We start from the raw sequence: 72,089 nt of genomic DNA, 5'->3' as shown, positions 1-72,089 counted from the left end.
TCAATGAAAGGTGGAACTGACACAGCAGCAAAAGACCAATAAGTTAATTTAGTAATTGGTTAATCATAGTGTGTTTTGAACACTCATCAGTTGTACTCCTATTACCACAAGTTACTCAAATGTACAGAGAAGCTAAGAATGACAACTAATAATTAAATATACTCATACTGTCTCTATGAATGAGATATTTGACGATGAGTCATCCTGTGAATAAATACAGATGTATCAGGAATGTACCGAGCACTGGTTCAGTGTTCCAGCCCAGAAATAATAATTTGAGATTTAAAGGTTTCATGAGTGTATGCCTTGGGCATAAATTTTTCTTTGGCACGTGATTAATGGCATATTGAACCATTTGTTTACCTTTAATTACAGTAAAGTAACCATGAGTTTGAAATAGAAAACTGTTCTGTTAACTTTGTTTCAGTAACGAGTGAGAGGTGAAATGTATATATCCCCATTTCATTGTGACCTTCCCTTAGTTATTAAGTGGACAGAGTCTGAGGCACTCTTTTTGTTTGTTCTACAGGACAAACCAGATAATGGCAGCCTGGTAGCTGCGTGAAAGTGTGGAGTGACTTAGACACAACTCACAGTGACCCCTCCCCTTTCCCCGTTGTAGTATAGAGTGGATGTGAAGGACGCACACCATAGCAACTCCCCCCCCTACCCTTGTGAATCAAAATGTAGAATGCCAGCCAAAGCGGCTACAACAGTGTATGTAAAAATGGAAGTGTTATGATTTGTGAAATTCTCTTTCAGGTGTAGAAAAGACTACTAAGATTTCATTATTTATTTATGTAATGAGAATAACCATGTCATTTTCTTTGTACCTATGTATGTAAAAATATCTACAGACAATTTAATAGGTTTAAGATTTTCACCTAATTAAGTGAAACTTGAGCCAGACATTTTCATAATTTTAAATATTTATGTGTTTATGTATTTGAGGCAACATGTATGCCAAATTGTTTCATTGATTATCGAAATTAGGCCTACTTAAAATTTTGAGTGATTTTCTAGGCAGTATCATGCTGTCCGTTTAGTACTTGTTTCATGAATAATTTAATATGCAAGGCATTAGTGCCATGAATTTTGCAACCTGTAGTTTACTTATTTTATAGATGTTCTTATCAGTTTTGCAATTTTAATCTAAATAATTGAAGTAAATAATAAGTTTTCTTTTAATATTTCTAAATATTATATTTCAATTTTTCCATTTTCATAGGGAGTTAAGCTGTACTCTTGCTTCCCTTTTTGTAATTTTTTTTTTCATTTACATTCAAAAAAATTAAGTAGAGTGTGATGTAGGGAAGCAGCCTACTCACGCCATATAGAATTCATATGCTTTCTGTTGTGTGCCAGCCTAGTCCACTGTAACTAGCTAAGATGTCACAAATGTTTCACAATACCTTAAAAGTAAAGTAAATAATCTGAAAAGTTGATAGCATGTCACAAATGATGCTAAAATGATAATGTTTTAAGTTTCAGTTTGGTAACTTTAACAGGTTTTCGAAATTTGGGCATTTTATGTAAAAATCATCGGCGCAACAGCAAGGAGTTAGAAACTTCAAAATTTATATTTGGATTACTTTTTCATTGTAATTTAATGCAAACAGCATGCTGGATCTCACAAAGTAATATTTGGTTGAAATTCAAGATTTTCTGTTCTTGTGTCCTAAAAGTACAGAAGCAAGATAGATTAAGTAAGTGATTAAATAAAGCTAGGATATTTAGATTTAGGTAGAATGGAAATACACTATAATAACAAAGATGTGAGAAGTTTCAAAAAGGTAGCTATAAAACTATAGCTGTAGCATCTCTCCAAAGGGCAAGTTCAGAGCTCATCTATTGCATGCAGTACAATTAAAATAATTCTCTTGTCAAAAGTATTTAACGTAGCCACATCAGAATTTTATTACAGATACTTCCCTGTGGGCTGATTACACAATTAAATAGAGAGCTTCATTGGCCTTCAGTGAATGAAGCAATTAATTATTTAGTAACTTGAAGTGGTGTTCTGCTAGCCCCAGCGGCTAGTCAGTAAGGCAAATGTTGTCGGCTGCACCTTCGACGGTCTGCACCGCGGCTATATAAATAACGGCGTGTGAGCTAGAGTAAGGCCCCAGTTCTCTTCTAGATTTGTTTCAGTGCACACTCCACGTTGGAAGCTGCATCGCATTTGTGCAGTTGCCAGGAACAGCCTTGGATGCCATGTTACGTAACTCAGTATGCACTTAACAATGAGTTCGCATTGGGGTTAAGTGTTAATTACGGAATGACTCCAGTGATTTATTTTCAGTTTGCATATGTCATATTTTCATGTGTTGCCACAGGACAGACTTTCTACCATTACTAGCATGGTGTTTGATCAGTATTAACATCAAATTTTAGTGAGCATTCACTTGAACATTTACATCAATAACGATTATTGAACAGTTTTGTTATCTAGGGATAATAGGTTTCGGGCAATAGACTCTGAACAGCTCTAGTAGTACAATACATTTGTCTGGAATATTACACTTTATCGTTTTCAGAATATAGCAAAAACTGTTATAGTAAACTGCATTTTCTATGAATACCAGACATCATCCTAAATCCTCAGAGTAACTAACTTCAATAATCAATAACTTTTTCTCCATCAGAGTGGGCACAGTCAACTCTAAATACAGGCATCACGTTTTTGCTAATCCCTTTCTAGTTGCCAACATTGTAGTTAGAGAGTCAGTGTTGAGAATGGCAACAAATAATATATATAATTCTTATTTTCCACCCGCCGCCCCACAGTACCATGACATTGAGGTATACCCAGAGGACCATCCAAAAACAGTGCCCTCCATTCCCTTGGGTCATTTTCAGCATTATAGTATGTCATTAGGATTAAAAAATGATCTGGCAATGTTTCAGCATTTGCTGGGTGGAGGGCTAAGAAGACTCACTAGTGTGTGGTATACCTACATGGTATTGTTTTTGTGATGGAAATGGCAGAGCATCTGCACCGTTTGCAAGATTTTTTTAAAAGATTACATGCAGAAAATGTTACATTAAGCTTGGAAAATGTCACTTGGTATTGGAAGAAGTTACTTACTTGGGGCATGTTACTAGTAATGAGGTGGTCAAGAGAAATCCATGGTTGATACAGACAATACAGGAATTTCCGATTTCTAATAATACCAAGGAGTTACTATCATTTAGGGAATTATTATAGAAAATTCATAAACGGGTTTGCGGATATAAGGGGACCACTTACACGACTGTTAAAAAAGGGGATGAAGTTCAAATGGACAAAGGAATACCAAGACACATTCAAGGAGTTAAAGGGAGTTTGACATCTAGTCCACTACTAATTTTTCCAAACTTCCAGAAAGAGTTTATCTTGTCAGCTGCCACTTCTAATCAAGCTGTAAGGTGCATTCACAGCATGGGGAGGAACATCCAGTAGCATGTGCCTCTTAGCAGTTGAACAGGGCAGAGAAGAACTAATCCATAACTGAAAAAGATATGCTAAGTGTGCTATAGGCAATCACGTATTTCCAACGTTATTTGTATAGGAAAATATTTTAAGTGGTAACTGACCATGCAACTCTTGAGGGGATGTTGGAACTTAAGGACCTTCTAGTAGGCTGACTAGGTGGACACTGAGGCTAACCAGATGGTTTAAGCTGAAAAGTAGAGGTGATGCAGACCCTGGGTCATGACCTTGCACAGTGGCAAGCAGCCCAATAGGCTGTATGCATCACAGGGACAATTCAATGTTTGGGGTTGTGACTAGTAGTGTCATTGGAGCTAAAAGAGGAAGTGCTGAAAGAAGCAGACAATCACATATTGTCAGGACATTGGTGGTTGTAAAACAATAAATAGGTTAGTAGCAGAATGCTACTGGTGGATATGTAGGGAAGGATATATGGGTTGGTTCATCAGGGGTTGTGTACAATGAGCCATAAGTTAATACATTTACAGGGGTTACCAGTAGCAACAGAAGCTTTTAAAATGCTTGGGTTGAATGTTCTCAGGCCATTCAATAGGCTCCAGATAGGAATTAGTTTTTTAGGTTGACTCTTACCAACAGGAATTAACGGCAAGCAAGTTGAAAATGTTTCAATGTGTTCACTATCAAAACACATGGAAATCACAAGTCTATGACCAAATACTTATAAATATTTCCAATACACTTGTGTTTTGACTTAATGCTGCTTAGTCACCAGCTTTCTAAAGCTATCCTGCTTTCTAAAGCTATTGTAGTTTTTACGTAACTTAAATGGCTTGGTTACAAATAATCGTTTTGTACATGTCGAGGATATTTTGTGTCCTTATGCTATCAATAAAAATATAAAATTAAAACCAATTCTCCATGTACTTCCCTAATAATTTTTATTAGAGTTACCCTTATTTGGTATCTTGTCTATTGGCCATAGCGGGTGCCTTTTGAAGTTCAAGCTAATGACCAGGTTTTCCCACCACACAGCCTGAGACTCCAGCTAGCTGATCTGCACTCTAGATTTCTCATACTCAGAGCTGTGCCAATCACTGCTCCTCAAAAGGTACCACCATATATCAACAATAACACAAAAATAGTGTGCTTCAGCTCAGCCTCCACAGCCATCAAAACGTGCCCTCTTGATTGTCACAACATTTGCTTATTTCTACATCTACATACATAATCCACAATCCACCACATGGTGCGTGGCAGAGGGTATCCTGTATGACTACTAGTCACTTTCTGTTCTATTCCACTTGCAAATAGAATAAGGGGAAAATGGAAAATTATTGTCTAATGCCTCCATTTGATCCCTAAATCTCTTGAATCTTATCTACCTGGTCCATATGCATCATGTACATTGGTAGCAGTAGAACTGCCCTACAATCAGCCTCAAATGCTGGTTCTCTAAATTTTCTCAGTAGTGCTCCTTGAAAAGAATGTCACCTTTCCTCATGTGATTCACATTTGAGTTATTGAAGCATCTTCATAATACCTGCATGTTGTTCAAACTTACCAGTAAAAAATATAGCAGTCTGCCTCCAAATTGCTTCAATTTCTTCCTTTAATCTGACCTGGTACAGATCCCACACACCGAAATAGTACTCAACGATGGGTTACGCCAGTGTCCTGTATGCAGTCTCCTTTACAGATGAGCCTCACTTTCCTCAAATTCTCCCTCCTACAGTACTTACATGCTCATTCCATTTCATATTTCTTTGCAACATTATACCTAGATATATAATTGATGTGACTATTTGAAGTACCAGACTACTTATACTATATTCAAATATTATGTGTTTGTTTTTCCTACTTATCTGCATTAATCTACATTTTTCTACATTTAGAGCTGGCTGCCATTTATCATACTAACTAGAAATTCTGTCTTAAGTCATCTTGTATCCTCCTACAGTAACTAAACAATGACATCTTCCCATACACCACCACATCAGCTACAGATTGCTGCTCACCCCATCTGCCAGATCATTTACGTGTATAGATAATAAGAGTGGTCCTATCACACTTTCCTGTGACACATCTATAAACCCCTTTATCACTGATGAACACTTGCCATCGTGGACAACATACTGGGTTTTGCAGCTTACGGAGTCTTTGAGCCACTCACGTACTTGGAAACGTACTCCATATGCTCGTACTTTCATTTACTGTTGGGAGTGTGGCACTGTGTTATGTGCTTTATGGAAATCTAAGAACATGTAATCTGCCTGTTGTTGTTCCTCCATGGTTCACAGGATCTCATGTGAGAAAAGGGCAAGCTGACTTTTGCATGAGCAATGCTTTCTAAAACTATGCTGATTTGTGGACAAAAGTTTTTCCACTCAAAGAAACTTATTGTCTTCAAACTGAGAATTACAAATCACCCCTTTGCATATTCAAATTCATATTCAGATACTATACAGTAAGTACACCTGTTGCAGCTTATTGAACAACACATTACCCTCCCCTCGGTTGGTACTTTGATACGTGATCTTCAACTCTTGTATTGATCGAGATACTGAAGAAAGTATTTTTTTCTTAACGGGACTGTATAACTTCCATAGCTAGATTCAGTATCTCTTGGAAAGACAATTTCAGCGGTGTAATGCAATTTTGAAACATTTCACAAAAGAATCTGAGAAATATATTAAAACTGGAAACAATGTGACCAGGGTTGGCTACTGCAGTGTAAACACTGCTAGCAGAGTTAGTTAGTTAGTTAGTTAGTTAGTTAGTTGTGTGTTCCATTGATCAATCACATGGTACAGTAGCCGTTACGATGCGGAACGTGTCAAGTGCACAAGAAATGCACATATGAAACAAGATTTTTTTAAATATATATTAAAATACAGAGTTAAAGATTAATATTTCTATTATTTACCCCATTTCCTTAAATGGCACAAAATGCATATACTGTATTTATAGACTTATTTATTCCTACTCAAAAATTCATCTATGGTATAGAAGGAGTTGTCAAGGAGATATGATTTCAATTTATTTTTGAAGCTATTACTGCTGTCTGTCAGACATTTTATTTCACCTGGTAATTTGTCAAAAAATTTTGTAGCAGCATATTTTACCCCTTTCTGTGCCAAAGATAGGTTGAGTAAAGGATAGTGTAAGTCTTTCTTTTTTCTGGTATTATAATCAGGAATGTCACTGTTGTTTTTAAACTGGTCCATGTTGTTGAGAACAAATTTCATTAGTGAGTAAATGTACTGTGAGGCTGTTGTAAGAATTCCTAATCTTTTAAAAAGATGCCTATAAGATGTGTGACTATGAACCCCACACATTATTCTAACCATTTTCTTTTGAGCAGTGAATACTTTTTGTCTAAATGTTTAGTTACCCCAAAATATTATTCCGTATGACATCAGAAAGTGAAAGTATGCAAACTATGTTAGCTTACTAATTTCTGTATCCTCAAAATTGGCAATTATTCTGACTGCAAAAGTTGCTGAACCTAGTCGCTTTAGAAGATCCAAAATATGAATTTTTCAATTAAGATTCTCATCTATGTGTACACCCAAAAACTTAGTATCCTCTACTCTGTCTACTGACTTCTGTTGATGTGTTATATTTATTGAAGGAACTGTACTTTTTGCAGAAGAAAATTGGATGTACTGTGTTTTTTCAAAGTTTAGAGCAAGCCCATTCGCAGAAAACCAATTAATGACTTTTCCAAAGACCTTATTTGTATCATTTTCAATTGGAGTTTCTTTTACCGGATTAATAAAGATGCTTGTACCATCAGCAAACATTGTTCAGCTTCCTGTTTCAGATAGGAAGGGAGGTCATTCACATATATCAAGAACAGAAGGGGACCCATGATTGAACCCTGTGGAACACCTAATGTAATTTCACCCCAGTTAGATGAAGTGGCAAACTTATTTAAATCACTCGACCTATATAAGGAAACTTTTTGCTTTCTGTTCTGTAGGTATGACTTAAACCACTCAGATGCTATTCCATTTGTACCATAGAATTGTAATTTCTGTAACATAATGTCATGGTTCACACAATCAAATGCTTTGAACAAGTCACAGAAAATTCCTATTGGTGACATTTTACTATTTAAAGACTGTATTATGTGGACAGTGAAATTGTATATTGCTGTCTCAGTGGAACAGGATTTCTGAAATCAGAACTGTGATTTACTAGGTATCCTATTACCGCTGAGATGGCTAAATACTGGCCAATAATTATTGACATCTGTGGTGTCCCCCTTTTTGTAGAGTGGCCTGACAATGGCATATGTTAAAATATGTCTGTCTGGGAAAATACCTAGAGTTAGTGATGCATTACATATGTGACTCAGAACATCAGCTGTAATTGCTCCACATTGCTTTAATATCTTATTAGAGATGTCATCTAGTCCAATAGAACATTTATTTTTCAAAGATGTAATAATTTTCGTTATTTCACAAGAGGTTGTCAGGTGAAACTTAATCTGACTAAATTTTTTCAAAACAGATTCTTTCATATACTGCCTGGCGTTTTCTTTTGAACTGTTCTCACTAATTTTTTCTCCTACACTTAAGAAATGGTTGTTAAATACATTAGCTACTTGTGTACTGTTGATTAGGATGGTCTCATTCTCCTTAATAGTAATATTATCTACCCCAGTGGTTACTTTTACTGTCTCCCTTCCAACAACATTCCATATAGATTTGATTTTATTGTCTGAATTGTTAATTTCTTCTCTAACATAGATATTTCTTGATTTCCTTACAACTTTTTTCAGTATGTTACAATAATTTTTATAGTGTGAAACTACTTCTGGATCTTTACTGGTTCTTGCTGTCTCATAAAATTTCCTTTTTCTTTCTGAAGACACTTTAATACCTGTAGTAATCCAAGGTTTCTTTGAAAAGTGTGTGGTATTACATTTAGTACTTTTCTTTTGGAAAAAAATGTTCAAAAGGGGATATAAATTTATCAAGAAATATGTTGCATTTATCATTAGCATTTGGCTCATTATATACATCTCCCCAATTAACATTTTTTAAGCTTTCTTTGAAGTGCTCTATAGATACCAGGTTGAGCGACCTCACGTTTTTACTTAACCATTTCTGAACTGTACACCCTGTTAGGTTTTGTAAGTTAATCAGTTGTGCATCATGATCTGACAGTCCATTTACCACAGGGAAAGCATGTGTTTGTTTTACATCCCCTTCATGTACAAATACATTATCTATTAGTGTGCTACTGTCTTAAGCTATATGTCTAGGGAAATTGATCACTGATTCTAAGTTAGATGTTATTAATAACACTTCTATTTCACTTTTCCTCTCAGAATTATTTAGAAAGTTTACATTGAAATCACCACAGATTAATAACTTCTTCTTTTTGTCTGACAGACAGCATAATTTCATCAGACAGCAGAGATTTCATGCCAAGCAGCCAGCCTCTGTCATTACGTGCAGCAAGACAGGTCTACGCTACTAAGATGAAACTTCATTTCCTATGCAACATAGATACAGGGTCAGCTATGATTTTTGTATATGGAAGTTTGGCATATGCTGGCTTGTGGGGCATCGTGTGGGGTCAGAAAAATTATTGCAAATGAATGTATGTTTTCAGGTTTCTGTGGAAACAGCTACAGTTATGTCAGGCATTTGTCTATTTAAACCCTCCACATTGCTGCTTACTGCTTTAAACTGAAACAGAGATATTGGTCATTCATACTTAATATACTGTATCAACTTTCTTAGATTTCAAAAAACAAAAATAATACCTGACCTCTCTTTGCCTCGGGACACCTAAATGCTTCTTAACGTAAAACACCTGCCGTCAGACAATGTGTGTGTAGATACTATTCAAAATGAAAATTACACATAATACACTTTAAATAAACTAAACATCTTATTCAGAATGACTGACAATATGTCACTCACAAAGCAAATACTTTTCTTAATGAAACAAAGTTTTACACTTTACCTAAGATTGTGCTCAAATTGTTTACCGTTGACTACAAGGCACATTTGTAATTTCTGTTAGAGGGCTAGATAAACAGGTGAAAGTAAATTGGCTGATTTACCATTGCATGCTGTGGTGGTTCACAGCACATGGCATCTAACATAGTTTGGCATCATGAGAGACTGCATCTTTCAGTGCTCCCCGTACACAGAAATCAAGAGGGGTCAAATCAGTGGACCTTGCCAGCCATTGTACTAGAGCAATCCACCCTATCCAGCAGTTAGGAAGCTTCCCATTCTGTATATGTGTTGCAACACATGAAGAGTGAGCTGGGCAGCTGTTGTGTTGGAACCACACACATTGGAACTGCACTGCTTATCCAGTGGCATCTCTTCTGGAAGAACAGGTAGAATGTTCATAAGAAAGTGTGCATATGTATTTCCATTCAACATCCCTGGGATGAAGTAAGGTCCCACAATCCAATTTCTTGCAATGGTGCACCATACATGTATGCTCCAGCTGCAGAGCAAAATGACAAAATTCTATACGCTGTTCAAAATCATGTCCTCTGAGTGCCCATTGTAGTGGCAGATGCTGATGCATGATGTGAATGACACTCATCTGGATAATCCCATATTTCTTGGCAATATGCCTTGTACCACCATGCATATTAATATGTGTCATAGCCAGAACAGCTTCTTCATATGCTCTGTCACTTGCAGTCTTCACTCTTTTCCTCTGTTTGATGTTGGAGCTGCCTGTTTCTGCTAGTGACCTAATAAATTGTGCAATTGCTGGACATGGTGGACAACGATGATCAGAAGAGACATCCCTGTACCACTGTACTGCATTGGCAGTATTTCTTTGACGTTCACAGTATAAAAGTAGTATGTCTAACTTTCCCTCAATTGTGTACATGTCTCCATTCAAGGAATGTTGAAGCAGAAATTACCTGCCGATAGAAGACACAGTTCCTGCTTGTTCTGCAGTGCAGACAAATGAACAGTCGAAAGGCTTGACAGAATGATGTAGCCTGACATGAGCGTGCTTACAATGCAATTTCCGATTCCAGCCAACTAGCCTTTCAGTTTTAGAATATTTATCAGTTTCTTTTGCAAACAGTTTCAGCCTCAAATAAAACAAGCATTATATCACTGTACTCCTCTTTTCAAGCACTTTCAGATTCTCTTAAAAAAGTTTATCATTGTATTTAAAAAATAATACTTGCTTCAATATCTTAATCAATTCTAGAGTTAAGACTCTTTATCACATAACAAAGAAAATGCCTCTTTGTGTACTATCGTTTGCTGAGAACCTTGGTTTGGTATTTGTAACTGTTTACAAAATAAATGTGGTGTTACATCAAGTGACTTGCCCTGTGTATGCAAGGGGCGTTCAGTAAGTAATGCAACACATAGTTTTTCTGAAAGCAGGTTGATTTTATTCAGCAGTCCAAGACACCATATTGTTCCCCACTCTTTTGGTAACAGAACCCTATTTTTCAACATAATCTCCATTCAATGTGACTGCCTTATGCCACCTTACTTGGAGGGCCTGTACAGCCCCCCCCCATACCACTCTAATGGTCAATGTCAGAGCCAAAGTCTTGCTGCATTATTAACTTCTGCAGTCATCCATGCACTGCTTCCCACAGAGTGCATCCTTCATTCGAGCAAACAGATGGATGTCAGAAGGTGCGAGATACAGGCTGTAGGGTGGATGAGGAAGAACAGTCCAGTGAAGTTTTGTAAGCTCCTCTTTGGTGTGCAGACTTGTGTAACATCTTCTGTTGTCATGGAGAAGGAGAAATTTATTTGCATTTTTGTGGCGATGAATGGGCTGAAGCCATTTCTTCAATTTCTTGAAGTTAGCACAATACACTTCTGATTTGATCTTGCATCATGAGGTAATACATTAAACATAATAACCCCTTCAGAGTCCCAGAAGACTGATGCCATGACTTTATTGGCTGAGGGTGAATCTTTGAACTTTTTCTTTGGAGGAGAGGTGCTGTGGCATCACTCAGTGGATTGCTATTTTATTTCTGGTTCAAAGCGATGAACCCATATTTCCTCACCTGTGATGATGTTTGACAAAAATTGTCACAATCAGCCTTGTAACGTACAAGCTATTCTGCACAGATGATCCTTCATTGTTCTTCATGGTCTTCTGTTAGGTGGTGAACAACTCAGCAGACACATGCCTCTGAGCATGCCAACTGGTGGACAAATGTGTTAGCACTACCAGCAGAGATGTCAGGTTGTGCAGTCCAGTGCTTAGATTGTGACCCATTGATCACCTCGAATGAGTTTGTCCACATATACCAACAATGCAGGAGTCACAGCTGTGTGTGGCCAGCTGGCATGCAGGAGATCAGACAGGTTTGCGTGACCTTGTTGATATGATGGCAGATGCCCAATGACTCATGATGCTTTTGTTCACTCCCAGGTCTCCATAGATATCCTGCAAGTGCCTATGAATATCTGCAATGCTCTGGTTTTCTGCCAAATGAAACTCATTAACAGCTCTCTGCCTGGAATGCATCTCTGTTACCAATGACATTTTGAAGTCTACTTATAATGCCACCACCTATCAGAAATTCATGAAACGATGTTCTATGATGTCCCACTACAAATTCCTCATTTTTTCAGCCAAAACTGGCCAAGAAAAAAAATTGTGTTGCATTATTTATTGAATGCGCCTCATACACATATATAACAAATTGACCACCAAGACATTAATCTAGCACAAATTCCCATAATATCTCAAAAATCTTAATCTTAACATACATAAATAAATTAAACACACACATATATAAGAATATCCTTACTGTCAGACAGTTTAAACTGGCTGTCTGTACTGTTATAGCTCAGTCAAATTTCTGAGTCCCAGATGCTTCCTCGACTTTGGGTACTCCAATCTGTAAGCATTTGGGTGAGGGCAGCATACCACAATGACCATGGTACAGTTCTAACAGCTTCTTTACACTGAGGTGACAAAAGTCATGGGATAGAGACATGTACATATACAAATGGCAATAGTATCACATACACGAGGTATAAAATGGCAGTGCATTGGAGGAGCTGTCATTTGTACTCAGATCAGATGATTCATGTGAAAGGGTTTCCAATGTGAGAATGGTCACAAGAAGGTAATTAACAGACTCTGAACATGGAATGGTAGTTGGGACATTCCATTTTGGAAATCGTTAGAGAATTCAATAGTCCAAGATCCACACTGCCAAGAGTGTGCCAAGAATATCAAATATCAGGCATTACTTCTCACTATGGACAATGCATTGGCTAACAGCCTTCACTTAGTGACTGAGAGCAGTAGCATTTGTGTAGAGTTGTCAGTGCTAACAGACAAACAATGCTGTTGAAATAACTGCAGAAGTCAATGTGGGATGTATGACAAACTTATACGTTAGGACAGTGTGGTGAAATGTGGTGTTAATGGGCTGTGGCAGCAGACAACCAGAGGGAGTACCTTCGCTAACAGTGTTACATCACCTGCAGTGCCTCTCCTGGGCCCGTGACCGTATTGGTTGGACACTAGATGACTGGAAAACTATGGCCTCATCAGATGAGTCCTGATTTCAGTTGGTGAGAGCCAATGGCAGTGTTTGATTGTCGCACAGACCCCATGCAGCCATAGACCCCACCGAGCGAGGTGGCGCAGTGGTAAGACACTGGACTCGCATTCGGGAGGACGACGGTTCAATCCCGCGTCCGGCCATCCTGATTTAGGTTTTCCGTGATTTCCCTAAATCACTCCAGGCAAATGCCGGGATGGTTCCTCTGAAAGGGCACGGCCGACTTCCTTCCCCATCCTTCCCTAATCTGATGAGACCGATGACCACGCTGTCTGGTCTCCTTCCCCAAAAACCAACCAACCAACCATCGACCCAAGTTGTCAACAAGACACTGTGCAAGCTGATGGTGGCTCTATAATGGTGTGGGCTGCATTTACATGGAATGGACTGGGTCCTCTGGTCCAACTGAACTGATCATTGATTGGAAATAGTTATGTTCAGCTACTTGGAGACCATTTGCAGCCATTCATGAACTTCATGTTCCCAAACAACAGTGTTGTGTCACCAGCCCACAATTGTTCATAACTTGTTTGAAGAATATTCTGGATCATTTGAGTGAATGATTCGACCTCCCATATCATCTGACATGAATCCCACCAAACATTTATGGAATGTAATCAAGAGATCAGTTCAAGCATAACACCCTGCACCAACAACACTTTCACAATGATGGGTGGCTATAAGTGCAGCATGGCTCAGTATTTCTGCAGGGTACTTCTAATGACTTGTTGTGTCCATGCAACATTGAATCACTACACTATGATAGGCAGAAAGAAGTCCGACACAATATTAGGAAGTATTCCATCACTTTTACCCCACAGTGTATCTCACCATCAGTATCTTTTGAATGATCCTTGGTCTTCATGAGCACCAGGTCATGCACCATGTACCTGGTTGGTTTGTACCTAGTGTTATACTGATACTTTTATTGTATGAATCCTCTTACCATCTCTTCAACCACTGACTTTAGTCTCTCCTATTCTGAAACTGTGGTTCCTGGCAGAAACTCTACTGCCTCAGGTATCTGGTTTATTGCTTTTTTATTCCACATTACCTCATACTGTGTGAATTCATCAAACTGCTTTTAACACTGTTCATCATGTCCTCAAATGTAGAAATTTATTCAGTCCATGATGTGTCTTTGTGACTGCAGTATATACAGCATGCTCATCCAAGTTCACGTGTATAGCATTCTCCCAGATTTCCTACCAGGTGTCATGCTAATGTTCTGATGTGCTTCACTCCTGCCTGCAGCACAAATTGTTCCCATAGCTTAGAAGTAAATTGTGAACCATTATCCAAAACCAGTACCTCTAGCTTCCCAACCTTTATAAAATAGTCTGTCTCCAGTTCCCGAAACATTATTTTACTAGAGGCCTTTTTCATCACACAGAACTTTACATGCTTAGAAAATACATCTACTGGAAGGGAAACGTATTTCTGACCACCCCTACTAGTTAGTAATGAACTGGAAACATCAATGGTCAGTAGTTCACCTACATTAGTGGATAGAATGTTTTGTATCTCCCCTTGACTGGCAATGGTATTGTGCCTTACAAATTGGCACTGTCACATGCACCAAACTGTTTTCTTACTCTATGGTCCTTGTTCTTAAATAGAACATAGCCGTGCCTGTGCATTTCTGTTCCCCACAATGCCCATGACTTAGATGTACGTATCTAATCAATGGTGGTACATGCTCTTCAGGCCAGTACACACACTACTCCTGCTTGTTTTGGTTTTACTTGTGGAACACTACTCCTTTGTAAATCTTATAAAATTTTGTAAGTTTTGCTTTCCACTTAATCCACAAACTGGTTTTCACTCATTTCAGATTACGATCATTGTTCTGTATCCATCTCATATCCTTCAATATACTCGTAATATGTTTTTCCTCATCTACCCCCTTTACGTACATCATTTTAAATTCAATCCTTTCTTCTTCCTCCTTAACATTATCATCTCCTCCAACTGGCATGCATGAAAGCACTTCAGCAACTACATTATTGGTACCCTGATGTATTTGGTCTGGTACTGAAACTGCTGTAAGAACAGTGCCCACTGAGTGAGCCTCACATTTAACAATTTAAAGTCCTGTAAATAACTTACAGCCTTGTGTCTGTCATTACTATAGTTTCATGTCCTTCCAGGCATATTCAAAATTTCATGACGCCCCATATTACAACCAATACTTCTTTTCTAAAATGCCATATACTCGCTTGTGCTTTGATGGCAGTGTATTGACAAGTGATACACTTTGGTGTTCTATCTACCCATAAACTATTTTCTTCTGGAACAGAGCAGCACCTAAACCATAATCAGAGCTGTTTGTTGTGAGATAAAATGAGAGTGATGTGTCAGGATGATAGAGCAACTTACTGTTACATAAACTACACTTTATTTTTTCAAATTCCTATCACATTCAACTGTTCGTACCTGTGACATGTGTTTCTTTAATAGCCATGACAAGTTTGGTGAATTGAGACTTAAATCACTTAAGAATTTTTGATAAAAGCTCACTACACCTATATATGATTTTTAGCTGCTTCTGATTCCTTGGTTTAGCACGCTCTTCTGTTGCTGCTGTTTTGTTTTCATTAGGTACAAGCACATCTGGGAAAAAAAAAAGGAAGAAGAAGAAAAAAGAAACATATCACACGTAATTTATCTGCTCTTTGATAGACTGACATTTCTGTAACTTGAGTATCATTCCACCTCTATGCAAAGCTGTAAAAATAGAAATAGTGCTCCTCCCAAGTTGATGTTGCAATCAGTATATTGTCCACATAAATAGTAAGCCTTCTCATCAGCTCAATTCCATGTACATAATTCAGTACCATTACAGATACAGCAACAGATACATGCAGACCTAATTGGGCTATTTGGTATTATTATGCCTTGCACTCAAACAGAAAAGTGGTATATTTTTTGCTGTCTACTGCCTCAGGCACCTGCCAGAACATAGTTGTTAGATCCATGCTTGTTGTTAACTCTACATTTTTAAATCCCTTAATTAACTCCCCAATTTTTTCTTAGTGGTCTGTCTCCTTTACTATTATTTTATTCCAGCACCTGATCTTTACAGTCACTGTGTGTCCTATGTTTGTGTAAGAAGTTTATGCCCAGCACCATGTTTATGCTAAAATTTTATACCACAAGAAATTCTTGGATAAGTGATTCTCCATCAATGTTTACATCTAAGACTACTTGCTTCCTCACTGGCTTACTATAACTCCCATGGTTTTTTCTTTTTTTTTTATTCTTACTGCTGTGCCTGAAAATTCAATTGTATTTTTATTCTTAATGTGCTCATAAAATTCTGTTTTATCCCACAAATAGAACTCCCAGTACTCACTAAAGCAGTCTCATACATTTCTCCCACTTTAATATATATTATAGGCTGAATCTTTTCAGTAAAAGTTTGCTTTAATTTGGTTTCAGTTAATAGGCCCTCCTCTACCTCATGTACACAGTCTTTCACCATGGTATACATCTGATTTGTAAAATGTAAATTTTCATGGCTGGAATTGTCACAGTTAATAAATTATACTGGACTGTTGTGCTGTGGTCTAAGAGATTTCACTTTGAAACCTGACGTTTCATCCCCATCTGTAGAGGACATTTTCAAGGGGGATCATGGCTTTGCTATACGACCAATTCACACCCTGGCTTGCTACAGACTACAGCAAATTTCTGCGTCCACCAGCTTCCACACAGTGGTGTGACGTCATGTTTTGAATAGGTGAGCGAAACTGGCTGTTGTCAACTGCTGTCATCCACTCTTACTATCATCCCATAGTGGAAGACAGGTACAAATCATCTTCAGCACCAGAATCCAAGTTTCATTCAATTTCACACTCTGCTCCTTCCGATTAGAATTCCTGGGGTGTTTCACAATCTCTATGATCTCTCTGTATAGCCTTTGTGGCTGCCAGTACTTGAGTCCGGTCAAAATGAATGTGATGGTATCCTGGCTATAAAGCATGTTCTGCAACAGCTAATCTGTCAGTCTCCCCTCTTATGCAATTGCTGTTGTGCTCTTTGAGTTGCTTTTCATCAGTTCTTTTTGTAATACCCACATACACCTCCCCACAAATACATGAAATCCTATAAATTCCAGCTTTTTCCAGTGGTTGGCGAGCATCCTTGGCTGATTTTAGATTACCTTGTATCTTCCGTATGGTTGTGTAAATTACCACAATGTTCCGCTTTCTCGAGATTTTTCCTATGTGGTCAGTCACATCCTTAATGAATGGCAGGAAAACTTTAGATTTCACCGGCGCTTGAGCATCACTATGATTTCTACGCAGTGGTCATAATGCTCTTTTCACCTCAGCGAACAAATAACCATTCTTGAGCAATGCAGTGGTGAGATGTTTTAATTTTGCATCAAGCAGCTCTGGTTCACAAATTTTCCTTGCTCTATCCACCAACATTTTTATGATACCTCGCTTTTGTTGTGAGTGGTGGTTCAAATCCCAGTGTAGGTAATGGTCTGTGTACATGGGTTTTCGGTAAACTGTGTAGCCCAAGCTACCATCTTCTTTCTTCAAAACTAGTACATCAAGAAAATTTAATCTTGTGCCTGCCTCCTCCTCCTCCTCCTCCTCCTCCTCCTCCTCCTCCTCCTCCTCCTCCTCCTCCTTCATAGATTGAATCTTCAGATTGATCCCATTCAGATGTTTGTGAAAACGACCAGTTCCTCCCTGCCATGCTGCCACAAAACAGATGTATCAGCCACATAACAGAACCAAATATTCAGTTTCTTGTTCACAGTTTCCAATGCCTTCTTCTCGAATTTTTCCATAAATAAGTTCACTATAACCAGGCTTAAGGGGCTCCCCATAGTGACACCATCCATCTGTTCATTGAACTCATTGTCCCATTTGAAATACGTGGTTGTGAGGCAATATTTAAACAGTTCCGCAACATCGCGAGGAAAAATCCAATTCAGCTGTTGCCACACGTCATTGAGTGGAATCATAGTGAATAGTGACGTCACATAAAAACTAAGTAATATGTCCTCTGGCTGTACAACTATGCCATTTAATTTACTGATAAAATGTGCTGAATTCTTGATATAAGAATCTAATTGGCCCACATATGGTCATAATAATGTTGTCAAGAACTTGGCAATTGAATAGATGGGCGGACCAATAGCACTCACTGTAGGTGAGCATTATGCAAACCATACACTATTTAGGCCAATGCAAGTATTTTCCAAAGGAGGAGATATGGAATGGCTACAATCAGCTAGATGTCGCTCTGGATGGCTGACTGAAAACAGCAATTTCTCCACCATGGGGACATTATCAATTCAGGGGATGCCTTTCAAGTTGAAGAATGCCCCTGCAAAATTTCATAGGTTGTTGCACAGACTTCTCAGGTGGTTTGAAACTGCATCAATACATAGTTTATCTTGATGGTGTAATCATCTTTACAAGTGGTATGGAGAAGCACATACAACACCTAAGGGAAGTATTCCTGAGACTGGGAGCTGCAAATTTAACATTGAGTTTGGAGAAGTGTAATTTTGTGGTCCCATAGACTAATGGAAACAAATTGCAACATCAAAAAATAATTAATTTGGAATAATGAAATTTCTGGAATTCATTTGTCTAGGTAACATATTTAAGTGATTAAAATTGCAGGCTCACAGGTTAATGTAAGCATGAGATAAGCTACTGCAAATGTGACATGCTGGTACATTAATAACTGGTGTAACCACCAGAATGTTGAATGCAAGCATGCAAATGTGCACCCATTGTGTTGTACAGGTCCCAGATGTTAGTTTGTGGGATGGAGTTCCATGCGTTTTGCACTTAGTCTGTCAATACAGGGACAGTTAATGCTTTTTGTGGGTGACACTGGGGTTGTCATCTCATGATATCCCATGTGTGCTCGATGGGTGACAGACCTGGTGATTGAGCAGGCCATGGCAACATGTCAACACTCTTTTGAGCATGTTGAATTACAACAGTAGGATGTGGGTGAGCATTATCCTGTTGGAGAACTTGTTCATGACTGGCAGCACATAACAGCAGATTGACATACAAATTCACAGTCAGGGTGCTCCTGCTGTCATATGAAATTGCATCCCAAATCATAACTCCAGATGTAGGTCCAGTGTGTCTAGACAAGTTGGTTACAAGCTGCCAACAGGCCTTCTCCTAACAAACATATGACCATCAATGGCTCTGAAGCAGAACCAGCTTTAACAGAAAATACAACAGACCTCCACCCTGCCCTCCAATGAGCTCTTCTTTGACACCACTGAAGTCACAAACAATGGTGATTTGGGGAGTGGAATACATGCTACAGGGCATCTGGCTTGGAGCTGTGCTTGAAGTAAACAATTTGTAACAGTTCATTGAGTCACTTTGATGACAACTACTGCTCAGATTGCTGCTGATGATGCACTACAATGCAGTAGAGCCATGCACCAAACATGATGGTCTTCACTCTCAGTAGTGCTATGTGACCATCTGGAGCTCAGTCCTTATGCGACCATATATTCTCGTTACCACCACTGCCAGCAGTCATGTACAGTGGCTACATTCCTGCAAAGTCTTTCTGCAATATCACAGAAAAAAAATCCAGCTTCTCATAGCCCTATTACGTGACCTTCTTGAACCTCAGTGAGGTGTTGATAATGGCGTTTTTGATGCCTTAAAGGCATTCTTACTGACTTCAACTTACCTTGTCCAGCCTCAAAGATAATAAATGCTCATGACTGTTACAGCACGATTTTAAAAGTAAACCTGGTTTGCATCCTCTTAGTGGCACTACTAGTGTCACTCTCACGCGACTGGCATGAACTTTGAATAGACATCATCTTTCAGATGTAGAAACATGTCTACCAACCTTTGTTTCTCACGTAACTCCTTCTTGGTGTTGTGATTTTTTTCTGTAAATGTATTTGTGCAGCTTGCAGTTCTTAGCCCAACTTTGTATGTGTCTGTAAAACAAAATTAAGCAAATGCAGTGATACTCATTGTTGTCATGTTATGCTATAACCACTTCTTTGACATCAGTGTAAAGCTGTTTGACACCAATGTTGGAGAATGGTCACTTCTGCCTCCAAAGTGGCATGTGCAAGAAACTATGGGATGAGATCTCCAGTACTGCAGTGAACACACAATCAAAAATACTTACTCAACAATGACATTCTCTTTTAATTGATGCTTTCGTACAGGATACCAGTGACTGTAATCCAGATGCCGCCGAGGCTAGCTGGCAGTGAGTAAGTACATTGGGGAAGTGACTAGCAATGATGGTGGTCCTGCTGTCACAAGGCAGTGTCAGCTCTGCTGTACAGCAAGTGTATGGCTGGACTGTGGCACACTGCATGCAGCAGAGGTGATTGACTCAAATGTTCAGATGTCCCAGTTCGAACCTGGATCCTCAGAGACCAGCTGGAGTGTCAGCTGATGGCACCCACCACATGACCTAGCCTCACCAGACCCAGTTTGGAACCCAGAACCTTCATGGCTAGAGGAAGGCTCACAGAGCAATGACACCATCTGGTTACCGACACTGATCGACAGGGCTGTGGCTGCAAGGCCACACATTCGACCAGTGTCTGCACAGCACTGATGGAATGCTGCTGATGGCTGAGCAAGGGCAGATGTACTTGCTCCTCCTGGGGGTGTTACGACGAGCTGTGTTCTCATCATGTAGTCAGCTGTGAAAATGCTGCTCGGCACCTCAGCACTTACCCACCCCATCCACAGCTGTCCGTAGAATATTGCACTGCAGAATGCTGTACCAGCATTATTGCAGCACTCATCTGCAGAATTATGTTGGTAGCTGGCGCACATGCCTCTTTGCTGACTGATAAGGTAGATGCTGCCACTGGACACACCTAATTCCTACATCTTAGTGCTAATCGTGGGCATTCCCTATATTCCCTAGCGTAATGTCTAGGCTTCCTACTCTGGTGATTAGGCACTGTGCACTGAACCCTATTTCCTGCAAAACAATTCATTTTCACTCACCAGGCTGAACTGATGCTGCAGATTGTCATTCCATAGTGTCATTTGTAGGTACTGGCTCTTCTTACACTAAATGTAGCGGTCAAGTTGTGCTATGACTGCTATGCTGACACCAGTGTACAGTTGTCTGACACTATTTTTCAGGATGGCTGCTTTTGCCTCCAAAGTGCTGTCTGTGGGGAGCTTTGGGATGAAATATCCTATACTGCAGAATGGCAGGTTTCCTGACCTAAGCTGGGTACAATAAGTTCATTGCTCTGGACTGGTGTACACTGCGTGTAGACCAGGGTAGCTGCCTCAAACATGCAGGTGCCCTGAGTCATACCCAGGACCCTTGGAGACTGTCTAGTGTGTCAAGCGAACGGCACCCACCTCAGTGGACCCAGTTTGAAGCTCGGAACCATTACTGCTAGCTGACGGCTCACAGACTGGTGGCTTTCCTAGTCTATGACACCGCTCACTGAGGCTATAGCTGCCAGACCACACATTTCACTGATGACAGGTGCAAAGACTGTACTAGTCAGATGCACAACACCAATGCAATGCTGCTATTCACTTAGTGGGTAGCATATATACTTGCTCCAACTGGTGCTCTTATGACAGGAGCTCGGTGCCCGGCACATTCTCAGGTGTGGAAATGCTGCTTGGTGTTACAGCATGTTTCAGTACCATCCTCCACTGAAAATAGAATGTTGTGCTGCAGTATTCTATGCCAGAATTATTGCAGCAGCAGTAATATTAGTAGCAGTAGTAGTATTTATCCATAGATTACTTAAAAAAAAAAAAAAAAAAAAAAACAATTTATAAATACTGAAAGTTAAATACTTATGTGTAGAGTTTAACAAGGGTGAGACAGGTAGTCTGTCATAGCTGATGGTTCTTGGCATTTTCCTGAAGTTATTTTCAGAAACCATTGAACACAAATCAGGATGTCTGGATGAAGATTGGAGCTTCCACCTTCCAAAATATGAGGCCAGTCTATTTAAAACAGTATACCTCATTCAGTTTATCCCTAGTTAGCCCAGTCAACAAAGACCAAAAAAGGGCGACTGCTATGCTGACACCAGTGTACAGTTGTCTGACACTATTTTTCAGGATGGCTGCTTTTGCCTCCAAAGTGCTGTCTGTGGGGAGCTTTGGGATGAAATATCCTATACTGCAGAATGGCAGGTTTCCTGACCTAAGCTGGGTACAATAAGTTCATTGCTCTGGACTGGTGTACACTGCGTGTAGACCAGGGTAGCTGCCTCAAACATGCAGGTGCCCTGAGTCATACCCAGGACCCTTGGAGACTGTCTAGTGTGTCAAGCGAACGGCACCCACCTCAGTGGACCCAGTTTGAAGCTCGGAACCATTACTGCTAGCTGACGGCTCACAGACTGGTGGCTTTCCTAGTCTATGATACCGCTCACTGAGGCTATAGCTGCCAGACCACACATTTCACTGATGACAGGTGCAAAGACTGTACTAGTCAGATGCACAACACCAATGCAATGCTGCTATTCACTTAGTGGGTAGCATATATACTTGCTCCAACTGGTGCTCTTATGACAGGAGCTCGGTGCCCGGCACATTCTCAGGTGTGGAAATGCTGCTTGGTGTTACAGCATGTTTCAGTACCATCCTCCACTGAAAATAGAATGTTGTGCTGCAGTATTCTATGCCAGAATTATTGCAGCAGCAGTAATATTAGTAGCAGTAGTAGTATTTATCCATATATTACTTAAAAAAAAAAAAAAAAAAAAACAATTTATAAATACTGAAAGTTAAATACTTATGTGTAGAGTTTAACAAGGGTGAGACAGGTAGTCTGTCATAGCTGATGGTTCTTGGCATTTTCCTGAAGTTATTTTCAGAAACCATTGAACACAAATCAGGATGTCTGGATGAAGATTGGAGCTTCCACCTTCCAAAATATGAGGCCAGTCTATTTAAAACAGTATACCTCATTCAGTTTATCCCTAGTTAGCCCAGTCAACAAAGACCAAAAAAGGGCGAATATGGGAGAAAATTTAGGTAGTCACAAATTTTTGTACAGTGGAAGGTTGGAGAGGGGGGGGGGGGGGGGGGGGGAATACCCTGATGAACATACTAAAAATCCTCACCAGTATGATGTGAGCATTGGGGAGTGGGGACGGGCGTTTAAAGGTTATTATTTTATGTATTTCTTGAATACATAAAAAACTGTGGCTTCTAGCGAAAATGTTTCCCAGAATAAAATTAAACTACACAATTTTTTTTACAAAAAAGTCCTATTCATTTTTTCTCTAGAGCTAATAGTTTCTGCATTGCAGGGGATGAAAAAATCACACATTATTAAGAATAGTGTTTTAATGGTATAAAAATAATGTTTATTGGTAAATGAAGTGGGAAGACCAAATATAAATGACTGTATCATGTCTAAGTACAGTAGAGTCATATTGAGAGATAAATTGTGTTCTGGGGATTTGAATGGTGGTACTGGAAGGGATGGTGATGTGGATGGTAGAAGTATGAAGGAAGGCAGGTCATCAGAATTAGATAACTTACTTCCCCCATTTGTGTGTCTTCAAAATGAAGAGTGAGCAAATGAGTTCGCAGACCACTACATTGCAGGAAACAAACAACACACTGTTTCACCATCATATCGACACTTCCACAGCACACCTTGTAAATCACTAGTGATGCAGTGTGTGGACACTCCTGGAGAGTATTTATTTTCCAGAAAATGTGTTGTGTGCTGACAGCCTGGAAGTATTTATTTTCCACAAAATGCATTAACGCTAAATTGAATATGGCTATGCGTTACTAATAAAATAACACTTTCAAATAGAATCTACATAAATCTCCTCGTACCACCTCAAATTGCTTATAGGGAAATTGACTGTTAGTCATCCTGTATGACTTTTGTAGCTTTCTTCTGGGAAAGGTTAGTTTCCGCACCAAGAGAACTGCAGTTTACACACAGAATAATGAACTGCATCCTGCTCAGCATTTCCTGTCCATTTTGCTTATGTGTGCTTGTGTTTAAACAGTGGAGTGACTTTCAGTGTATTAAGTGAGTATTTATTTCTCATAATTAATAGATTTTTATGTAAACTGTGTTCCTATTATCAATGGCTGAGATGTGTTTAATCTGTGTGAGTGATGTTGTCAGTAACCTATGCAATGGTGATGAGAAAGGAATATGTGGATTGGTAAATGCCAGTTATCTGAGGAAAGATGGAAAATCTGATAGTTTCGAATCCTGCTTCGGGCATGGCTGTGTGTGATGTCCTTAGGTTAGTTAGGTTTAAGTAGTTCTAAGTTCTATGGGACTGATGACCATAGATGTTAAGTCCCATAGTGCTCAGAGACATTTGAACCATTTTGAACCATCTGATAGTTTCAGAAACAAAAAACATGGTGTTGCTCATGCATCTTACAGAAAAGAGTGCACCAGAGATAAATCAATTAAAAGATTTCTAAGAGAGACTGTTTCAGAGGAACAGCATTCAACATCAGGTAGAGTCAAGCATTTACAATCAGCTGAAGTGGAATTTGATTTTAAAACTAGCTGCCTGTTTTGTGCAGAAGCTATTGATCATGGAGCTTTTGATAAGCAGAGGGAAAAAAAACCAGAAACAGTGGCAATAGGTTTACAGTGTTTGATCCTTCAGTTAAAATAATGCAATTACATTTCATGCAGAGGAGAGGAAGGATGAATGAAGAGGCACTATCTGAAGACAAATCTGCTCTGTTGGAGCTACATGCTACAGATGCAATACATTATGACGACTGCTATAAAAAGTTCTTTATAGGCTCAGCACCAAAATCTAGAAGTAGTGGGTGTTCTGAGCAGAGGATGAAGGAATTAATGCATCAATAGAGGAAATATTCAATTTCACAGAGGGGAATGATGAGTGCCAGTTCACCTAGACGAGTGGTCAGAGCAAGTTTCGGTAGCATTACCTCATATAAAGACAGTCCAGGAGAGACTGAGAGAAAAGTATGGGGGCCACATTGTTTTCAGCACATGATGTGGATGCCAAAAAGCAAGCATTACATGTTCCATGGTTTGCAGTACATGCCATGATACGCGTACGAATGGTGCACCATTACTCGATCTGCAAAGATGATGATAATGATGTTGATGATGATCATGATGATGATAATAATAATAATAATGACACAATTATTTATTTTCGAAAGGTATCCATTAAAGATAATATGTTATTTCATAATAACTAATGTAAATTTTTTGTTATTTCAAAGTTTAGTGGGCATTAAACATTAATTTTATATCTTTGAAACACTATTTTTAATAATTTGCAATTCTTCCATCCCCTGCAAGGGATAAACTATTAGCTCTAGAGAAAAAATGAATAGGACCTGTTTTTTAGGAAATTTAATGCAGTTTAATTTTGTACTGGGAAACATTTTCATAAGAAGCTGTGGTTTTTGAGTTATTCAAGAGAGACATAAAAAAGCGACTTTTAAATGCCCTCTCCACCCCAACACTCACACGCCACAGAGGGGGTTGTTTAGTATGTTGTTCATGACACTTTCCCCTACCAATGTACAAAATTTTGTGACTATATGAATTTTTCCCCTAATTTTCCTTCATTGACTGGATTAAAGTGTACAATATTGTTTGGCAGAGTCGTTATTTAATAATGTAAAAGGCTAGCGCTACAGTGTCCATTTATTTCTCACTCTCAGTCACTGTACATACTATGCACACATTGTTTCATACTGTAACACTGCACACATTATCAGCTGACACCAGGGCCATAGCAATTATGTTTGGTTTCCATTTTGTGTGCCACAACTTCCCATTTGCTAGACTAAAAATCTGGGTCAGAATCCCTTTATTATGAGTGATATGAGATGATGTGCTAAAAAAGAAAATAATGTGTTAGTATTATTCATTGCATAGCTTTGGCAGTAAGTTTATCCATAAAAGATAAAAAAAGGAAGAAACATAGTGAGAATGTGTTATGTGAAATAACATGTTTTATTATTGTTGCTATTATTTATTTGCTTTACATTTTTTACCCGACCCCCTACTTTGTGTTATATAAGTAATCCTTCACTGTATGGAATCTATTGCTTAACAGTTACTTTTTAACAGTCTTTTTTTTAATGAGTTAGTTTTACTAATCCCTTAAATTTCCTTGGGCAAATTGTTGCAAAATTTTATTCCTTCACAGAAAAAGTTGTTTTGAGTTTTACGTTTATTCTTCATTGATAAATGTACATCCTGTCTAGATCTTGTTCCACTGTCATGAACAAAGTTATTTCCACAGTAATTACTAGGGCTATTTTTTATGTGCATAACAGACTGGTTCATGGTGTGGGTTCCTGTTGTCATGTCCTAGTTCATGAACCACGGGCAACGTATGAGTGGCCAAGTAAGTGGTCCTGACAGTCAGGATACCAGTTACTTTGGAATAAAGTGAGCATCTCGGACATATTCTGAGTCATGGTGACCTTTGTGCTCAGACGGCAAAGACTACCAAATCCATCGGTTAGTCCCTCAACCGTTAGGGGTAAAACTCAATGGGACCCGGGGCAAGTAAAGCTAGCAACCCACTTCCCTGGTACTTTAAATATGATGCTGGCAACAATCAGAGCAAAATGCCTTGGACCTTTGGAGGTGACAGAGTCCCACCTCTAATTGACAAACCAGGGACTCCTAAGATACGACTCATCAAACGAATGGTAACGAGATGGGGAGCTATTAATATCAATGGGGGCTACTCTGGGAAGAAGGTAGAGCTGGCAGAGGTTGCAAGTAAGATGGGGTTGGACATTTTATTGGTTAGTGACATTTGGGTAAGGAGTGAGAAAGAAGAGGAAGTGGGAGAATACAAGGTCTACTTGTCAGGAGTCAAAGCAGGAATAGCACAATGGGGTGTAGGGCTTTACATCAGGAAAGAAATGGAACCTAGCGTAGTTGCAATAAGGCCTGTAAACGAACGACTGATGTGGATAGATTTGACAGTGTCTAGCAAGAAAATTAGGATTGTGTCAGTATATTCGCATTGTGAAGGGACAGATCAAGATAAGATGTATAGTTTTTATGATGCACTCAGTGATGTAGTTGTTAGAGTAAAGGACAAGGACAGTGTTCTGCTCATGGGGGATTTTAATGCCAGGATTGGAAATCAAACAGAAGGGTATGAAAAGGTTATGGGTAAATTTGGAGAGGATATGGAGGCCAACAGGAACAGGAAACAACTCTTGGATTTCTGTGCCAGTATGGGCTTAGTAATCACAAACTCCTTTTTTAAACATGAGAACATTCACCGGTGTACTTGGGAAGGCAGGGGAACCAGATCTGTCATTGACTATATAATACCAGATCAGGAATTCAGGAAGGCTGTGCGGGACACACGTGTATTCAGGGGATTCTTTGATGACAGTGATCACTATTTAATCTGCTGTGAAATTGGTATTGTGAGGCCAAAAGTGCAGGAGGTCAGGTCCATATGTAGGAGGATAAGAGTGGAGAAACTTCAGAATAAGGAAATCAGGCACAAGTACATAACAGTGATCTCAGAAAGGTACCAGTTAGTTGAATGTAGTCAATTACAGTCATTGGAAAAGGAATGGACAAGGTACAGGGACACAGTACTAGAAGTGGCTAAAGAATGTCTTGGATCAGTAGTGTGTAAAGGTAGGATGAAGCAAACAGCTTGGTGGAATGACACACTCAAGGCAGCCTGTAAAAGGAAAAAGAAGGCGTATCAAAAATGGCTGTATACTAGAACTCAGGTAGACAAAGAAAGTTGTGTTGAAGATAGAAACAAAGCCAACTTGATGAAATCAATTCTTGTTTATCTAGTCAGCTTGCTTGGTAAGCCATTTCTATATTTAATATCTCATTCTGCATTAAAAAAAATAAATAAATAAAATAAAAATCAATAGCTTGACCGTAATTATGGCCAATACACCACAGAGAGGAAAAGCTTTGATGTTTACGGAGTTTGGGAGTGAGGTTTTTAAAGATTAATGACATTGTTTTTTAAATGAATGACTCATAAGTTCCTTTATCTCTTGCACACTACATGTTACCTACATTCTTCACATGCACGTGTTATTTATTACTCATAATCTTTTTTTTCGTATTTAAATGTATTTTTGTGATCGACTCATTTCTTATGAAAGTAACGTAATTTTCTATAGCGTTACACGATAACTACAACGTTCTCGGCTGACTTTTACAATTTAATTGGTGGTATTACCAGCTGCAGCAGCCAGTTGATATTCAGTGCTATTTTTTTTTACGTTGTACTTCCTGACTCGTTCCACATTCATGAGGAGCAAATCATTTTTGGATCTATGGAACGAAAACTGAATCTAATATAATCCAATCCAATCTATACCCCTCTGGGGTAAATGTATTATAATCAAAACTAATTATTATTTTTCTTTGCGTCTTCACTAAGATATCTCCGTCTGGAGACAAGGACAGGGACTAATGTGATAACAGGCTTACGATCATGAGGTAAGCTGTTGCGATTTTTAAGCATATTTCAGCCGGTAGTAATACATATAATTATATCAATGGTTTGCAGATACCATCAACATCCTCATGTTGTTCATAAATGACTGTTCATATACCATCAGGAAGCGAACACCATTGACCTTCATCCAGTTCTCAAATCTCTAACCACGAATTCATTAAAGTTTTCAGATTACCGGTAGTCATACAGCGTGTCTCAGTACTGCAAAATGCGATACGCTTTGTGTTTATCATGTTTATAATTGAAACAGCACAAGTGTGATTAGTTGCTGGTCCAGTTATAAACCTTATGTCTCAGCCGCGGTTCTCAAAATGTAAATTTTCGACAAAACAGCGTTGTGTAAACGAATCTCTTATTTTGCCATTAAGATTTCTAATAAAATTTTAGCCCTTGCAGATCCACGTAAATGACACGTGAAATATAGAATTTCATGTCTGTGTCCCTTCTCGAACTGAAGGATCTATTGCATGTCTGCCTCCACAATAATAATTACCCGTATTTAGCTCTGGATTTGTATTTTGGAGATTCAGTCGTATAAATTATTTTATTTCCAATATAAGGACCTTAAATCACTTTATCTTTAAACTCAGCTGCATGAACTGTGTTGTTTCCAACAAAAAGAAATTAATGTGATCAAATTCAGTCTGGCTGTTTATATTTTTCTGCTTCAAGTCCGAACGCTTTATTCTTTCAACATACAAAAATTGTTTTACACTACGAGGCTGTAAGCGATTAGCAGACGTAACTCTCTGTATCGCCAGTATGTCTACAAAATTTTGTCTCCTGAGACAGCAGATGGTTAAATCAATACAATGTTTGTACGCCTATATAGTTGTTAGCATGTATTGGGATCGTGCGTTTACTTTAGCTGAGAAAATTTCTTCACAGCTTTGAGCAATCGATTTATAATTTTACTTTTAATGAGAGGAAGAAATATTCTGTTATAACGTAATATATTGGTTTTCTTGTCGCTTCATGTTGGAGTCTTTCTTTTTGCCACGAAAATGGTTACAAACTTCCATTCCGTCACCCAACTACTCATGGCGTCGTATTTATTTATATTTGAAATTAAATACATAGGTTTTTTTGAAAGCTGTAAACTTCAATGATAACTAACTAAACTTAAAATTTAATTTATTTCGGATACGTAATAATACAATTTTAGTCTTAATTGCTTTTTTCCCGATGTAACAATTTTTTGTTTGGCTGTAACGTTGTTTGTACGTTGAATTTCTTTTTGTTCAATAAATACATTTTCATCTCTGAGCGAAGTGACATTGACAAAATTCCATATTTAATAACGAAAATACAGAATGCCTCTGTTTATATATTTTTTCCGTTGTCGCATTCTCTCATTTCAACCATTGATAACAGAATTTTCGGCGGGAAGCGTGCGCTATCTGTGTGAACGCTTTGGAACTAACTTCTTGCCAAGCCGTCATCGCGCCGGTGCGAGGTGAGCAGTAGGTATATTGCCGGGGGTTTCACGTTATTGTGTGCGTTCGATACAGAACTGAGGCGCTTTAACTCAACGGAATAAATTTATACATTTTACTGAAAATTTTATTGGAATTGTTGGGATCATAAATGAGGTAGGATGAATTAAAACTTTATTGGCGTTTGTGGAAGCTTTGTAGTAGAACCATGGCGTCCGGTGGATCGAAGACTGGTGTAGCCTGATTATTTGACGAAGTAGTTAAATTTCAAGTGAAACTAGAATTATTTTAAGGTTTTTCTTGCACTTAATTAGTGATAGATATGAGGTATATAATTTTGGTGTTTTATATATTCGCCCTTTATCGGTGGATTTAGTATCTGCTATAAATAGGGGCATTATTGCTTCAATATTCTTTGTAGAAATATTTGATTTGAAAATGGCGGGCACGGAATCTGAAGTGCTGTTTGTATTTACGTAACGAACAGTCATAGAATTTATGTATTAATGGGTGTGCGGATAAAAGTTCATCGCTGTGTATCATGAATGTGATTGGCAGTTTATGTTTTTGTGGTTCTTTTTGAGAGGCGGAGAGATTTCGCGCCATAATGGCGCGTTATGAATTTTGTCCGCTAATGATAGACAGTACGTAAATTAGTCTTTCAGTACGGCTTTTATTTATTACAGGGTCAAAATAGCCACGAGAAAAGTCAAGATGTCTGATAACGATTCTTCAGCCGCTGAAGATACTAAAAGGAAGAGAGGGCGGCCAGCGAAAGGAGGAGAAGTGAAGGTAGCGTCAGAAATCTGTTACACTCTGTGATGCCTGACCAGTTGACAAAGTATTTGCTATGAATGCAGTATCGCCCCCCATCGAACTTAAATGTCTAATTAAAAATAAATTTATATTTAATACACACTCCCATCGAATTTAAATGACTCATTAAAAATAAATTTATATTTAATACACAAATTTCTGTAGCATATTGGTGCTCAAAAACAAAAGCTCAGGTTGTCTCACATGATGCTGCATAATTGTATTTGCTGAGGTAAAACGTGTGCTAAGATTTCTTCGGGAGTCACATGGAAATATTAGAGGGGTCCATGTCTTCTGTAATGTAATTGCGATGCTTTTGTATCCAGTAATTTTATATCTTCAATTGGTTATCCTAATTTTTTTTCTTCTTTTGCAGTACATGTTGTCGGAAAATTGGCAGTTTAATCTTTGGCTTGCATTTTCATTAATAAATTTGCAGAAATTTGTAATATGTTAAAAAGAAAAATTTCATATCTTTCTTAGAATATTTTGGGCAAAACTGGATATAAAATTTGATTAAGGTGTTTTAAGTGTTGTGGTGAACTGGTTGAATGGAAACAGTTTTTTTGTGAAAACTGGGAACGGAAGATTTATTAGAAGACCAGTTCCCAGTAGGCTTATGAGGTTTTAAAAACATTGCAAAACATAAGTTTTCATGCATTGTTTACCATTATTTATATATGAAACTTATCACTCATTAACATAGTTAAATTTTATTGATGAAAAGTCCTGTGGTTGTCTGGAGATAAGTTTTACAGCCAGTGATAAGTCTCTTGATTTTTGTATTTTTATTTTTTTATATATTTTTTTAATTTGCCATAGTATTTTGATATTTGTTATTCATTGAAGCATTTGCTCAATCTGGTACCATGTAGTTTTCCTGTTTTCTCTACACTTGTAAACATTTACTGGAAATATTTTTGTTTTGCATGAACTTTTAAGGCTGGAAGATAGTATATTGTAGCAATATGATGGTTGTTGTGCACACAGTTGGACCAAGTTAAAAAAAAGTATAGCAATGTATGTCTGGAAACTAGTGGTATTTACCTAGTTAATACTCCATTCTTTCTCAGTTTTTGAGGGTTTGAGAAAAAAGTGCAAAATCTTAATTTCTTTCATGTTGATAAAGTGTGAAATTAGCTGCATTTTGGTAGGTTTTATTCACAAATGTGTTGAGCAGCAGTGATTACATGTAATGTAATAGGAAGAGACATTGGCTTCTTTAAACAAGAGTAATTTACACCCCACATTTTAGAGCTCATAATCTTTAAGCATTGCTAATTATGAACTTGGACTGTGACAATTTCCTTTTAAATATGTAGCTAACTGTACCCTAAGTACTGATAAACATTCGAAAGATATTTTATGTTGAGGTGTCTCCTTTTGTATGACCTGGTTAAATATGCTTTTCCACGAAAAGTGTGGAAACTCATATTTACAGTAAGGCTTGAATTGACTTGTCTTAATACACTCATTTCATTGACATTTCTTGTCTACTGTATCTCCAAAGTGATCAAAATGTCCATAAATGTAACCAAAATGTCCATAAATGTAACACTGCCCACAGTCCTAGATAGAGTTCTTATGATTAAACTTTATTCTGCATCTTTTGGGGGCTTGATTTCTGTGCCAGTAGTAGACCAGTAGTAATAAAATCTTGAGGAGGGAGGGGCAACAGTGATATCTTTGTAGTTTTCTCATGTTGAACCATAAGATGTCCGTGCAGTAACCATCCATTGACATATACACAATATACCACTTTAGTGACCTTACGTTGATCCAATGTAGTTCTGTTGGCATGCCCGTGATAGCTGTGCCATAATTGTGGGCTTTGCTACATAATACCCTTCTTCAGGTGTGGAATAATGTGTGTGCCCATAGGTTCAAAAACTGCATATGTTATCATATCATACATGTTTTGCAGTAAAGTTACGATGTTAGACGTAATAAAACTGTAGACTGATTGACGTATTCATTCAGGCATGTTTCGTAGAGTTTCACATCTGTTCGTTTGTAATGTTGCTACTTAAATCTGATTCAGGATGAAGTACTAATCTCTCAAATTTTTTGCAAATTCAAAGAAATCAACATTAGAATGCTGTTTTTTATGTGAATATTTTGTCAACACTGTTACTGTTAATTTTGCGATTCTAAAATGTAGTTCCACACATTTTCAAAATTTCATGTCCCATGTGTTACTCATTAGATACAGAAAATTGTGAAATGTATTTTGCTTCATTTTAGGGATGTAGCCTTGTATGCAAGTAAAGTGATTAGGAGTTCAGACATGAAGAAAAATATAGAATTTTGGTATAGAGGAATGCAGATGATGTGATTGGTAGCTCAAATAACAAATGAGGTGGTACTGAATTGAACTGGGGAAAGAGATATATGGCAAGAGTTGCCCTAAAGAAGTGATTGACTGGATGATAAGACATATCCTGAGTCGTCAAAGAATTGTCAGTTCGGCAATGGAATGTGGTGTAAAGAGACATAATTGTGGAATTGGAGCAAAGGAGTGAGTACAGTAAGCAGGTTCAGATGAATGTAGGCTTCAATGTTATGCAGAGATGAAGGGGCCTGCACTGGATAGACTGGTGTGAAGAGCTGTATCTGGGCAATAAGTTATCAGCCTGAACACTCATTTGAATGTGGCTCTCCATGCTATTATGTCTTGTGCAAACCTGCTCATCTCTGCACAGTTCCTGCTGCAACCTACATGAATTTGAACCTGCTAACTGTAGTCAACCTTTGATCTGAATCCACAACTTCTAGACCCCCCGCCCTGTGCCAACCCTCTTTGCTCAGTCACAAAATTGATCATTCCTTGATGCCTCTGAATGTGTTCTATAGCACCACATTTCAAAAGTTTTTAATCTCTTCATGTCGTAACTGTTGTTGCCCATGTTTCACTTCTGTACAAGGCTCCATGTGAGAAATATTTTCAGAGAATACTTCTTAATCATTACTTTAAAAGTTAACAAATATCCCTTGCTGGGCAGTGCTATTCTTACTATTTCCAACCTGTATTCTATAGCCTGTGTACTTCATCAGTATTTTGCTGACCATATAGCCAAATCATCTTCTTGTAGTGTTTAATTTCCTAGTCTAATTCTGTCTGTGTCAAATGATTTAGACTATATTCCATTGCCCGTGTTTTACTTTCGTTCATATTCATCTTATAATCTCTTTCCAAGACGCTATCCATTCCATTCAACTTTTAAGAACAGAAAAGTTACACTGTTAGCAGAAAACACCAAAGTTTTTTTCATTTGTTCTGATTTCATGGTGGTTCCTTCAGTTTGCTCAGTGTTCAGACTGAGTAAAAGTAGGGATGAGTTACAGTCCTATATTACTGCATCAGCAACTACTGTTTCTATTCATGTCATTTTTCTTAAAGTTGTGGTCTGGTTTTTGATCAAGTTGTGAATAACCATTTGCTCTCTACCTTCAGGATTTTAATGTGTGTATTCTAGTCAACATTATCAAAAGCATTATCTAAATTTATTGAGGGTGTAAACATAATTTGCCTTTCTTTAACCCATTTTGTAAAAAAAGTTGTAGGGTCAGTATTGTCTCAGTATTTGGAACACAAATTGATTTCCCCTGAGGTCAGCTTCAGCCAGTGTGCCATTCTGTAAATCTGAGAGTAGTTTGAGGCACAACTTATTAATAGTAGAACTGACGGAACATGTTACATACCTAGGACCACCAATGTGGTCATTTTGACTGCTATATGAAAATTATTATTTTTGTTCTCATTATTGTTTCAAATGTGTGTTTTAGGTTTATAAAACTAAAATAAGATCAATTGTACAAATTTTCTCAAATTTACTATTTTTTCCATTTATCACAAACTAGGAGTTTTTAGAAATGTTTTGTCTAATTAATAAACAGATTTTTTATTTCAAATTCTTTTAGTAAAGAAGCTAACATATTTATTGTGTAATAATTATTGTGAAATTAATTACAGTAATTATTTTATGTAGTCATGAAATATGTTTGCCAAACCCACATACCATAACATATCTGTAAAATTTTGATTTTTTTTTTATTCAGTTTATTTGCACTCACTGATGTGAATTACATATCTTTAGTAGCAGAAACTACATACCATGTCATTAGTTATGGCCTTTGAACAAGAGCCACACAGTTGCTGTTTGCAGTTTTTGCAGATATAACTAGTCTTATTTCTAAACTTCATTTGACGTTGTCTCATTATTTTATTTCCTTCCATAGTGTTTACAGATTCAGCTTCTGTTTCCACCAAGTTACTCTTAGAGTCCATGTATCCCATATGAAGCTCCTCTGCTAGCTTCAGGATATAATTTCGATGAGTGATCCTCATCCCTGTTACTTTCTTGAAAATGATCCATTAATTGATAGCAGCCAGGTCAAGAATATTATAAAATACATGAACTGGCCCACTAAGAGTACCAGCTCAAACGGCGTATTTTCTTGCTATTTGATTCACCACACCACCACCATATTTTGTATGGTTGTAGAAATCTATTGTTTCTGGAAGAGTTTTTTTTAGACCAGTGTGAAGTTCAAATTCTGAATGCAAAGTGCTAAACAGAAGCACATTCTTGTTTCATTTGCCTTGATATACAGTAAGAATGCTACTGGAATGTTTGAAGAGATCTGAGTTGTAAACATTAGTCTTCATTGCCTTTGCAGCATGAGGATTTCTCTTCTTGATTGTCTAATTGTTCCAACAAAACAGATGCCATGCGCGCACTACACTGGCATCAGAAACCTACCACGATGTTGATTTGCCAATCTGCCAGTTGTGTGTGGTCTTTCCTAACTCTGCTACAGTCCACTCCATGATGCCATCAGTACCAAGAAACATATTACCGTATTTACTCGAATCTAAGGCGCACCTGAAAAATGACTCGAAATCAAGGGAAAAAAAATTTCCCGAATCTAAGCCGCTCCTGAAACTTGACTCGAAATTCAAGGTGAGAGAAAAGTTTGACAGCCCCTCCAAATTGAAAAACAGTTGGTCCATTGTAATGTGATACACAATTGAGGTCGAATGGATGAAGATACAGCTACAGTAGTTTGGTTCAAGTCGCAAGCTTAACAGTTAAGTTTTACCAGGTAGCCAGTGCTGTGTGTCAGGAGCTCCGTCCATATTTATACGGGTACCCTTCCTTTTTCGCATGCTTCGTCTGGTTTGAATTGATTGCTTATTTTGCTTTGATCTGATAAGTGCCGTTCTCTTTGTTATAGGTGTTTGTCACTGTAAGCTGAAAATGCATTATTGTACTGTGTCGTGCATTGTTTCACATTCTGATAATGCCTGTTTACGACCTGTCGCCGCTCGCGGCAAGGCTTGCTTTTGTGCTTGCTACTGTGGCTTACAACAACAGCAACAGAGGAATTCTCATAAGCGAAACAGTGGTGAGAGTCTGCTATTTGTTGTTACTTAAACTGCTGCTTTCTTTGATAATGATAAAAAAGAACCAAATAATAGACTGCGTATGATAGATGATGTTCTGAACGAGAGTTTAGCGAAAAAAAAAATTCCGTTTGAAAATCTTTGCAGACGACCCTTTAGTACATTACATTCTGCCCAGAAATTAGGGTCATCTTAGATTTAAAAATCTATTCAGTTGCCGTGTTTAGTTTCTGACTGTGTCACTATTCAGCATAAGAATAATAAGAATATAAACATGACATGATATTTATATCCTTCCGCGTTTGCTGTTCTAGTTTCGTAGTTTATTAGGCAGACAGGATTTAAATGAAATAGCAGCAAACATGAAAGAATACATGGCATAATGTTTACATTCTTCTACCTTTTAATTTATTTACTGGCGCAGAGGTTTTGGCGCCAGTATTTATCTTTGTGCCTGCAAAGCATACCTGTATAGCGTGACATATATTTGATGGCAGAAGTTAGTTGTGGCGACACCTACCAACATTTTTCAGAACTTCCACTTCCTTTGCACCCGATTCTAAGCCGCAGGCGGTTTTTTGGATTACAAAAACCGGGAAAAAAGTGCGGCTTAGATTCAAGTAAATACGGTATGTGGTCCTGAGAGGCATGTGTTATGTCCATTCTGATATCTTCTTTTACGTTATACATTTTCTGCTGCTGTACTGGAGCAATAGAAAACTTCAAATTAGAAGTGTGTGCTGAGAGTAATTGTTATCTAAATTGTCATCTAAATTTTATTTGAAAGTTGAATTTTGGCATGTAAATAACAGTTCAAAATTATTACCAACTTGGCTGAACAAGTAAGTTTTCAGCATAGTCTGAATCACCACTTCCAGAGTGATTGTTTGGTTGTCAGCAATCTTTGTCTGCATCTTCTCTTAGGTATTCTGCATCTAGGTCACATTCTGCTTTACTCATCATCTGGAATATCATGTAAGAGAGCCAAACAATTCTGCATCGGTAAGCGACTGAGATTTGCAAGCCATTATTACTATGTTACTACGAGCTAACGAATGACAATATTACTGGAGGTGCAGAGACAAACAATGGACATACGTAAATTAAGAGTTCCATTATTGTGTGTTTTATTGCTGTTTAGAGACTGATTAATAGATTTAATCTCAACCAGAGGAACGGGTAATATTGTAAGACATTATATTACAATAATCAATACAGCAGTCAAAATGACTGCTCTCATGGTTCTAGGTATACTTATCATCCTAACCATTTTTGAAAAAATATATGTAGTATATGTGATTCTGACCTTTAACCTGAAGTCACTGAACTTCATTGCAATACAACAAAGTGCTGTCAAAATAAAATTTTGAAAATGTGTTGCAGTCATTTTGACTGCATTGGCAGTTCTAGTGTTAAACTAATGATTTGGTAATATTGACACACGTTGGCATATTTATTTGGAAGTGAAATGATAGTCTTCTTGGAGTCTGAGGGTATTTCGCTTCTCTCATATCTTGCACACCAGTTGGGACAGTTTTGTATAGTAGCCATCTTTTTTTCAAAATGTCTCTTCAGTTTCCTGTAGGTGGTGTCCATACCTCCTGTAGTTGACGTTTCTGCAGTTGTGCTCTGGGTTGTTACTGCTGAGCCATTATGCATTTTCTCTCACTTGTTTTTCAGACCTGTATGTTTCCTTTTGCCTGCTGCATTTTTATATTTTCTCATTTTGTCTGTTAAATTCAACCTCTCCCAAGCTATTAAGGACTTTTAAGTAGGACTTTTTGCCTGTTTATCTGCTGCCTTCATTATTCCATCTCTCAAAGCAACAACAGGGACATGGTTCTCATTTAGTCACTATTGATTGGAGATCTTTTTTGATGATATAACTGAAGTAATATCCTTTATTATAACTTTGTGTACCTTTAACATGAGATGAGTGTATAGCTACTTTTAGGAACAGTAGAATGTAAATTTTGCAGTGTTGTGCTGAAAATGTAAGTGCTTCATAAACCACACACAGCAGTAAGGTATCTCTTTACAATACTAGTATATCAAATCTCTGAAGATGAATACTTAAGGTTCCAACATGTACAATATTGTCACCAATCAACTTCTAACTTGGTACACGGCACTTACTATTTCTCAAATTTATTATCCTTGGTGTGCTTTTTGTTGAATGTAACTCTTCTGGCATTGTTGATCCTTCCACCACTTTGTTGCCTTTATGTCCACTAAAGTCTCCTTTGATGAAGCACAAACAGAACTGTACATGTAAAAACTGGTTCAACAAACTGAAAAATGCACTCTTGTTGTGTACATGTTGCCAGTGTTTGTGCAGTAATCTCTGTAAATTCGTAGTTATTTATTCAAGCCAATTTTTGGTGCAACATTGGGGAAGAAGACCTACTGTATTGCAAGATATGCAGAGATATTTAGAATTTTATATTCAAATTGTATGTCACAGTTGGAGTTTCATATTGTTTGGGATATTGAGAACACACAACTCTGGGCATGATTGTTAAATGCTGTTGAATTTGTGCAGGTATAACATGGAAAAAAATTACCTAACAATAGGTGATTCAGGTGTGATTTCCTTAAGTTTTTTGTTTGTAAACAGGGCATTTTTGTGATTGAGTCTGAAACATGGATTACATAAGGATGATTCTAAGGGACTGTGTTCAGTTTGATATTAATAAATGTGGCACATAGTGAAACTTTTGTTTTCTAGAAAAAAAATTTATATCAGGCTTAATTTTATTTTCATTTGCTGCAATGTTCAGACTTCAAAAGCATATGTTTTGAACTAAAGTTCCTCAGGACTTGCTTTCTGCTCCTCTAGCCTTCAGAAAACTTGGTGTACTTTTGTTACTGTCAAAAATTGCTGGTAATTGAGGTGCACAACACAGGTAGGCATGCACTATAGCTGGTGAAAAGTGTCATTGGGCAAAAACAGCAATCTTTCCCATTGTGTGTGGGAAGTCATGCACTTAAGCATGTATTTGCTATTTCCAATGGAAGCTTCACATGTCAGGTGTGTGTTCTTCGAACTGTTGAGTGTAGTGCAGAATAGATTGGGGAGAAAACTTAGTTTACACAGTGGAAGTAGTTCCCCTACTTAAAATTTTCTGACTGTGTTTGAAGAGGGTATATCATGAAAAATGCAGAGGAGTTTGACACATTGGAGAGGATACCTGCAGCATGTGTGAATTTTATTTTCCTTACATTATTTGTTTGGATATGAATTTAATGATGATCACATAGGCTCATATTTTGGTAAAGCTATTTGTGGGCTGGTTCATTGGTAGAATACTGGGAAAATGCAATCAGTCTGTAAAGGAGATAGCTTGCACAACATTCATTTGACTATCATTGAGTATTGCTAAAGTGCAAGAGATGGAAACCCATGTAGTCTGGATGAAAACCTTAAAATAGATGTGGGATAAGTTTGCTATTGGGAAGTATTTATGAGCCTCTGAAAGATGCTTTACTGGAAGTTACTGCATTGTAATTTCTGAAAGTGACATACATATTCGTCAAATTTTTTGACCACTGGGTGATTGTCTTCCATCAAATATACTATGAAAAAGCTGTAAATCCTTCTGTATTGCTTGGATTGGAATTGCCTTTGCTGAAAAGACTTTCATGCATTGATAGGAGTGTGCAAATGACAATCATATGTTCCCATTTAACATTTCACCTGTTTTCCACTAATGAGTTTAGACAAATCCAACCTTACTTTTTACACACTTTTAACTCTCTCAAAACTTAAGAATTAAGTCATTGTCACATGATTGACCCTACAAAATAATTTTCAGGGCTTTTTGGAACCTGATGCAACTTAATGGACGTTGGCTACTTACTATATAAAACCAGAATTGGTGTTGAATATCTTTTTGCTAAAAGTTTGGTTACAAAGTTTGTGCAAGGAGCTGACTAGTGAATGTCAGCAGATCACAAAATTGGTTGAGAGTACTGTTCATCCCACTTCACATGTGATGAAATTATTTACCTGGACAGTGTTTCCTAGTGGCTGGTGAAGACCAGGACCTACTTCTGCAAGGCTAAACCTTCCATGTCTGATTTGAGATATACTTGTACCTGTCTCAATTATCCTTCATTTGACGAGTTATTAAATATCGATGGCATTGTCAGAATGGCAGTATATTTACGAAGAATGTAAGTGGCGAAACCTGTAGTGTGGTCAGTTAAAACAAAGTTTACTAGCTGTCTGCAGTGTTTTCATCATTTAATAATTTTATTTATTCACTTAAATAGCACCATCACTGGTTTCAGACAGACAGGTTCATTGTCAGGCAGCCGTTAACATTGACACACACTTACTCTTGTTCACATTACTATTCACTTTCTATTCCTTTTGTGAAAATTCCTGGGATGGTGGTGCCCTACAACAAAAGCATGTGAGAAATAGCCTTTTTAACTGTAATTGTACCTACTAATGATTGAAAACAATATATGTAGATGCAGAAATGTGTTTACATTATTTTAATTTGTTATTAAGTAAAGCTACAGTAAAAGAGGCTGTTCCTCACATTTTGGTTGTAGGGCACACCACAAAGGGAATAAAAATTGAAAAGTAATAGAAACAATAAATATGTACCTTAATGTGATCAGCCATCTGATAGTGAACATTTTGGTTGAAGACAGAAGAGTGCTATTTATGTGAATAAATGGCATTATTGAAAATGGGTGGTTGCTGTTTCCTTCTCTAAGAATTGATCTGTTTAATAAAATATTGCAAGAATTAAGTGGGAAAATTTTTTAATATTACATAATACTGTTTTAATGGTTTTATATAGTTTTCTCAACATAGAATTTGTAGACATCATGGAAAATGTACTGAGGCTCGGGTCTTCAGATGAGGAAGGAATACTACACTGAATGTTCATTCCACTCACTAAATATTCTGGGGCATGTTAAGAGCTAGCTCCATTCTGACATGTACTAGCATTGCCAACATTTTTCAGTAAAATAATATGCCTACCAGTTGAAAGTGAATAGAAGTTTAAAAGTTATGCAAACAGCATATATATTCAGAATGAGATTTTCACTCTGCAATGGAGTGTGCACTGATATGAAACTTCCTGGCAGATTAAAACTGTGTGCCGGACCGAGACTGGTACTTGAGACCTTTGCCTTTCGTTGACAAGTGCTCTACCATCTGAGCTACCCAAGCACGAGTCATGACCTATCCTCACAGCCTCAATTCTACCAAGGCGTCCTGGGCTTGATTCCTGGCGGGGTCAGGGATTTTCATTTGCCTCGAGATGACTCGGTGTTTCTGTAGTCCTCATCATTTTATCATCATTCATGCAAGTGGTGAGATTGGACTGAGCAAAGGTTGGGAATTTGCACGGGTGCTGGTAACCTTGCAGTTAAATGCCCCATAATCTGTTCATCATCAGTTATACCAGTACCTCGTTTCCTACCTTCCAAGCTTCACAGAAGCTCTTCTGTGAAATTTGTAAGGTAGGAGGCGAGGTACTGGTAGAATTCAGGCTGTGAAGACGAGTCATGCTTGGGTAGCTCAGATGGTAGAGCACTTGCCCCCAAAAGGCAAAGGTCCTGAGTTAGTCTCGGTCCGGCACACAGTTTTAATCTGCCAGGCAGTTTCATATCAGCGTATATATTATTTGTAACTTCTACTGAACACAGTGGCTGTCATGTTAAAGTAAATTGGAGGCCATAACCATTGGGAGGCTGAAGTTCATTTGCAGATAAGTGCAGCTAACAACAAAGTCAGTTGTGCTCACTGGCCAGCCTTAAGATCCAGATGATAAAATCACCAGTAGGTCAGTCATATAAATTTTGTGGTGATGACTATTGAGAGTTGACACTGGAAACTGAATTCATTGAAGCCTTTCTGCTCTCAGTGAATCATGACGACATACAAAGCTGATAAGTTTTGAGTGGAACACACAGTATAGGGACATGGTGAATGAGGCAGTGCAGTTATTAAGGTGGTGACTTCATATTTGGGAGGAGTGTTTAATCTGTCAGGCCATCCTGATGAGGTTTTTACTAAACCATTTCAGGCAAATGCCAGGACAGTTCTATAGCAAGGCTTCAGCCAACCACCTGTCCTGTTCTAATACTGTTAATAGTATGTATGTGTATTGTGAGGTATACATTTCCATTTTATTAAGATGAAAAATCCTAAGGCATTATGAGATAAAAAATTTGACTGTCGGGTACCTTTCTTCTGTGATACAGGTGCAACATATAATCTGAATGGGACTGGCATTACCCCTTTAACATAAATGTGAATATGAAATGAAATTTGTCCCAGGGGTCATAATTGTTGAGTTGGTGCGTGTAGGACTAAAAAATTAAATTGCCTAACAACGTATAATGACTGGGGGGGGGAATCAAACACCAAAAAATAATTAATGTAGAGTAATGAAATTTTGGGAATAAATTTGTCTAGGTAACATATTTGATTGAAATTGCAAGATCACAGGTTAATGTAACGTGAGAAGTCATTGCAGATGTAAAATGCTGATAGACTTATAACCAATGTAACTGCCAGAATGTTGAATGCAAGCATGTAAATATACATGTATTATGTTGTACAGGTGCCAGGTATCAGTTTGTGGGATGGTGTTCCATACCGTTTGCACTAGGCTGGTCAATTCAAAGAGTTAATGCTGTTTGTGGATGATGCTGGAGTTGTGAGATTCCCATATGTGCTGAGTTAGAGGCGATCTGGTGATCGAGCAGGCCAGGCAAAATGTCAACACGTAGAGCATGTTAGGTTACAACAATGGTATGTGGACAAGTGTTATCATTTTGGAGAAAAACAAAAAAAACCTGGATTGCTGTTCGTGAATGGCAGCACAGCAGGGTGAAGGGTGAATCTCCAGGTTGACATAACATTTGCAGTCAGGATGTATGGGATAAACACAAGTGTGTGACGGTTGTCATATGAAATTGAACACTGGGCCATAACTCCAGGTATAGGTCTGGTGTGTCTAGCATGCAGACAGCTTGGCTGAAGGCCCTCAACTGGCACCTCCTGGTCAACACATGGCCATGGCTGGCACTGAGGCAGAACCAGCTTTCATCAGAAAACACAATAGACCTCCACCCTGTCCTCCTGTGAACTCAATTGCTTGACACCACTGAAGTCACAAATGGTGGTGGTTTGGGATCAGTGGAAAGCACACTTACAGGGTGTCTGGTTCGGAGCTGGCTATGAGGTAGCATATCTGTAACTGTTCATCGTTACTGTATTGCAAACCGCTGCTCAGATGCTGCTGCATGTGCAGTATGATCCAACAGTCGTATGCCAAACAAAATGGTCTTACCTCTCGGTAGTGCCATGTAACCATCTGGAGCCCAGTCTTGTACAGTGGCTACATTCCTGCCAAGTATTTCTACAATATCATAGCCCTATTACATGACCTCATTCAACCTCAGTGAGGTGTTGATATTGGTGTCTTTGTTGCCCTAAAGATATTCTTGACTAACATCAACTCACCATGTCCAATCTCAAAAGTAACTGACACTCATGACCATTAAAGCATATATTTAAAGCAAATGTGATTTGTACCCTCCTAGTGGTGCTACTAGTAGCACTCTTATGCAACTTCCACAAAACTTGTATTGGACATCTTTCAGACATAGAAATAAAGTGAGAGAATTGTCTTGAGATGAGTACCTAATAGTTTTTTTAGGTTGTAGGTAATCAATGACAAGTATAGCAAATTCTGTATCTTACCAGTGCCAAGCTGGCGGATCTTGTGATGTGACTGACTGCTGCAGTCCTTATGTGGTGGGATATCTAGACAAAAGATGCTATCAAGTACTATATTGACTCTAGGCAGAAATGTGAGTGAGCAGAACAGCCACTCCTTGATCTGCTTCTTGTCCAGCCTCTTCATTTGTGGCTGTAAAGGTACTCGATAGGCAGTCTGAGGTTTCCTAGTCTAGTTGTCATTGAAAAGTGGTTCCTAATGACTGCTGCTCTGCTTAATGTTGTGTATACTTTGGCTGTTACCACCTCCACCTCAAGATTGTGTCAGCATTCTTTCCCAGTTTTTGGGAATGGGTTGACACTGTCATGCGAGTACAACAGGCTAACAGTGCATCAAGAATTGACACATGAACCTATGTGATCAACTTATCAGAGAGAGACTGATGATGCAGCAATGCTGTTTAGTGAAAGGACTAAACATAGCCCTGACACCAACATCACTACCGATGATAGACATCAAAAGCAGTGTGGAATCAGCCACCTGCACTGTGAGTGATGCTGAACAAATATGCTGTGACAGAGGCTGCATGTTCACTAGGGCCACACTACTGTAGGGTGAATGTTTCAAAATTGGAAAAACCGGTCATCTGTGTGATGTGTGGCAACCCAGATTGTCTTCTGTATGCTGGCAGTGGGAATGCTGTTTCTCCTGCACACAAAATGTAAACTGAAAATTGACAACTATCTCAATTACGCGGTGTGTACGATAGGAGGTGGCCGAGCAAGCGGTTCGAAGAGAAACCCGCCAAACTTCTTCGCAGGACATTTGATGTGAAAACTCTAGAGAAACTTCAACCAAACGCTGCTGCAACACCATGACATTTTTGTCCAAAGTCCACAAAGAGGACAGCCCACTGCAGTCAGCAATAAAGTAGTAGCAATACACACGGGCCCAACACCTGACTTCAGTCCATTTGTGGGGAGAAATGCCAAGACAACACCTGTAATTACTTTCATTTTGTACGTCATTTACAGGAACATCGCTGCAATTATTCAGGCCCGCTGGTGAGTTTTGATGTAGTGAGACTTGCTTCCTGTTAAATGGAAATAATTATTATGACAGTCAGTGTCACCATGTGTTGTCATGTATCACCAGTTGCAGCAAGTATGTTAATGGAAGATTACAGAACATTTGGCCACTTGGGCAGGACAGCTATTAGTTACAGATAACATATTTGTGTAGTTCATGAAATGAATGAAGATGTGAATGATGATACGGAAGGTGGGTCTAAGATCTGTAACTGGAGACCTGTTAATGAAAGATGCACACTTGGCTTGGATATTAAATTACATGAATAGTGTGGTAAGTGTCAAGTCACAAGAATACAAGAAGAAACATTCTTGGTTTCAAAATACAGATACAGTGAAGAGTATGAGCAGCAACTGCTACATGATCATGTTAATCTCATAGTTTTCTAATTTGTTCCCCTTTCTATGTGGTCACTGTACAGACTGAAAAATGTTGAGGAAAGTCTTTAACCTTGTTTTACTCCCTTCTCAACTGCTGCTTCCCATTCATGCCTGTAGACAAAATATAAGTGCAGTAGTAGGGTTAAATTAATAATTATTTGTTGAATTATTTTAGATGAAACCGCAATTCTTCAGACAATATATGAGACAAAATGCATAAATAGGACATTAAAATGTCCCTGCTGAACAGTCTTGAACATTTTATAAAAGTACACAAGGTGGAAAGTACATGCTGGAAAGTTTGTTTTGCATTGTAAGGAGCAGAAACTGACATCATATTTACATGGAAAATTATTATTACTATAGTTTGAAATAGCTACAACCCTATTGGATCTAAAAATGCACTGCACTGGGCTAAAGAATACACACACAACTAGAGCTCGTGCTTTCCAATTTCTTCATATTTATTGCAACACAGTTTCGTTTTATTATGATCAGCCTTTGATGTCTAAAGTCTCAATATTTAAGCCAGATTGGTAAGCTGTACCCATGGATTAATTAATGGTTGATCAGACTGGGTGTTGTGTTGCCCTAATCATTATCATTTTTCATCCCCATTGACGACCAAGTCACCGAAGTGGTGTCAAATCAAAAGACTTGCACCCAGCGAACCATCTACCCAACGGGAAGCCCTAGTCACACGACATTTACAAGGGCTGATTGTATATTTTGTAACACAAAACTGTCTGTGGTATTGATGTAATGAATGCAAGTCATAAACTGATTGAATCACTAACCTGCATACTTATAGACATACCTAAAAATAAAAATTAGTATTGCATATTAACATGAGAAAATGCATAATTCTAATAACAAAACAGTAAGTTGATTTAACGATGACCTGTATTACCAGAAAAGACAAAATTATAGGTATGATTTCATGTAAACTATTCTTGCTTCCATGGGGATTCCCATAGCCCACCAAAATTTGCTGAAAACTTGAGTTTTCCAAATTGACTAATTAATAAAGTTTTTAGTAGAAGTAGACATTTTTGGAATTAGAAAAATTCAAGCTACTAAACTTCTGTACTGAATTTCAGGAATATTTATTTACAGAAATTATTTCTTGGTAGGCTAGTTAGACTAGTATTAGTAATCTGGAAATTACACTGTGAAAGTAAAAGCCACCAATGTCTGACTGAATAATAGTTTCATGAATAGCTGCTTGAATAAGAAGGTAGTTATTCCATATAATTGTTATGTATGCTGTTTACCTTCTCAGGTGTGCTCCAAAGAAAGACAAGGTTAGGTGTGTGGACTACACTTTTATTTTCTAAGGGCAAAAGTTAACTCACTGAAGCTCATACCTGTACTGGCTTAAATCTAACACCCCCCTCCCCTACAGGAAATTACTAGTTCAAAGACATGCCTAGAGTAGGAAGGCAGTCATTAGTGTTAGAATCTGCAATCTGTTTCCAAAGTTCAGTGGCTACATTATCACGTGGTGTATTTTTAACTTGGGTGTTAGCAGATGCACATTTACTCAGTAAGACAATGTGTGACATTGGGAGATTTAACATTGTTGCAGGGAGGGACAGTTGGTTGAAAGGTATGTGAAAATCATGACTGGAATTTATGTAAAAACGCTTCCAATGTATCAGAGCTACTGTGGGGTTTATTTAACCCCACACGTGTTCGTATGGGTGAAGTATTGACAGAATTGCATAATAAGAGTGCCAGTAAATCTTGAAAGTAGGGTTTTGTACAGTGTGAATCTGTCAGACTGATATGACAGAGCATATGCTATCATATTTATGTGGGAGTTTACTGGCTTGAAATAAACTATTCTCCCACATTATTGATATAGCACTTTCCAGTTTGCATTACTTGTACAACAAATCATCATCATCAGCCAATTCAATCATTATATGATGTGGCCTCTTCGAGTTGTGGATTCAGGTAGGCTTTCAGAAGTCTTCTCCAAGTGGGACGGTCTTGGGCAGTTCTCTGCCAGGTGTTACCAGCGATCTTCTTGATGTCTTTGTCCCATCTGTCTGGTGGTCTTCCTCTAGGCCTCCGGTGCTCTCTCGGACTCCACTCCAGTACTAGCTTCGTCCATCTGTTGTCTTTTCTTCTTGCAATGTGGCCAGCCCACTGCCATTTCAAGGAACCTACTCTCTCTAAGATGTCATTAACCTTAATCACAGACCGGATGTCATCTGCCCTTTTCCTGTCCTTTCTTGTATAGCCCAGCATTGATCTCTCCATGGCTCTCTGTGCTGTCCTAAGTTTCCCTTTTGTGAATGAGTTCAGTGTCCATGTCTCGCAGCCATACATCATCACAGGAAGAATGCATTGATCAAATACTGCTTTCTTCAGATTTACTGGCATTTTTGATCTGAATACTTTTGAATTCTTCCCAAATGCTTGCCAGCCAAGCTTGATGTGTCGATAGATTTCTGGCCTTACGTCTCCCTTGATATTTATAATCTGGCCAAGGTAGACATATTCACTGACCTCTTCTAGTAGGTTGTTCTTGACTTTCACATCTCCAGCTGGGACCCATTTGTTGGATATTACTTTTGTTTTGGAAAGGTTCATGTTCAAGCCAACCAGCTGACATTCCTATGCAAGATCTGTAACTAAGTTTTGGAGCTCTGCGAAGTCTTTGGCCAGTAAGGCAATATCATCAGCAAATCTCAAGTTGGTAAGCCTTCTTCCATTAATTCTAATTCCCTTACCTTCCCAGCTCAGCTTTGACATAGCCATTTCCAATACAGCAGAGAACAGTTTTGGGGAGATGGGATCGCCTTGCTTGACACCCCTCATGATGCGGAATTCTCGAGTTGATTCGCCGATGTTAACATAAGCTGAAGAATTCTCGTATATTTTCCTGAGCACTTCAATGTATGCTGCTCCCACTCCTTGCTCACTCAAAGCTTGGAGGACAGCTACATGGCTAACGGAGTCAAATGCCTTTTCAAAGTCAACAAAGGCAATGCAGAGAGGCAGTTGGTATTCATTTGCTCTGCTTATCACTTCACTAACGGTCAGAATGTGGTCAATAGTGCTAAAATTGCTTCGGGAGTAAAATGGTGTATAATTATAGAATTAAATGATTGTGACTACTTCCTTCAGTTGAAATTCATAGTGATGAGACCACATAACATAAATCATGCAAAATGGGAACCAGCCAAAGAATAATAAGCATTGAGAGATGTAAAAAGTGTTTCCAGTTGAAGGATACTGACAGAACACGATAGCAGTGCTGCTGACATGGCAGCAAACACCACCTTCCCATCTGTGAACTTCAACCCTTTGTCTCCCATCTGTGAACTTCAACCCTTTGTCTATCATTAATATCTACATGGGTACCCAAAAAAGTTGAATTATTTTTTAAAAGCTATATATTTTCAAATGGTTTAAAAAACAACCTTATCCCATTCAAAATACTCTCCATTAAAACTAATATGTTTGTCCCTCTGCTGCTTCCACTGCTTGAAACTTTTTTGTAGTCGTCTTAAGAATTGGCCGACAGCTCCTCCCTCGTTTTTTCTTAACTTTTCACGGTTGTGAAATCGATATCCTTTCATGCTCCTTTTCATGTGTGAAACTAAGAAAGTCGCATGGAGCCAAGTCAGGCGAATAAGGTGTGTGGAGTACTGGAGCCTTGCCATTTTTAGCCAAAAACTGTTTGAGATGGCTGTTCGTTCAAGTGTGTTGTGGTGGAAAAACTAGTGTCCTCTCTGCCACAAATCGGGTCGTTTTTGATGAACGCTTCCAAATAAACATTTGTCAATGCTCTTGTGAGCACAAGCTCTCAAATTTTTTCAATATTTTCATAGATTCAAGCAATTGGACGTCCAGAACAAGGGTCGTCGTCAATCGACATCTTGCCATTTTTAATCAAGCAAACCACCTGTACACAATTTTTCCCATAGTGTCATCTTGGTAAGCTGTTTTCAGTATTAAAACAGTTTCAGCAGCATTTTTACCAAGCAGAAAATTAAATTTCAGAGCTGCACGTTCTTCACTTAAAACTTGCCATCATAAAAAGCTAAACAAGACCAAAACAGCGCTAGCAAAAACAATCACTTCAGGTGAACAGAAGAAGCCACCCTCTGCGGGTCCGTGGGTTAGAATAGGCCCGAGGTATTCCCGCCTGTCGTAAGAGGTGACTAAAAGGAGTCTTTCACTTTTTGGCACTCGGAGTTCCGATCCCATTCTATGGATTGACCTGCAACTTTCAAAATTCTACAGATGTGTGGGCCATATGGGGAAGGACGCGTTACATGGTGCAAGAGTTATCCATAGTGCCCTTAGATTCGATCTGCTGAATCTCTTGTCATGGCTTTGCATCTCCACCTGAGATTCAACTATTTGGGCGAGGACACTTTCTGGTGTATGTCATCTTCTTCCATTGTCTCCTGTCCTGTTTTAACCCCCCATGACAATGTTGGATTTCTCTGCGCCCAATATCCAGCACGGTAGCCAGTCCGTTGTGGTGGGGCTGTCATGTACCCATTTGGTGGTAGCCCCCTGACAACACAGGGATTGCACTGCTGATGCCTGAGCTGTAATCTTCCCGTGTATGCCAAGGAGTAGATGCCTTGGGGCATCATGCCAGTTGGCATTTGCTGTGGCTGGGTGGCGCCTGTGGGGAGAGCCCCTTATCGGAGTGGGGATGGTGGATGACCCGCAGTGAAGCGGACTAAGTAATCTCTTGCTGGTGACCGAACGGCATCGGCAGTCTCTAAGAAGGGCAAGATCGAATACAATGCCGACAGGTATGACCCTAAACTGTTTACCTTCCTTGCTACACCGTGGGAGGAATGTAGAGCTACAGAACAGAGCCATATTCGCCTCAGTTTTTAACCTGTTAGCAGAACTGATGGGGACTCCTTTCTACCTACGAAGCCTAAATTTTTTTGTTGAACACCTTTAGGATAAGTCTGGAGAAGTGACGGCGCTGCCAAAGATGCGAAACGGTGCAGTCTTGATTCAGACAGCATCCCCACCCCAATCCCAAGCGTTACTCGCCTGTGACAAGCTGGGTGATATTCTATTTTCTGTCACTCCCCATGAAAGCCTCAATATGGTCCAGGGGATCATTTTCCATTGCTGTCTCCTCTTGCAGTCTGACAAGGAGCTAAGCACCAATTGACAACAGCAGGGTGTTCACTTCATCTGGTGCATTTACAGGGGATCCAAAGACAACAGGATTGCTACCAGTGCCTTAATCTTGGCCTTTGAGGGCGATTCCTTCCCTGAAAAGGTCAAGGTGATAGTTTACCGCTGTGATGTTAAACCATATGTCCCTCCCCTTATGTGACGCATTAAGTGCTGGCAGTTCAGGCACTGTGGACATTCACTGCACCCAGATACTGCTCATGCGCCTCGTCCCACTTGCATCAACTGTGGAGAGCACCAGTCTCCCTGCCAGCCAGACTGCCCAGTACTCCAAAAGGAGTGGAAAATTGTGGGGTACCAGACCCTGGATCGGAACTTACACAGAATCTAAACATAAATTTGAAAGATTACACCCCATTTGGTTGATGTCGACATACGCTGCAACTACATCACCATTGCCGTCCCAGGTGCCAGTGGTTCCTCACTCTGTGCAACGAACAGTGGGCCCTCCGAGCCACCGGAATACATCTGCCTCCTTGGTGATAGGGGGCAAATCTTCCTCCATTGCTCCCAAAGCACTTACTTTGGGAGCAAGCCCCCCCTCCACCCACCCAAGTGCAGTGGACATTGGTCCCCTCCCCCCTGCTGGAGAAGCAACAGCCTCTTCCAGCTCCTCTCGTGTGGAAGGGGTCCCTTGGGGGCCCTCTCTTCCAAGACTCCACTAATGCCACAGCAGACACTTGCCAATGGCTCAAGGAGCGGAAAGCTGAATGAATAACTTCACTGTCTTCCTCCATATCTGAAGCTGCTTCAGAGAAATCTTCCCAGCAAGCCCCTAAAGAGAAGGGAGAGCAAGCAAACTTAGTAGTAGTCTGCTAAGAACCAGGAGCCTCTGGTGGCCCCAACACCACCACACCCTATGAGTTCCGCATCTGAGGATGCGGTGGAGACCTTGGTGTCCCCTGTGGATCTGGATCTCACTGGCGCCTCAACCACCATTGAAATGGCTACGAATACTCAATTGGTGGCAGCAGGTGACCCTGAGTCATAACCTGCCTCCTTGCGGACTTCATGCCTTCCCAGCCTCATGATACGGTCATCCTCCAGTGGAATTGCGGCGGTTTTTTCTGCCACCTGGCTTAGCTACGGTAATTGTTAAGCTCTACACCAGCTTTCTGCATAGCCCTTCAGGAAACCTGGTTCCTGGCAATGTTGACCCCTGCCCTCTGCAGCTATCGGGGGGGGGGGGGGGGGGTATTAAAAGAACCGTAGTGACTATAACAGTGTCAGGTGGAGTTTGTGTCTGTCCTGAACTCAGTATGCAGCGAACCTGTGCTGCTTCAAATCCCTCTTGAAGCCGTGGCTGTCAGGATAAGGACGATGCAGGAAATAACTGTCTGTAATGTATCTTTTCCTCTAAATGGTGCAGTACTCCTGAACGCATTGGCTGCACTGATTAACTCCCTAAACCTTTCCTACTTTGGGGAGATTAACGCTCATATCCCCTTGTGAGGTGGCACTGTGCTTACTGGCAGAGGCAGGGATGTCGAAAGCCCCCCACACATTTCAGTGTGGCTCATGGCACATATTCGGCCATTGATCTCCCGGTTTGCAGTCCTGGTGTTCTCCCATCTATCCACTGGAGAGCACATGATGACCTATGTGGTAGTGACCACTTCTCCATCTTCCTGTCACTGCCCCGGTGTCAGGTGCACGGATGCCTGCCTCAAGGGCTTTAAACAAGGCAGAATGGGATGCCTGCTGTCACTGTTGAATCACCCCCACATGGTAACATCGATATGGTAACTAAAACAATTGTTTCTGTGGTGGAAAACGCGATACCTCGTTCTTTAGGGTGCCCCTGGCGAAAGACAGTCCCTTGGTGGTCACAGGAAGTCGCTGAGGCAATTAAGGGGTGCCGGCGAGCTCTACATTTAAACAGCTTCGTGCCCACATTCGCCAGCTTAATAAACAATGGAAACAGTGGTGGTGGGAGAAATGTCTCGACAATTGGGCGCAGTACGTAGGAAGGTGTTCCAAAGTCTGGGCAAAGGTCAAACAAGTTTTTGGGTACCAGGCTCAAACAGGTGTTCCCAGTGTTAACATAAATGGCGTGTTATCTACCGACGCAAATGCAATTCCTGAGCACTTTGCTGAACACTATGCTCGCCCCTCTGTATCAGAGAATTACAACCCCCCCCCAAGCCTATCGTACTCTCAAACGGTGGATGGAAGTGAGTCCTCTCATTCACTACACGTCACAGTGATCCTTATAACACCCCATTTACAGAGTGGGAGCTCTTCAGTGCCCTAGCTCATTGCCCATATTGTGTCAGACCGGATCTGGTGTGATGGCTTCTTTCCATCGCACTGGCGAGAGCACCATCATATCAGTGCTCAGACTCGGCAAAAACCTGCTTGATGTGGATAGCTATTGGCTCATCAGCCACACCGGCGTTCTTTGTAAGCTGCTGGAATGTATGGTGTGTCAGTGGTTGGGTTGGGCCGGGTCCTGAAGTCACGTGGCCTAATATCTGTGCCAGGGCGGTTTCCGCCTGGGTCGCTCTACCATTGATAAGATTATGTCCCTTGAGTCTGCCATCCGAACAGCCTTTTCCATACGCCAACAACTTGTTGCCTTTTTTTATTATTATTATTTACGAAAAGTGTATGGCACAACCTGTCGACACCATATCCTTGGCAGATTATACGAGTGGGGTCTCAGAGGCCCGCTCCCGATTTTTATCCAGAATTTCCTGTTGCTTCGTACTTTGTGTCGCAGTTGGTGCCTCCCATAGTTCTCCCTCCCTGCCTCCCTTATCCAGGAGAATGGGGTCCTGCAGGGCTCTGTATTGAGTGTATCTCTATTTCTAGTGGCCATTAATGGTGAAACAGCAGTTGTAGGGCTGTCCGTCTCACCCTCTCTGTATGCAGATAACTTCTGCATTTTGTACTGTTCCACCAGTACTGGTGTTGCTGAGCAGCACCTACAGGGAGCCATCCCTTCCAGTTTTCGGCCGCAAAGTCGTGTGTTATGCACTTCTGTCGGTGTTGTACTGTTCATCTGGAACCAGGACTTTACCTAACTGATGATCCCCTCTCTGTAGTAGAGACATATCGATTTTTAGGACTGGTTTTAGATGCCCAGTTGACTTGGCTTCCTCACCTTTTGTCAGCTTAAGCGGAAGTACTGGCAGTACCTCAATGCCCTCTGCAGAGTCTGAGCAAATTCCGCGTTCGGTATGGGAGTCTGATTTATGGTTCGGCGGCACCCTCAGCTTTGCGTTCACTCGATTCAGTGCACCACTGTGGCGTTCGACTAGCAACGGGAGCTTTTAGGACGAGTCTGGTGACCAGCATCCTGGTGGAAGCTGGAGTCCCCCTCCATTGCAGGTCAGATGTGCACAACTGCTTACCAGTTATGTTGCACATATTCGTAGTTCTCCTGCACACTTGAATTAATCTCCTTTTCCCGCCCATGGCAGTTCATCTCCTGCATCGGTGGCCTAGGTGAGGGCTTACAGTTGCAGTTTGCGTCCAGTCCCTTCTATCTGAACTGGATTCCTTGCCTTTACCACCTATTCTTGAGGTCCATTTGCGTACACCTCCATAGTGTACACCTAGACCGCAGCTTTGCCTGGACCTTTCACGAGGCCCAAAACACACATTTCACCCCGCAGCTCTCTGCTGTCCCTTCCTCTCAATTCTTGACATGTACCAAGGCGATGATGTGGATTACACAGATGGCTCGGTGGCTGATGGTCACGTCGGCTTCGCATATGTCCATGGAGGAATATTGAACAGCATTCCTTGTCAGATGGCTGCAGTGTTTCACTGCAAGGCTGGTGGTGCTTTTGAGCACATCCGTTCTTGCCATGGGGAGTCATTTCTTCTGTGTACTGACACCTTGAGCAGCCTACAAGCTATCAACCAGTGCTACCCTCGTCATCCTTTGGTAGCAACCATCCAGGAGTCCATCTATGCCCTGGAATGGTCCGGTCATTCAGTGGTGTTTGTGTAGACTACAGGAGATGTCGGAATCCCAGGAAACAAACTTGCTGACAGGCTGGCCAAACAGGCTGCACAGAAAATGCTTATGGAGATTGGCATTTCAATAACTCACCTGCATTCGTTATTATGCCACAAGGTTTTCCAGCTTTGGGAGATGGATTGGCATCGTCTCAGTACGCACAACAAACTGCGTGCCATTAAGGAGACTACAAATGTGTGGCAGTCCTCCATGCGGGCCTCTTGCAGGGAATCTGTGGTTCTCTGCCGGCTCCACATTGGCCAAGCTCATGGATACCTCCTGCACCGTGAAGACCCGCCTCAGTGTCAATGCGGCGCCCATTTGACAGTGGCCCATATTCTGGTGCACTGTCCCACTTTGACTGCCCTGCGACGAAATCTTTGCTTATCGGACTCGTTGCCACTAATTTTATCTGACAACACCTCATTGGCAGATATAGTTTTAGGTTTTATTTGTGAGGGTGGGTTTTATCATTTGATCTAAATTTTAGCGCATGTCCTTTGTCCTTCTGTGTCCTCCACCCTAGTGCTTATAGGGTGGAGGTTTTAATGTGTTGCAGAGTGGCGGGCTTCTCCTTTTTATTCTTTTGGTCAGCCAGCCATGGTAATCTGTTTTGTTGTTCGGAACAAGGGTTTGATGACCTAGCAGTTTGATCCCTTCCTCCCTCTTTTAAACCAACCTACGAACCAGAAGAAGCCAGGTCAATAACTTGGAGAGGTACTCTGGGCACTGATGTTTGTTTTCTGTATGTCTTGTAGTTTTTGTGCAGTTATCTTCTGAACCAGAGGTGCTTATTAGTAGCCCTGTATGCCCTACGCTCCCCATGTCAGAAAATGAAATGAGAAATACTCTTTTCATATTGTTACTTATAAGACATAACTAAAATGACCATAATTTGTCTCTGGAAAAAGCTGTAAAATGGTCAACTGTTGATATTAGAAATATACAGAACACAAACTTAACAGTATTTTACTCTAGTAATTCATCTCATTGCATCCAGTTTCTAACATCTGAGTTAGTTGCTTATACTCATGCTTACAGTGAAAGTGTTATGGTGTTACGGCATTATGCACTGTCGAATTTCCTAAGAAAAGTGTTATAGAAATGTGGGGTGGTATATTTTCATTGCAGCAGTTGCAAAAACTTGTCATTTCTCAAACTGTATTTAAAAATTAGTCCATTATTTTGAATATGTCATTTGTTTGCTGTTTAGTAATCGAATTATCGCTTTCCATGCAGGAATCTCCTGCAAAGGAAGCCAAAAAACGTGGCCGTGCTCCATCAGAAGATAAGAAAGAAGTGAAAAAAACTGATGGTGCTACTCCTGCTAAACGTGGCCGTGGCCGGCCTAAGGGCTCCACTAAGCGAAAAGGAAAGGCTGCTGCCAAGGTATGAGTATTTTAGGACTTGTTAGTTTTTAACTTGCCTTTTCTTCTTTCAGAGTATAAGAACATTATAACTGGTTTAGTTAAGTAGTTACTTGAGTCACAGGAAGCTAGATAGCCAAATTGTGTTCCAACCAGTAAGGTCTTGATTTCAGAAAGTATCTTCATAGCAGAAATTTCTGTATACATGAAAACAGAACAACAACATGTAATTTGAATCTCCTGCATCAGATTACAACTGTCGGGCAATTGATTTTGTAGACCATTCTACCCCTGTTAAGTGAATGTACTGTACATTGCAGTTTGAGAATTGGGGGTAGAAAGATCAAATGTTTTTTACCGGCAAGTCAGTAATTGTGGGTGCCAAGTCTTAGTGAAGTACTGCACTGGGGTGCCACAGCAGGTCTGCTGGTTGCACTTTTGACAGCACTCAGGTCCTACAGTACAAGATGATAGCAGAGATGCCAGAGGAATGCCTCCAGTCGCTGCTCAGAAGAGGAGCTACAAGCATTGTGTACAAGTTCAAAATAAAAAGGGAATGCAGAAAAAGAACTTCTGGGCACATACCTTAATTGCTGATCATGACAGTAATGTTATTCGACACGCTTAATAATGATTAAAGAAGTTGCAGTGCTAAATTTTCTAGTATCCTGATAACGTCATTCTGTTCAATTGACGAGGTAGTGGAGATCTTCCGAGATTAACTGAAAAAAAGTCACTGTTTTGAGGAAAGTAGTCTCAGTAAAGGAAAAGAGTTTAGTGACCTGTGTACTTGGCAGCTACTTCTGTGTAGTCTGCAGTTATATTTACAGTTTTAGTTGTAACTGTAAAGTATACATAGAAGTGCTCTCCAGTTTTTATTTGAAGAGTATGTTATTATAAATCTGTCTCCTTTGTTTAAATATTTTTTAAAATAATTCTGGCATGTCTGTTGTATCTGGTCCGTAAGCATCACTTGCTGCAGCAGCAGGAGAGGTAGCTGTGCTATTTTGGTCTGGATTTAGGTTTTGAGGAAAACATACTTAGCCCGGATAGTAAACACAGTGGCTGTGAGGAAATTGAGAATTGGTTAATTTCCACTATCTCCAACCAGCCAGAGTCCAGAAAGTGCATTATTGTAAGTAGTTTGAACGTGATTGTAATGTGGAGACTTGTTCTTCAAACTGAACTTCATTTATGACCCTCATAATTCCCAGCACTTTCTTCCACTTCATGTTTTGAATAGTTCTGAGATGTAGTGTCCCAAGTGAATCTCGCAGATAATATTCAGTGTCAAAACTGTCAATAATGCTCATGTGAGCATATAAAACTAGGTACAGGTGTGTGGCAGGTAGTGCTTGGCAGCTCTACTGGCATCCTGACGTGGGAGTGGCCATAAGCAATCGTGTATTCCGGTGGCAGGCCTTCTGGCAGAACCTTGTGTTGTCCACTCTGCCGGCAGAGCTGACACTGTCAGGTGCTGCCTGGTGCGAGAGGCTCCATTGCGTTCATTCTTCTGTCTGGTGTGTCTGCCAGCAGACTTGCCGTGGCATCCCAGTGAGGCAGGGCCCTTAGAGTAGCATACTTTCAGATAAGTGTATTGCTGTTGTTACTGCAGTTAGTGATCGTTCTACTCCATTCTGGGAATGTTTCATTGCTATTGGAATTGGTTGCAGATCTAGATTAGTCCTTACCATTCTGAAAATAAATTCTGCAGGTGAAAGAAGCAGTAATATACTTATCATACTTCATACGCTAAACTTTAAAAAGAAGGGATTATATGTATTGTGAACATAAGGAATAATTTCTCAACTTTTGTCCATGGAATGAATTGGGCATTTAGGGAAAGGGGGAGGGGAGGGAGAGACTATAGGAATTGGGAGAGGGAGGGAGAGAGAGAGAGAGAGAGAGAGAGAGAGAGAGAGAGATATGATTAATGAAACCTTTGTAGTGGAATTCATGTAGAAATAAAATTGAGTGGAACAGTGAGTCACACCAGATTTCTCTTTGGATAGTATGCCCTGTGAACTATTAAAGAGCACTTAATGAGCTGACATAAAACTTCTTTGCCTTTTTCCTATTACTATCCCAACCCATTAGGTACAAATAATTTTGTTGAAGTACCAACTATAAACGATAAGATAGTTGTCATATTGTTCTGATACATGTTTCTAGTCATAAAGGATGGTCAGTAATTGTTTTTAACATGGCTCATCAGAACGGTAAAAATGTATTCCCGAAGGGCATTAGAAATGTAAGCCGGTCAGGATGTCCAACAGTTACAATTAGAGGAATTGTTACCTAGCAGTACACAGCCAAATCAAATAAGTTGAGAAAGCAGTGTTGCAAAACAGTATGGTTATCAATGAGACACACTGAAATTATGTCAAAGTGCATGGAGTCGTAATTTACTTTGTAATAGTTACCATACCAAAAGATGAAATGTGAAGATGTATCAATGAACATGTATTACCATAAAGTGGTCGTATATAGAAATTGTTGCTTCACTGTTTTTGCAGCTCTTACAGGGATACTTGGCCATAGGGATTTATTAAGCACAACTTCCTCTTGGTACACTGGTCACATTTCGAAGAACACAGCGGTTCATTACAGGGAAAACAATAAATTATTAATAGGTTTCACTTCAACCTTAGTGCAGCTGATGTGCATTAGGTATTGGTCTGAAAGAAGTATGTATGGCAATAAGGCACTGAAACTTCTTGTGAGTTGGAAACTGCAGGACACAAGGACTCAAGCCTGTAATCTCAATTTTCCTGGACAGGACTCTGTCCTACGGAGTTGTCCAGGCACAATTTAGATGGCTTCAATTTCACAAGTATCTTACTCTTACTCTTCAAGTTTTACAGAGGCTCTTTCAGAAGAAATGATATTGTGGAGAAGTAGCTTAGTCATGGCATAATGATTTGTTAAAGGGTGAATCTTTGATTCAGCCTGTGTGTGTGTGTGTGTGTGTGTGTGTGTGTGTGTGTGTGTGTGTGTGTGTGTGCGCGCGCGCGCGCATTGTTTTGGCACTTATTGGTATATTGAAGCAGTGTACTGGTGCAGTACTCTGTCCAGAACCTTGCCTTTGGTGAACAGTGCTCTTATGTGCTGAGCTGTGAGGAAGGGTAAAGTGTTCTTACATAGATGTCGGTAAGAATGTTGTCAATGAATGGTGACATTCTAGGTTAGAGCTTGCAGAATTTTAAACTGCCCACACATCAAAATGGCACATTCTTAGTGGTAGAGTACTGACTGAGGTCACTTCGCAGTTGGGATGAAAGTGATTTGGATCACTGTTTGGCCATGCAAATCAGTTTTCAATCATTTCCTTCAGATCCCACAAGGCTAATGTGAAAATACTTACCTGTATCCTTCCTCAGTTGCACATACACACTCTGTTATTGCTGCTGCTGTGTTAAACTAATATTTTTACCTCCATTCTGGTGCGCACACACACATTCAATCTGAAAACAGCCTGTATGCTGTAGCTGAACCTTTTGTCTGGAATGTCCTTTCTTTGTGTGCTCAAGGCTGGTGAGGTACATAAGAAAGCTTCTGTGAAGTTACTTAAGCAGGAGGTACTGGCAGAATTAAAGCAGTGGCTGTCAGTCATGTTTTACTTACATAGCTGTCAATACAAGTATTGCCCGAAAACAGTAGCTTATTTGGCAGGAAATTTTGAAGCAGTGTACACTCAGTGTATGATTGCATCACATATTGGGTACAAGTTGTTGGATTGTAACCAGTAAAGACCACAACTCCTGTTTCTTGAACAGAGATAAAAAAAAATGTTTTGATAGACTGTGGCCACATTTGTCATCCTGTTGGCATACTCAACCCATATTTCAGCGGCAGAGTTTTGGTAGCTGATAATATCTACTCCCTCTTATGGCACCAGATTGTTACCTGGTGAAATAACACTCTCTGTGTGAGTTTCCTGCAGATATGTGGCAGAGTGACTACTGGCATCACTTCATGATGAAGTCTCGTGTTGTAGACTCGAAATAAGGTTTACTTTAAAACCTGATAAATCGGTTGTTTTGTAAAGTAATAAATTTGCTTTTGATTGTGTGGTTTTTGTGCTAATGAGGCTGGTTTGATACAAATGTTTAAAAATAAATAAAATGTTTTTCATGAGCAGCTCACCTTCTCAACTTGATGTCCTTCGTGGGATATATGTGATTCAGTAATCATTGAGCTGTTTCATCCCATCGAAAAAATAGGTTCTGCCAAACTCTGCAAAATACTCGTTGACTGAAACTATCACTTCCTCATTCGATAGAAATTTTTTCCCAGCAAGCCAGTTTAAACTTCAGGGACAGGAAGAAGACACTTGGGGTTAAGTCAAGTGAATTGAAATTAAATTCAAATCCCAATTAGTGCACTTTTCCATTGTCACTGATTTATGGGATGGTGCATTATTCTGGTGAAAGAGCTCTTTATTGCGTGCCAACCTTGCTTCGTATTTTCCTTCTTTTTTTTCTGCCTGCCAATGTAACTGTCAAATGATCCAACAATGAAGCATAATAGTAGAGTTATGTTTGTGCCTTTTCCAAGGATTATTCTGTGGAATCTCTAAAGAAGTGGCTATCACCTTACCAGCTGAGAAAATGGTCTTTCTTTTTTAGTGCTGTTTCACCAACCTTCGTCCATAGTTTTGACTGCCATTTTAACTCTGGTGTCTAATGATGGATCCATGTTTCAACAGTCACAAATAGATGCAAAAACTATGCAGATTGAGACTTAAACTTCGCCAGACATTGTGTTGAAATGTTGTGCCGGATGTGCTTTTGGTCGACTGAGCAATCGTGGCATCCACCTTGCACCCAGTTCCTTCATAGCCAATTTCTATGCAGGATATTATACTCTCACTCAGTTAAGTTGCCTACAGTCTCGGTTGTCTGATGAATTTTTATTGACTAGTCTTGCATTACCACATCGTGGATTGTGTCAGTGGTTTCCTTTGTGGTGACCTCAATTGAACAGCTGGCGTGCGCTTTGTCTTTGGTGCTTACCCAGTCATGTTTAAATTCATTAATCCAAAAGTAAATGGTGTTCAATGATGGTGGAGAGTCCATGTGAACTTCATCCAATTTTGCTTAGATTTGTGTGGTGCCCCAGCCCTTAAAATGAAAATGTTTAACAGTACGAAACCCAGTTTTCTCCATTTCCAATTGCAGTCGGCACACTGACCCATTCAGACTGCTGTCGGCAGTGAATTGTACGCTGTTAACTGTTGACATTTTTTATACGAGCCTTGAAACAATTGAATGGCTGTGAAGGCACAATAAAAATGTTCCATTATTTCGTGGAAATTTAACAGACTTGAGAAGCCACCCTTTTATATTATAATGGAATATTTAGTCAGCTATGTGAAATATTTTAGTTAGAGAATTCTAAAATACTCCATTTTCTGTAAGATATGTGCTTTATTTTTATGAAAATAAGACAGGTATTAGATTTTTAGAGGTGGTTTGTTTTTCACTGACTTAAGAGCATTTGAGGTACAGGTTTCTTGTAAAGAATTGATGATGTGAAGTAGTGCCAGAGTAAGATGTTTCTTGTAAGTGAAATTTGTGAACTATTTGACATGTATCTTTCCTGTCAGGGTAGTGCTTCTCCTAAATATTTGTAGTATTGAGAGTTTAAAATTGTCTGAAACAAACCTGGCATTGGAGTGGTGTAATGTTTGGAACTGATTGAAGTTTCATTTACTTCTTGTAATTCATAAATATACTTGTTAGACTTTGTAGGTAATTAAATTATTGTAAATTACAACTGTTGCAATCTTGTTTTATCATATACCATCAGTTGATTGATATGTTTGAGATAGAAAATTTTAAAAAATTTATTTAACAAATGTAATCAGCAGTGCATTTATTTTAATAAATTTGATATAAAATTGCCACAAAACTGAAAAATTGCATGTTCTATCAAACAGAAACCTGGCAACAGAGCTCGTGGTCGTCCCAAGAAGGAAGATAAGAAAGAAGAATCTGGTGGGGATGAGGAGGAAGTTGATGAGGATGAAGAGGAAGAAGGGGAAGATTAATGAGCAGTGTATGATATAACCCACACTACTTGACAAGTGGTTTAGATCAAAATAATCTTGAGATTTGAAAGTGCATTTGTTTTCTTTGGAACTGTTTGTCAAGTGACAGTGTGGTAACATTTTCGACAAATCCTCTTCCTTTGGGATCAAAATTTGATAATGTGTGTACTATGTTGTGAGTGGGCAATATGTTTATTGCTTGGGCTCTTAATCTGTATGTTCAACTATTTAGGGAGTGAGTTTGTGACCATAAGGTTTATGTCTTTAGAGGTGTACTGAATTGACAGTTCAGATGCAGGGGAGGTGGTGTGTTCACTGCATTTATGCATGTTTTTTAACATTGTCATTTTGAACTTTGTGTGTGGGCTGTGTTAAACTGTACAGATTTTATAAGTCCTTAACTATGGATTAGAGCCTGGAGACACTTCACTCCATTGCTACACATTTGGACACAGTACAGTTCTTTCATAAAATAGTAGCTCCTTGTTCCATTTATAAAACTATGTTTAAGGTTTCCATTTTAGATTTCATTGAAATAATGTGCACTACAGTTTCATTTCCTGTCTTTCCCCTTTTGTTCCTTCTTACAGGTTCTTGAATCTCATATGCGTGTACCTGTGAAAAATAAGAAATTTGTACCTGTTAATGTTGCAGTATGCCTATAGGCAAGCAAAGTAAGTTAGGGAGTTTCCCGAGAGTGCAAGGCATTTGACTGGTCTTGCTTCTAATAAAATAACACTGCAGTTGTTCCCTTACCCATTTTGTATAAGTAAATATATATGAGGCAACATTAAAAGTTTTGACAAAAGATGTTGGGGGAATTACATGGAAAGGACTGTTGCTGTTCCATTACATTATAAACAGTGGCCAAGCTTAGTTCCACAGTATGGGTGGGAGATACCAACATACATAATTTTTTATGCCTGTTCTTTGTGTTTTATCCCAGCCTTCAGATGAGTTCTCAGCTAAATGAACACACTGAAAATATTTGAAGTTATTCATTAGCAACTTTCTTATATTGTAGAATTAGTTCATTGCGAATAGTTGTTAATTCTTTTAAACAGTCGAGAATAATCAGTCATGTCACTGCCACATACAAATGGATTTAGAACGAAGTTTGAGTCCTGTTTTGTGTGACCTACTATGTTGACAATTTTTATTTGTAGTGTGTGCAATATGACACTTAATTTTGTGAAGTGTGTCTGATAGGAATCATAGTGTTTCAATTTATCCTCCCAGATGTATGTGAATCTGGCGATATTTTATTTTATGATGTATTCATATGTAAGTTAGTGCAGAATCTCAATGAATAGGATGAATTTCTTTTTAATTAACAAGGACTTTTTAAGTTTGTCAGCTCAGTGAAAAGTGCTGGCCGTATTCTTTCGTGGAAGCTGCATATTTTCCCTCATGAGAATTACAGTATTTAGCAAATGTGAAGTGCACAGCATTACTTCGTTTCACAGGTATCTAGAAAAAGATTACATGTTGGGGATAATTCAGAGGCAATGACAGTGTTCAGCTTTTTGTGACTAGTGGATTACAATTAATGTATTTTATTTATGGAATTTTGCTTCACTTTAAATTATTCACTGTAACAGTCAGTGTTATTTACCAGAATCACCTTATTTTTCCTTACTAGTTTATAGAATATCAGCACTACTAGTTGGAAACTAAATATAGAACATTGATCACACACATATTTTAAGCTTCTGCAATATAAAAGGAATTTCGTTAATGGGAATCATGTGTAGATTTTTCAAGTTTAGAGATATATCGGTGTGTTCAGCCTTTTTATTTTACCAGTGACTCGGAGGCCATTTGCAGCCATTGTTTGTTTTCAGTAGGAAAAACCAGTATTTTAATGTTTAAATTCTATATTGTCATTAAGTCTATCAGGAAAACTGTGGAAAATAAACTACAGAACTTGGAATCCTGGCATTTCATTTTTGTCATAATGGATTGATGGATAGGAGAAACTAATCCAACATATCAGCCCTTAGTATGTTGCTTTAAAACACATGCCGCTGGCACTGAAAATTGTCTATGTAGCAGACATACTCTACTGATATGTAGGAATGCAAATACCATACTTCTGATCATAGAATAAAACACCAGTAATGGCATCTGTTAGGCTGGTCTCTCAGAGCAAAAAGACATTAAGGCTTTAAAAAAATTGCAAATTTTGATTTGGAACACTAAAGTAAAAGGACTGTTTCCTCAAAAACCAGTTGCTAAAAATGTTATGTAATAATGCCAATGAGTCCAGTTTAATTAGTGTGATTGGCTATTGCAGGTACTTAACATGTAATGTAAAAAGTAAACATTGTGGTCTGTATGGCATGGGGTACATTTACACTGCTGTTACAGGTAACATCAGCAATGTGATTGAAGTTTTTAGATTAGCTGCCATCTGATCTATAGTATGTCATTGTCATGGTGACAGTTATAATGAAGTGCTGCGTGTGGTTGTTCGAAATCTGGTGTTAGGGAAAGAGGCCACTGGCACCAAAGTTTCTAACACTTGTGCTGTCCCTTTCTCCCAGCTTGTATATTCTCTGCATACATTTAATTTTCATGTAGAGATCTGTAAACAGGTGTGTGTGATATTCGTAAGTAGGCAATATTGCTGAACGTTTCATTACTGAAGCATACTAAAATATATGGATCCTGTAGTTAAAGGCTGATATTTGGTAGGAATCTGATAGTCAGTGTTTAGCCCCATACTCTGTTTTATGTATAGATTTTAGTAGTATATTATATCACAGAATGCTTAAGATTCTGTGCTAGATCAGTAGCAAACATTTGAATGTATGAAGAAGACCTTTTATCTTTTGCAGAATTTTGTACAAGCTGTAGTTAAACTTAACAGTAAAAAGTTTTGAGTGGAAAACTTTTGGGTTGTTCACTATCTAAGAAGTGTATCACATGCATCTGGGTCTGTGTCACCCTTAAGGCTTGAACCCATCACTGAATACATAAAACTGATTAGTTTAATGCTGCATACATAAGCAGTTCAGTTTCATCAATTGACATGCCATTACAAGTATGTTACAGGTTCTTGCGTGATTTATTTCTGTTTTGTGTATTGTAAAGCAGATCAGTTATTTGTGTCCAAATTTAGTGTTACTTTTAACACTGTAAACATAAGGAAGTAGTTTTAAGATCTGCATACAAATCATCAAAATGTCATAAGATTGTCTTGATCATGTAATCGACTGCACATTTTCTTTTCTAAATAAACATACGGAAATGATATATATATATGTATTATGAATCAGATTTCCAGAAGCCGACTTGAGCAGTTGCAGAAATACTTCGTAATTATGTTAACAACAACAAAAACATCCATCCTCTGTGTAAAATTTGTCAGGCATGTTAAGGGTGAGTATTGTCATAAAGGGTCTTTTGTTTTGGTAATAGATGTTCTAAGAATTGTGTAATGTGTGGAATTGTGATGGAAATACTGAACCATGATGCATTGGTAATGACCCAGCTGGATGCAGGTCTGTCTAGTGTGTGAGCATGATAGTGCTATATGGGCTTGGGTTCTATTGCTAATAACCTTGGCATAGACACAACACTAAACCGTAAACTTTCATAGTTTTTCACACATCACGTTACTTCTAACACTTGATTAATTCCAATTTTCTTTGACAGTGTATGCTTGAGAGCATAAAGAGTATCAGTTGCTGAAATTTCAACTGGCAGTCCTGTTACTCAGGAGCCACTCACATACTCTGTATTACTGCTCATAAAAATAAAGGACACTTTCACCCTCTAGAAGTGCAACAAAACCTGCCCATTGTCATTCCTAGGATTTGACATGAAAAAGGCACTTGTAATTGAGGTGGAATCAAGCTGAACAGCAATAAGAAATAACTGAATATAAGCCGTAGATTTTTGTTTGTATGTTACTATTTGTTGAATCTGTATAAGACATGAAATCAACAATGAACAGTTAACAGGTCCTTTTAACACCTTTCCAGGTGTCAAAAGGACACACAATATGATTTCTTTATTAGTTAACACCCTGCCCAAAGCCCTTTCATGTCAATGACCATCTGCATTTTTAGAGGAGGCGTTTTCAGCCACCTCGTCCCAGATTGCCGAGGTGGTGGTCCAAAACTTGTATCTAATTATTGGTGCAAGGTCAGGCCTTTACATCTCTAGCCATGTTTCCTGACTGAGTTTGATGAAAGAGGAAGCCATTTGAAGATAAAACTTCATTGTTCTGCAGCTGATCATAGCTGATGTGTATTGGTGAGTGACCTTCATTGGAACAGATGTCCCACAGGGTAGCGTTGTTGCACTGATAAGACTAAAACATTATCTGTAATGAGTATATTGAGCAGAATGAAGTCAGCCATCTATTGTATTAAGCCAGGGCTTAACAACTGGCCGGTTTTGAGCGCGAGTACTCGCGTCTGCTCAGGCAAGTGCTCGCGAGCAGGTGCAAGGTCGCGGAGTAGGGAGGGAGGGGAAATGCTCGCGCACGTTTGAATAGGGCCGCAGCGTGCCTATTGAATTCGCACCGACTATGTAGCTCTAACAGTCACTTCGATGGTTAAGAATCATGTGAAGTCGCCGTTGTAACCCCAACCATGCTTTCGCAGTTCAACCCCCATTGGGAGGAATTGCATCTGTTTGCAGAAAAAGAAGGTGCTGCAAAATGTTTAGTATGTCACAAAACGCTGAACTCTTTTAGGAAATTTAATTTGCAGCGACATTATATGTCGTACCACGCGAAAGACTACGGACGTGGAAAATGTGATGGACCAGATCGTGCACAGGAAGTTATTAAACTTAAAAGGAAGCTATCCGAAGAAGATCGGATGATGAAGAAAAATCATCTGAGGCAGCTCTCAGAGTGAGTTACAAAATTGCTTTGCTTTTAGCAAAATCCCTGCGCCCCTTCACTGATGGCGATTTAATAAAAGAATGTTTGGTAGTTGCAGCGGAACATTTGTGTCCATCTCAAGTTGAACAGTTTCTGATTGTGCCATTATCTAACATGACCATTATGAGTCGCATACAGGACATGGCAGATGACGTCCAGAGCCAGCTTACAAATATCTGTAAAGATTTTATGGCGTATTCTCTAGCTCTGGACGAAAGTGTTGATATCACTGGAACAGCGCAGCTTGCCATATTTATTAGAGGTGTTAATAGAGATCTTCAGGTGAGGGAGGAGCTCCTCGATGTAGTAGCCATGAAGAACACAACAACTGGAGGTGATATTTTAAGTAGTGCTGAAGAAAGTGTTGAAAATATAGGATTGTCGTGGAATTCTTTAGTTTCAGTGTCTACAGACGGTGCACCAGCGATGACAGGGAAAAAATTAGGTTTCGTTGCGCTGTTGTAGGAGAAAATGCAAAAACTGACCGTGCCGAATGAAATAAGGGGCGTTCACTGTGTGATCCATCAGGAAAACTTATGTGCAAAGAGTATCGCTCTAAAAAATGTGATGAGTGTTGTTGTTCGTACAACCAATTATATAAGAAAACATGGGCTACAACACAGGCAATTTAAAAGCTATGCCTTATTACAGCTAGGTCTGCTGGCTTAGTCCTGGCGAATTATTAAATCGATTGTCTTGCCTATTAGATGAGATAAATATGTTCATGGAAATAAATAACGTGTGTTCCTGAATTGAAAGAGCCTTCATGGAAATGTGATCTCGCGTTCTTGGCAGATTTAACTAGCCATCTGAATGCTTTGAACATTTCACTACACGGTAAAGATCTGCTAATTACTCATTTCATAGATCGAATACGAGCTTTTAAAATGAAATTGACACTTTGGGTGAGTCAGCTGGAAACAGGAAATCTAGCTCATTTTCCTAAATTATCATCCATCCAAGATGTTCACAAAGACTGTGAACGTTATTCAGATAGTTTAGTTGCCCTTAAGGAAGAATTTGATCAACGCTTTCAAGATCTGACAGCACTAGACAGTGATTTTGATCTGTTCTCCTCTCCATATTCGGCGAATATTGAAGAGATTCGTCCTGAGCTGCAACTAGAAATTATTGACCTGCAGTGTGACAGAGAATATAGAGACAAATTTCAGAACAAGAAAAACATTTTGGAATTCTACACACACTTCCCTCAGGATAGATTTCCTCATTTGCACAAACTGGCGGCTACAATAATATCAACGTTCAGTTCCACGTATGTTTCTGAACAACTGTTCTCTGCAAAGAAATGTAACAATACGCGCCTGAGAAACGCATTTTCTGATCGAAATTAAGCTGCACGCTGCACCTACAATGCACAAGAACAATTACTCCGAACATAGACGCAATTGTAAAGGGCAAAAAGTACAAGATAACCGAGAATCCCACACTTCAGTGACACCTTTTATTGTGTAACAGTTCACAAATTAATACGAATGTAGAGGCATACACTAAGCTAATAAAATTATGTGGCACGTGTACATTCTCCTTTGTTTCATTTGTCACAGTAATAATTCGTGAGTGATATCCCTGCAGGTGTACGCGGATTTACATTGACTGGCGGCAGCTGTTGTGTGCCCCTACGTGACTCTCTCCCCACTCGCCGCTCTGGTCCGGTAGTGGGGGTAGCGTGCTCCGTGCTCGCACCTTTCTGCTCACAGCTTGCTCCGCGAGCACGTATGTTGTGAAGCCCTGTATTAAGCCAACCAAAGTCCACAGGAACATATCCAGCACCAAACTGTCATAGCCACTGTAAAGTGACACTGATGTGGGGTTGGGATCACACAGGCTATATACACATACTGGACCATCATTTGCTGTGGAAAATACAGGTCCATTGGAAATTATTACATTCTTCCAACCATAATATGTATTTTCCTGAGCAAACACTAATTGGTATAGTTGACCGCTTCTCCTCAACAGCTGACTGTTTGATTTGTAGTATCTCCCTTGCCCCCTCCTCTCCAGCCACGGTCAAATCGTGTCACTTGGTAGAAACACAACATTTAAGTTGTTACATTGTACTGCTTTTGGTGTTGCACAACTACTTTGTTTCCCCAAGCTTCTCCAATCCTACTGGACTCTCCTGTACCACTATATTTTATCCAACGTTGCACTTGGGAACACAGTGCTGTGTATCTGCATTGGATACCGTCAAATTCCCTTTGCCCAAAACAGCAGTGATGTCTCAACTAGCCTATGATGAAGCAGGGCTCATAGTGACTGATGTAAGGTGCAAATGTTCAGGTACTGAACTGTGTAGTGTCAATGGCTTTAAGACAAGTACACTCCTGGAAATGGAAAAAAGAACACATTGACACCGGTGTGTCAGACCCACCATACTTGCTCCGGACACTGCGAGAGGGCTGTACAAGCAATGATCACACGCACGGCACAGCGGACACACCAGGAACCGCGGTGTTGGCCGTCGAATGGCGCTAGCTGCGCAGCATTTGTGCACCGCCGCCGTCAGTGTCAGCCAGTTTGCCGTGGCATACGGAGCTCCATCGCAGTCTTTAACACTGGTAGCATGCCGCGACAGCGTGGACGTGAACCGTATGTGTAGTTGACGGACTTTGAGCGAGGGCGTATAGTGGGCATGCGGGAGGCCGGGTGGACGTACCGCCGAATTGCTCAACACGTGGGGCGTGAGGTCTCCACAGTACATCGATGTTGTCGCCAGTGGTCGGCGGAAGGTGCACATGCCCGTCGACCTGGGACCGGACCGCAGCGACGCACGGATGCACGCCAAGACCGCAGGATCCTACGCAGTGCCGTAGGGGACCGCACCGCCACTTCCCAGCGAATTAGGGACACTGTTGCTCCTGGGGTATCGGCGAGGACCATTCGCAACCGTCTCCATGAAGCTGGGCTACGGTCCCGCACACCGTTAGGCCGTCTTCCGCTCACGCCCCAACATCGTGCAGCCCGCCTCCAGTGGTGTCGCGACAGGCGTGAATGGAGGGACGAATGGAGACGTGTCGTCTTCAGCGGTGAGAGTCGCTTCTGCCTTGGTGCCAATGATGGTCGTATGCGTGTTTGGCGCCGTGCAGGTGAGCGCCACAATCAGGACTGCATACGACCGAGGCACACAGGGCCAACACCCGGCATCATGGTGTGGGGAGCGATCTACACTGGCCGTACACCACTGGTGATCGTCGAGGGGACACTGAATAGTGCACGGTACATCCAAACCGTCATCGAACCCATCGTTCTACCATTCCTAGACCGGCAAGGGAACTTGCTGTTCCAACAGGACAATGCACGTCCGCATGTATCCCGTGCCACCCAACGTGCTCTAGAAGGTGTAAGTCAACTACCCTGGCCAGCAAGATCTCCGGATCTGTCCCCCATTGAGCATGTTTGGGACTGGAGAAGCGTCGTCTCACGCGGTCTGCACGTCCAGCACGAACGCTGGTCCAACTGAGGCGCCAGGTGGATATGGCATGGCAAGCCGTTCCACAGGACTACATCCAGCATCTCTACGATCGTCTCCATGGGAGAATAGCAGCCTGCATTGCTGCGAAAGGTGGATATACACTGTACTAGTGCCGACATTGTGCATGCTCTGTTGCCTGTGTCTATGTGCCTGTGGTTCTGTCAGTGTGATCATGTGATGTATCTGACCCCAGGAATGTGTCAATAAAGTTTCCCCTTCCTGGGACAATGAATTCACAGTGTTCTTATTTCAATTTCCAGGAGTGTAGTATGATAACTGTTTGTCAGTCAGTACTGTGGGATATTGCCACCATATGGGATAATGATTACAGTGATAAATTACTCTAGACTGACATTCCACTTTGGGTGAGGTGAGTGTACTAGGAAGTTAAGGATTTAATTACCTAAATGTCAATATAGGGTCTGTTACTAGCCCTTAGTTTACTGGAGGCCAACAGTAATCTCACTGAGCACTACTGTTTTCTACTGGAGAGTTGGGTCAGCAATTACTGAAAAGGTTGCCATAATATCAAATCCCTTCACTTTTCTTTTTTCTCTACATGGATGGTTAAAAGTATTCTGATTAACTGAACTCTATGCAATAATGACAGGCTATTATAAAATAGATAAGATTAATACAATATGCCACTTGTCATCAAACTGCAGGCCACATGCAGCCTGAATCAAGTACACTCATGAAAAAATAGCAACACAAAAAAAATTAATGTAGAGTAATGAAATTTGAGAAATATGTTGTCTAGTTAACATATTTCAGTGATTCGAATTGCAAGATCATGATGAGAGATAAGCCATTGCAAATGTAAAATAATGGCTAATTAATAGCCAGTGTAATTGCTGGGATGTTGAATGCAAACCTGTATGCATTGTGTTGTACAGGTGCCTGATGTCCATGTGTGGGACAGAGTTCCACACCTGTTGCACTTCTTTAGTCAGTTCAGGGACAGTTACTACTGTTTGTAGATGACACAGAAGTTGTCACCTGACTATGTTCCATATCTTCTAGATTGGACACAGATCTAGTGATCGAGCAGGTCAAGGCAACATGTTGCATTACAACAGTGGTATGTGGGTGAGCATTATCCTGTTCGAAAACACCCCCTGGAACCTGCCAGGGGGCTTACCACTCTTGACTGCGTGTGGCTACTGGCCCCTAGCCTTTGCAGCACCTCATCCATTTCTGTGCTGCATGTCTATCCTCCTGTTATTCTTTCCCTCCTGCATTGGGGAATATGTCTGGAGTATTTTCAGGAATGTGTTCTGTAGTTTTGGTAGCTTGGCATTGGAACAGTTTCTAGTCTGCTTTTTCTCCTCTTTCTTTGTTCTCCATCTCCTCTGCTTCGGCATTTGAAGTCTTAGTTTCTTTTTCCTCCCTGTGCGATCCTGAAGGCCGGCCCACACGTTTTGATGTGCAACAGGTGACTGAACCTCGGATAGACAGGTAGGTTTAGCACGTACCCCCTGATACAGGCCAGGCTGAGGGAGGGGTGACTGCCTGAGCTGTTACTTTCCCAATTGCCAATTGGTCCCTCTGGAATTTTGGAGGTGTGAACAATCTCGTAAGGTGGGTGAGGTGCATCCCCCCTCCTAAGGGGGTCCTCTAGTTGGAAGGTGTACCCTCAGAGATGCTGGCAGTCATGGGGATTTTTTCATAGAGAGCCTACCTTCTCAGTGTACTCCACTAAACGTAAACAGGATGAGGTTTAAAATTCAAAAACTTTCTCAGCTGCACCAAGGTTCCTCATGGTGTCCCATGCTGAAGGTCAGTCTTTTGCTACAGT

General features: G+C 39.7%; 1 protein-coding gene across 3 annotated transcripts; it reads left to right on the top strand.

Moving 5' to 3' along the window:
• Positions 1-29,884: 29,884 nt before the first annotated feature.
• LOC126249025 (high mobility group protein HMG-I/HMG-Y-like) lies at positions 29,885-65,157 on the top strand. Of its 3 annotated transcripts, none has more exons than XM_049950632.1 (4): positions 29,885-29,929; positions 30,596-30,701; positions 55,716-55,865; positions 61,785-65,157. In XM_049950632.1, the coding sequence occupies exons 2-4, from the start codon at positions 30,624-30,626 to the stop codon at positions 61,893-61,895; spliced, it is 339 nt and encodes a 112-aa protein (XP_049806589.1). In that variant the 5' UTR covers positions 29,885-29,929; positions 30,596-30,623; the 3' UTR covers positions 61,896-65,157. The 3 variants fall into 3 exon arrangements, with proteins under 3 accessions (XP_049806589.1, XP_049806587.1, XP_049806588.1); XM_049950630.1 differs by having other exon boundaries at positions 29,928-30,065; XM_049950631.1 differs by lacking the exon at positions 29,885-29,929 and adding an exon at positions 30,217-30,236.
• Positions 65,158-72,089: the final 6,932 nt, after the last annotated feature.

The sequence above is a fragment of the Schistocerca nitens genome, chromosome 3 (genome assembly GCF_023898315.1).
Source record: "Schistocerca nitens isolate TAMUIC-IGC-003100 chromosome 3, iqSchNite1.1, whole genome shotgun sequence".
NCBI classification, from domain to species: Eukaryota; Metazoa; Arthropoda; class Insecta; order Orthoptera; family Acrididae; genus Schistocerca; species Schistocerca nitens.
The sequence above is the reverse complement of the archived record's forward strand: the minus strand, read 5'-3'. Positions and strand labels throughout refer to the sequence as shown.

Bases quoted from the DNA above. Each gene is read 5' to 3' on its own strand.
- LOC126249025 (XM_049950630.1), top strand. The intron at 30,702-55,715 runs GTAGCGTCAGAA...CTTTCCATGCAG, and splicing joins CGAAAGGAGGAGAAGTGAAG to GAATCTCCTGCAAAGGAAGC. The intron at 55,866-61,784 runs GTATGAGTATTT...TCTATCAAACAG, and splicing joins AAGGAAAGGCTGCTGCCAAG to AAACCTGGCAACAGAGCTCG.